The sequence below is a fragment of the Chenopodium album genome, chromosome 17 (genome assembly GCF_948465745.1).
Source record: "Chenopodium album chromosome 17, dcCheAlbu1.1, whole genome shotgun sequence".
Taxonomy (NCBI): domain Eukaryota; kingdom Viridiplantae; phylum Streptophyta; class Magnoliopsida; order Caryophyllales; family Amaranthaceae; genus Chenopodium; species Chenopodium album.
This window is the reverse complement of record NC_137850.1, coordinates 14,167,227-14,239,315: the sequence shown is the minus strand read 5'-3', so window position 1 is coordinate 14,239,315 and position 72,089 is coordinate 14,167,227. Positions and strand designations below refer to the sequence as shown.

General features: G+C 38.9%; 2 protein-coding genes across 4 annotated transcripts; one reads left to right on the top strand and one right to left on the bottom strand.

Annotated features, from left to right (window-relative positions):
- The first annotated feature begins 17,291 nt into the window (after positions 1-17,291).
- Positions 17,292-28,483, top strand: LOC145589512 (CBL-interacting protein kinase 32-like). 3 transcript variants are annotated; one of them, XM_081646112.1, is made up of 16 exons: positions 17,292-17,480; positions 18,044-18,119; positions 18,650-18,861; positions 19,913-19,975; positions 20,746-20,817; positions 21,055-21,162; positions 22,075-22,158; positions 25,366-25,419; positions 25,519-25,644; positions 25,731-25,820; positions 26,037-26,159; positions 26,243-26,350; positions 26,782-26,895; positions 27,029-27,085; positions 27,168-27,242; positions 28,060-28,483. In XM_081646112.1, the coding sequence occupies exons 3-16, from the start codon at positions 18,691-18,693 to the stop codon at positions 28,132-28,134; spliced, it is 1,320 nt and encodes a 439-aa protein (XP_081502238.1). In that variant the 5' UTR covers positions 17,292-17,480; positions 18,044-18,119; positions 18,650-18,690; the 3' UTR covers positions 28,135-28,483. The 3 variants fall into 3 exon arrangements, with proteins under 3 accessions (XP_081502238.1, XP_081502239.1, XP_081502237.1); XM_081646113.1 differs by having other exon boundaries at positions 18,041-18,119; XM_081646111.1 differs by lacking the exon at positions 18,044-18,119 and having other exon boundaries at positions 17,293-17,480.
- Positions 28,484-29,538: 1,055 nt separating this feature from the next.
- LOC145587628 (uncharacterized) lies at positions 29,539-41,704 on the bottom strand. The gene is made up of 9 exons (XM_081644357.1): positions 41,159-41,704; positions 39,697-39,744; positions 39,502-39,561; positions 36,912-36,995; positions 35,154-35,258; positions 33,395-33,508; positions 33,175-33,275; positions 30,670-30,781; positions 29,539-30,045 (listed from the first exon to the last, which is right to left on the bottom strand). The coding sequence occupies exons 1-9, from the start codon at positions 41,480-41,482 to the stop codon at positions 29,911-29,913; spliced, it is 1,083 nt and encodes a 360-aa protein (XP_081500483.1). The 5' UTR covers positions 41,483-41,704; the 3' UTR covers positions 29,539-29,910.
- Positions 41,705-72,089: the final 30,385 nt, after the last annotated feature.

Sequence of the window (72,089 nt, the reverse complement as noted above, 5' to 3'; positions counted from 1 at the left end):
CCAACCCTGCAAACACATAAGGTTGGTGTATGCCATTAGGTGGTCTTCAGGGTTGGTGGTACCATTATAAGTACCCACCAACACATTCTTAACCTTGGCCGGCTGGGCCGCCTCGGTTATATTCTTGGCAAACGCAGAAGGCTGTTCACCAAGCTTCAGCAGCCGGAGCTACCAGTTCAGTGGCTGGACATTGCTATATGCCGCCTGACCTCCGAATGGGGGTGGCTGCATAAATTGGAGGCCATATTGCCCATACTGCGCCTGGGGTGCGTATGGCATTGACCCTATCATGAGTTGAGGTTCGGTGTTGATGGTCTTGCCGCCTGTTCGACTCTCATGCAAGGATAATGAGTTCCTTGTAGAATTTTCTCTAAAGCTGTCTGGAAAGCTTTATGTTGAAGCTGACTCAGACAACTGCTGCTGTTTCCTTCAATCAATGATATGTCGAGCATCGAAGGCAGACGTCTTGTTGGCCTCCGGCTATTGTTGCCGGGGCTGCCTCTTGGGCAACAGAATTTTAGCCCAGTCAAGTTTTGCGGCTGCCTTCTCCTTGGGATGAGGAGTTGGCTGCCTGTCCCTGACTGGCTTCTTCCTCCCGACAGAGGGAGTCTTTTTAGCCGGCTGACCCTTGCTAGAGCCAGCCTTGCTCTTGTTGATCATCTCCTTGATTTCACCCTTGAAGGAGCTCATGAATTTCATGAGCTCATCCCGGGTGACCGGAGCTTCTCCTCTGGCCTTCTGGGTTTCCCCTTCTGGCCGCCCAGGGGGCCGCCTGCTCGGACCCGCCTGGTCTTCATTGCGTTCCAACTGATCCTTGGAATGTATGGACTTGGAGATGAGAAAGCCATCCCTGGTTGTATAGGTCTCCACATCATCATCATCATCATCCTCTTCTTCCTCAGTAAAGACCTCCGGCTGAGGCTGGGAAGAAAGCCGAGGAATTCCAAAGCTACCCGGTTGAATAACCGGTTGAACATTATTAAGGTTACCAGTTGGGTAACCGGCTGCAGAGTAGTAGAGTTAGGAATCGGTACAGAATCTTAAACCATCTTGAGGTACTCTCCCCACAGACGACGCCAAATGTTTTGGGTGTTTTTGTCCCTTGGGAGAGTTACAACTCGAAGATTGGTCCGTCTGAGTCTGTACCTGCAAAAGCAACGGAGACTCCGGATGGGTGGAGCTCCGCCTCCAACGATCAAGTTAGTAACTTGAAGAAGGATAAAAAGTGCGGAATTTAAGGTGGGGATCTGCTTGGATTACAAGCTCAGATATTCTCTGATGTGAGAGAAAATGGATGTAATAAATGATTGTGAATGCCCCCAAAATGGGGGAATATCTCCCTATTTATAGGGTCATGGGGAAAAGTGCCCTCCACTAGGTCATTCCGACCTAGGGCAGGTGGGCTGCGTCGCAAAAGTGCGGGTTTGGGGAATTGGGCCCTAGAAGGCCACAATTCTGAGAACTGATCTGGGAGTGCCACGGGTCAGCTGGGGATTGGTCTGAGGTGACTTGCCAGCCTCTGACACGTGGCAGGCCCTCATTGGTCCAGCGTTTAAGGTAAAAATACCCCAAACAGATTCCATTAAATTATAGTAAGGTTCTACTAAAACACCATAGGGTTCCATTGAAACAGTCAAGGGTACAACTGTATAGACTGCTTTAGATGCGGTTAGCTAAGCGGTCTTTCTGGCAAAGAGACTGCTTTATTAGAGGCGATCTCTAGAGAATAAAAATAAACTAAGACCGCCTATTTAAGATAGGCAATCCCATTTTTTAGAAAACTAAGACCGCCTAATTATGATAGGGAGTTCATTTTCTCAGAAAATGGAGATCGCCTATTTAAGATAGGCAGTTTTTTTTAGAAAGTTGAGATCGCATATTTAACTTAACAAGTCTTTTTGGTCTTAACTTGGCTGATTTAATTTGATTGTTGTAAAAATTAAATTATTTAATCCAAACAAAAACACAATTCATCCTTATAATTTAATTAACATTTATACATGTAATATTTAGATTACATAGATTTGTACTTCTAAAATTCATCTCCTCCAAACCTTCCTCTTTCCCATTTCAACAACCCCTTTCACCTTGTTCTCATCGGCAACCCCCTTCCAACCCATTCACCTTATGCTCATCGGTAGCTCCTTTCTAAAGTACATGGACTTTAGCTAGGCTGCAAAAAAGCATCAGAAAAAAAAAATTAAAACTAATTGACAATAAGATGTTCATAATGCATTATTCATCAGCTCATTATCACTCGTCTACATAAACCAAGGAAGAATCATTCAAATTACAACAAACTAATTTAATTAATAAGTCTTAAGAACTGAGAAAAGACAATAAATAAGACCATACCTTCCTAGAAAGCACATCGACGGAAACAACATGAGAAATGGTATCTTGTGCAAATATCACGGGCATATTCATCTTAAACTAGAGAAGGCTCCATCTTTTCCACGGCAAAATCATACTTATGAACATGTTCTTGTTCAACAGTATCCATCCTCTTAATAGTCCAGCCATGTTGCTTCTCAAATTATTCTCTTTCAGAATGGAGCACTTTCACAGTATATGTCACACCACTTGTTAATGATTGTTCGAAAGCAGTTCTTTCAATGTACCTTGCACAAGTTTTCTGTTTAATATTCACCTTAGTTAGGAACTCATTGTCTAATACTAACATTAAAACTATAACAGCATACTACCAGACTTAACCCAATTTTGGGGCACGTTCATTTATTACACTACCCTACATTCTCTCTCATCAAAGAAAACACCTAATCTCGGAATCCGAGAAGATCTCACTTTACTTTTTTGCACTCTTTACATTCTCCTACACGTTCTAACTTGAACGTCATAGGCGGAGTTTCTACCAACCGGAGTCTCCGTGTTTTGTAGTACAGACCGCGCCTGACCAATCTTGGTGACGTAACTCTCCCGAGGGACAAAAACACCCAAAACATTTGGCGCCGTCTGTGGGGAGATTACCTCTAAGATGGTTCAAGAGTCTGTACCGCCACCTGAACCCAACTGGCCTCGAGCCGATGGTGAGGTCTATTCAGACCATGATACAAACAACGACTATGAAGTCAAAACCCGAGTAAGCCTTGATGGGTCACTCCTTCCTAAACACATCCATTCCAGAGACAAGCTGGAACGAGTCAAAAATGAAGCTGGTACCAGCAAGACTGCTGAACCACCACCTAGTACCACCCAGGCGGCAAGAGGTCAGGCTCTAGTAATCCGAGATGAACTCATGAAATTCATGACAACTTTCAAGGGTGAAATCAAGGACCTGATCAACAAGAAGACGGTTGGCTCTAACAAGGGTCAGTCGACCAAGAAGACTCCTCAAGCTGAGAGGAGAAAGTCAGTAAAAGATAGGCAGCCTACTCCACATCCAAAGGAAAAGACTACGCCTGCCATTGACTGGACCAAGATCCTTCTGCCCCAAACGGGCAAAAGGAATGTCATCCGAGCTGTTCAGCCGAATGGCAGCAAGAAAACCTTCTCCGATGCTCGACACATCATTGAGTACAACCGGAGTCAGCAGCTGTCTGAGTCAGCCTCTACATCAAGCTTTCCAGACAGCTTCAAAAATACATATGCAAGGAATTCTCAATCATTGCATGAGAGCCATACAGGCGGCAAGTCCGTCCATACTGGCCCTCAGATGATCGGGTCAGTCCCTATGCCCCTCAGATTCCATATGGGCAGTACACCCCTCCTTTCATGCAGCCGGCCCTCTTCCGGGACAGGCGGCATATAATGTACAACCCTTGGACTGGCAGCTCCGTCTGCTTAAACTTGGTGAATAAACTTCTGCGTTCACCAAGGAGATAACCGAGGCAGCACAGCCGGCCAAGGTTGGTTGGTGCCTATGATGGTACCACCAACCTTCAGGATCACCTCATGGCCTACACCAACCTTATGAACATGCAGGGGTTGGAGGATGCTATGTGGTGCCGATGCTTCCTGGCCACTTTGAAGGGCATAGCCCAACAATGGTTTGGAAACCTGCTAGCCGGATGCATCGATAGTTTCAGGAGGCTTACCAACCTATTTGCCTCCAACTTCTCGATGAACATCCCTGCCAAGAAAACAAGTCTCGACTTGAGCACCATACGGCAGGGGGGGAGAGAAGGACTTTGCTCCTACGTCAGACGATTCAATCTGGTGAGAATCCAAATACAAGCGCTGTTTGACGAAGTAGCTTATAAAGACTTCTTAAAGGGTCTGAAGGATGGGTCAACCTTTAAGTTTGACCTCGTCCGGAAGAGGGTCTTCACCCTCCAAGAGGTGTTGATAGAGGAGAAGAGCTTTATTCAAGCTATCGACCTCTGCTCCTCCAGCCATCAGTCAGACTCCAAAAAGTCTGACAAACAAAAAGAGAGTCGGTCTGCTAAGTCGGCTCAGAAAGCTGAAGAGAGCAAAAAGAGAAAAGAAGTTTGGGCGATTGATGAGCCTGAACAGCCGTCCAAAAAGAAAAAGAAAGAATTCAAACCATACGTCCCATGGTACGAGTTTAATAAAGACTGTTACTCCATCCTCATGGAGATAAAGGACCGGCTGACCATTGAGAAGCCGAATCCAATGAAGAGTTCCGTCCAGTCACGGAACAAGAATAAATATTGTCACTTCCATGAGGAAGTCGGTCATGACACCAACGACTGATATAGTCTCAAGCGGACGTTGGACTGTCTGGCTGACAAGGGGATGTTGAAATCCTATGTCTTGAAGTCCAACGTGACTGTCAAGACGAATCCAAGACAATCGTCCAAGACTGTCTAGCCTGCTAGTAGTTCGGACACTGACAAGGAGCCGGTCTACACCATAGCAGGCGGATTCGCCAGTGGTGGCCAAACCATCCAGGGAACCAAGGATCATCTGAAGAAGATGATCCATTCTGTTAATGATGGACAGGCGTCTGCTAGTGGTACTTTCCCAGACGTCCTCATCACTGAAAGGATCGGGGTAAAGTCCGCTGGCCGCATGACGACCCTGTCGTCATTGAATGTAAGGTCGCCAACCAGCTGGTTGGTCGAATCCTTATAGACATTGGTAGCTCATCTAACCTCATCAGCTACAAGTGTCTGTCCAAGCTGGACAATCTGCGTGACGTCTCCCATCCACTTGTTGGTTTCAGAAAAGGGGTCGTGCACCCAGTCGGACAAATTGACTTACCCATCCGGCTAAGGCAGAAGGGAAAAGGGAGACATATGATCGTCCGATTTTTGGTGGTTGAAGAGCTGACCGCCTATAACATTATTCTGGGTCAACCCACTCTGAACGAGTACAAGGCCGTCATCATCCCAGCTCTCATGTTGTTAGAATATGAAAAGGATGATGGCTATGTTGGCTCCCTGAACGGGGATCAGAAGACGGCAAGGGTGTGTTACCTCTCAGACGTCAAACCAATGGCTACCACAGCTGGTCCTGTGAAGGAGCCAATAGACCTTGACGATGTCAAGGACTCTGACCCAGCCCCACTAGCAACCGGAAAGAAAAGAAAAATTAATTAGTTGGTGGAGGTGAAGAAAGAGAAAAAATAGCAATCCCTGACCGAGGAACGGTCAGATGAACTCTGTTCCCAGCCAGCTGGTGATCATATTGATATTCTTCTGAACGACAGCCGTCCAGAGCGAACTGTTAAGGTGGGGACGGCTGCCTTTGAAAGGTTGGGTGCAGACTTGTATCTTCTACTAAAAGAATTCAAAGACATTTTTGCCTTTGAAGTGGAAAAGATATTAGGCATCAGCCCGGATCTCGCTGTCCACAAAATGGCGCGTGGATCCAAAAAAGAAGCCCATCCGGCAAAAGAAAAGAAATCACGGCTAGGAGAGAAGTCAGGCGGCAGCTGCCGAGGTCAAAAAGCTGTTAGACGCTGGGTTTATTCGGCCATGTAACTTCCCTAACTAGGTTGCAAACGTGGTACTTGTAAAGAAGCTGAATGGTATTTGGCGCATGTGTGTAGATTACACTGACTTGAACAAGGCATGTCCAAAGGACAGTTACCCGCTTCCAAAGATCGACAGCCTAGTCGACTCTACAGTCGGGCATGCCTTGATAAGTTTATGGATGCCTACTCAGGTTTCCACCAGATACCCCTGTGGAAAAAAGTTCAAGAGAAGACGGCCTTCGTCACTAATCAGGGGTTATTCTGTTATACAGTGATGTCGTTTGGCTTGAAGAGTGCGCCAGCTACTTTCTAACGGATTATTAATACTGTCTTCATTAATCAGATAGGGAGGAATGTAGAGGCGTACATTGATGACATGATAGTCAAATCCAAGCTACAGATGGATCACCTTGCTGATCTTCGAGAAACCTTCACCACACTCAGGCGACATAGGGTCATGTTAAATCCCAAGAAATGTGTTTTTGGTATTGAGTCTGGGAAGTTTCTCGGATTCCTGATTAATAAAAGGGGGATAAAGGGTAACCCCGAAAGATACAGGCGGTGATTAACATGAAGTCACCCCGGACTGTCAAGGAAGTTTAGAAGCTCACCGGTTATCTGGAGGCATTGGGAAGATTTCTCAGCTGGTCAGGTGACAAGTTTCTATATTTCTTCCAAGCAATCAGGAAAATGACAAGGTTTGAATTGGGAGGTGATGCTGAGGCGGCCTTTCAAAAATTGAAAGAACACTTAAACTCTTTGCCAAGGCTTGTTAGCACTCTGCCCAAAGACACGCTTTACATGTACTTAGCCGTCTCAGATCATGCCCTCAGTGTTTTTCTCCTTGCTAAAAAGAGGCGGCATTCAGCTCTCGGTCTATTTCATTAGCCATGTGCTCAGAAATGCTGAACTACGGTACCCTATGGTTGAAAATTTTGGCCTTGCCCTTTACATGGCTGTTAAGAAGTTAAAACCTTACTTCTTGGCACATCCGGTTGTGGTTTACACATACCAACCTCTCAAGCGGCCAATAATAACCTTGGAGTCATCCGGTAAGATGCTCAAATAGGCTATTGAAATGCAAAGTCTTAAAATTACTTACGAAACAAGAAAGGCAGTGAAGGGTCAGGCGTTTGCCGACTTCATTGTCGAAATGACAAGGCCGGTTGCTCTAGACCATCCTGATCAGGTTTGGACAGTGTATGTAGACGGGAGCTCTACTATGAACGGCTGTGGTGCAGGCATAATCTGTCAGTCTCCTAAGGGGGACAAATATGAGTATGCGCTACGGTTCAAGTTCCAGGCCTAAAACCACGAGGCAGAATATGAAGCCTTGCTAGCCTGTATCCGCATGTGTAAGGCGGCAGGGGCAACAAAAATTGACGCTTGCTCTGGTTCACAGTTGATCAATACCATGGTGACTATGAAGCCACTCATCCGGCTATGATCAAATACCTTCAAGCGATCAAAGCTGAAGCTGGGACACTTGAAAAGTTTAATCTAAGTCAAGTGCCCAGATCTGAAAACAATCAGGCGGATGCACTGTCAAAATTAGCATCCTCTGCCTCCTGTGATACGCCTCGGACAATCTTTTGGGAAGTTATGGAAAAACAAAGTATTATTGAAGAAGAGCCCATTGAAGTACTTGACCGAAGTGACGGCACGCTGCCTGATTCACCACAGGAAGCGGTTGTCCTGAAGAAGCGAGCAACAAACTTTGAGATGAGAAATGGAGAACTCTTTAAGGCGGGTTACCCCAGAAAAGGGGAAGGAAGTTCTCGAAGAGCTGCATGCGGGATACTGCGCCTCTCACATAGGCGGCAGATCTCTAGCTATCAGGACCAGGCGACAAGGTTACTTCTGGCCCACTCTTGAGTCAGACGCCATGAAGATGGTAAAAAAATGTGACAAGTGCCAAAGATTTGGCAAGCTCATCCATCAGCCGACAACTAACCTGACAGCAATCCACAGCCCAATCTCGTTTGCTAAATGGGGCATGGATATTCTAGGTCCTTATACGCCTGCACCAAGCGGTAAGCGTTCCATTCTGGTGGCTGTAGATTACTTCACCAAGTGGGTGGAGGCAGAGGCGGTCAAAAGCATCAAGATAAAGGATGTTATCTCTTTCATTTGGAAGAACATCATCACCCGGTTTGGGGTACCTATGTCTATGGTGTTTGATAATGGCCCTCAGTTCGAAACTCCTCAGCTCAATACTTGGTTAGGAGATCAAGGGATCTCACATTGTTTTGCATCAGTTGGCCGACCCCAAGCAAACGGCCAAGTTGAAGCCTTCAACAAACTCATTTCAGACGTAATCAAAAAGAAAATAGAAAGAGCCGGTGGTTTATGAGCTGAGGAACTAATTCACGTCCTATGGGCCATCCGGACAACTAAAAAAGGGGAAACCGGTGAAACCCCATTTCTCATGGTATACGGTGCTGAAACCGTCTTGCCCATCGAGCATTATGAGCTGACTCTACGAGTCATGCTATACGATGAAGAAGCAAACTGAGAGGCCATGCAACTAGAATTAGATTCACTCCCAGAATGCAGGGGCAATGCCGCCTTGCGTCATGAGATCTACCGTCTGAGAATGACCCGTGCCTACAACAAAAGAGTACACAAACGGCCCTTGAAAGTTGGGGACTTTGTGTTACGGAAAATGGAGGCAACCGGTAGGGCCAATGAGCATGCAAAGCTAACTCCTAATTGGGAAGGCCCCTACCGGATCTATGAAGAAGTAAGAGACACACCTACCACCTAGAAACTCCAGACGGCAGGCGGCTGCCTAGAACTTGGAATGTAGACAACTTGAAAAAGTACTACTTCTGAGAATTGTATATTTTTGTAAATGAAAAGCCTATCAATGAAAAACTTTCTTTTTGTTTTCAATACTGTTATTTAATTTTTATACATGTGCAATGTTTAAAGTACCGCCTGGGCAATGCATAGACGGTCGACTATCACAATGCTAAAATTAAACTAAGATAAAATTATACTAAGTTAAAAACTTAGTGGCTTAATTAATGTCAAAAAAACATGAGGCCAATGGCCGGATGAGACTAATTTTATAAATTCGTCTGCCCCAACATGAGTATGGCGTCTGGCGACGCCCATCCGGGTGGAATCATCGAAGAGAGTATCTCCCATCCAAGTGACAAAGTGGTCTACCAACTCATACAAAAGGCAAAGATTAAACGACCTAATTGGTCAACTCATAGCCGCTTGACTAGGATAATCTAAAGAACGACTAAGTTCACAAAACCGGATGTTTAACGACATCAGCCGGTTGCCGACTAATGTTCTAACTTAGAATATTTTTTGAAATTATGCAAGTCACCCAATGGGGCAAAAAGACATTGAGTATAATTGGATTGCAGATACCCCTGGCGGAGGAGAAGAAGTTTAGTACAACTATTTCACCCCTCGGGTTGACGGTTACCTGCTTGTATGCTTGGACGGTTGCGTACTTGGATTGGGGCAATCACTACTGTGATTGATTGACTTAGGAACACCTCATACTCTTTAAAGTATCAAAAGTTCCTAAGTCAATCAACCGGCAAGCTTTTAAACCAATTACACAGCCGCCCAGGGGCAAGTACAATCGGATTGTCAAATGTCGCATGCTATTAAAGAGTTAGGCAAAAATTGCAAAAATTCAAGTATGTATGCAAAAATTTAAGTGCAAAAATTGAAACAAATTGAACAAAACCGACTCAGTCGGCATACTTCATTAATTCAAAACTGACCAAAAGGCCGGGTGATATTGTTAACCGGATAGACATCCGGAGAAAAAGCAAAAAATTGTTGCCCACGGCTCACAGGCCGGTGAAAACAAGATTGGCATACTGCCGTAGAAAAACTTAAGGCTCTTGAGTCTACTCCGGCTGGTCTTGGCCGGCAGTGAGGTTTGCTTCAGTTGTCTTAGGGGGGACTAGATCAATTTGGACCTAGTCATCTTGGTCCTCCACCTTCTCCTCTTCCCCATCAAAAACCTCAATGCCTTGCTCCAAGGCCCATGCTTTGAATGGAGGCGGTGCCTGCTCCTTCAAGACCCCAGCATCATACATCGCAGTGGCGTAATCATACCTTAGCTTGAGTTACTCAAAATCAGTGCCTGGGTGGATTAAGATCCTAAGCAAGCTTCAGGCGGGCCTCAGTGTCCTTCTCATTCTCAGCAACCAACCGGTTCTGCTCTTTGGACAGCTCCTCTTAATGCTGGTTCCTCATTTCAACCATCTCAACCTTGAGCCGGCTGTTCTCGTCCTTTAGTTGGAGGTTCTCCCTTTCCACCGCCTCTAAAGCCTTCAGTTTAGACTCAGCATTATTCAGCTTTAATTCGAGGTTGGAGGCTTTGGCATTAGCTGCATCAGCTACAGCCGTCAGAGTCTTGATCAGCTCCTCCTGTTTCAACTCTTGAGCTTTAATTTCAACGTCACTCATTATATTTCTGTATTCAGCAGAGTTGAGAGCTTCAGAGGCCCTATGTTTAGCATCATTTACCTCTTCTTGCTTTCACCTGAATGGGACCCTGAGCCTGTCTACCCTCAGCATCGCCTGTAGGGTGCAGGCGGCATATTAGGATGTGAATAAGGAAGGAAAAAGAATTTAAGTTCAAAATTCTAACTCACCTCAGCCAAAAGGGGCAAGGATCTGATCAAAGTTTACCACCTGCAGACCAGGCACTGTGCCTTTTGCTAACCTGGTTAGAGTCCTTAACATCCGCTTGGCAAACTACTGGACGTCAAGCTGGTCGGAGGTATCATCTGCACCATAAGAATTACTTAGTGAGAAAGCAGCAAAGGCGACACCCATTTTTTGTCGGCTGCTTAGCGAATCTCCAGACGGGCTGACTCGAGTTTTGACTCGCATAAAGTCAAACGGCCAGGGAATTTCAATACGATTAGTCTTACCTTAAGCTCTAGGCTGAGAAGTCTCTCCCCCCTCAGCCGTAGCATTGCCGACTACAATAGTGAGTGGCACGCCACTCTTTGACGCTGTGGAGGCATCCGGCAATTTCCCAGCGCGTTCTAAGCTTTCGCTCAGAGCCTTCAGCACAGCCGAGCTTTTACCTTTGGTTGTAGGGTGTGGTGTGTTTTGCTGAGAGGAAGAAACTAATTGGGAAGGGTTCTTCTTCAAGGTCTTAGCCAGGTTCTTAGCCAGATCATCTCCCGCCCGCTTGATCATCTTGGTGATGGAGCACGGGATTTTCTTACCGCCACTCTGCAAAATCAGACAAAAGGGTTACAGTCACCATATGAACAACATATGTCAAAAATTGCAAGAAAGCATGGCAAGCGGGCCTTACCCCGTCCTGCTTGGCGTCCAAAGCCGCCTTTCTCCTCTCCATTTGCTCTTTCCTCAGCTGAGCAGCCGACTTTGCGGGTGTCTTGCTGGCATCCACCATCTTTAGTGCTTCTTCTGCAAATGAAAACCGGCTGGTTAGTTACACTACAACAAGTTAATAAAAACACAAGTAAAGGACAGCCGGAACAAATTACATACTTCTCTCAAACATGGTGCTAAGACCACATGCGGAGAGAAACTCCTCATCTTTCAAAAATTTCGGATGGGGTACCCAATTCCTGGGTACAATTATCTGAGTCCCATCCTCCAGGGGGGCAGTGGTGGTCTCAAAAAATTTCGGCTCTATTATTTCCTCCCAAGCCTTAGACGGAATGCGAGGAAGGGCGCACTTCTTTCCCAGCAAAGCCGGATCCTTATTATACCGGCGTAAAAACCGGTTGTGGCCCAAAGTGGGCGAGGAGATCAAGTAGAACTTCTCTTTCCAGCCGGTCCACTTGGACGGCTTGTCAACCGTCATCATATATTGCGGATGCATTGTGAATGTATACCAAGCTCCCTATTCGCCTGGAGCCCGGCTCATGTAGTGCATGTGAGCAAAGGCCTCAAAACTTGGCTCAATTCTTTAGAACTCATAGGCGGCAATATAGCTTAATATATTATTTATCCATGAGTTGGGGGTGAGTTTCCAGATGCCTAACTCATACCCCGTCAAAATTCTTTTTATTCCCCTATGTAGGGGGAAGCGGAGGCCGGCTCTAATGACAACCTCATAGCAGCCGAAATAATTGTTGGCGTTCTCGATATCATCCTCCCAGGCAACCGTCGCCTCGACAGGCGGCACCTCTATCTGCCAGCCGTCTCCTATGGGATGATTGTCCTTGAAGGCCTAGAAGCTACCCCTCAAAGCAGCGATGTCTCTAGGGGACATGCCCGCCTAAGTAGGGTTTGTCATTGATGGCCCCTTGGCCGGTTGATGATAGTCAACAGCAATGTCTTCTTGTTCAGCGACCTCTTCGCCGCCTGGCTCTTCATCTGAGTTATGGTCAGAGGCGGATCCCTCGCCGTCTGACTTCCTTCGTATTCCGTCACTAGGAGTAGATGGGGCACCCGGAGAAGATCTTTCTTGCTCCTCTGACCCCTCATACTCCTCATCCGGAGTTATTTCACTGGCGGGCACTTCCTGAGCACGCCGCCTCTTTGGCTTTGTAGCCATCTTCTTTGTTCTAGCCATTGTGTCCTGCATAGACACAGAGACGGAGGGATTCAGGGATAAGCAAAGCAGGTCCAAATGTCCAGAAAAGGCACCCCCGGTTCTAGACTCAGCCATACAAGGAGACCGGCTGAATGACCTAGGCAGTGCCGTGCGTGTCGATGGAGAGTCCATTTTTATTTGAAAACGTATGAACACAAACGGAAAAATCATAAAGGGCTTGAAGAGGGTAGAGGAGCTTACCTTTAACTTAGCTCTAAAACTCTAAAAATAGCCTCAGACGATGACCAGTTGAGTGTGCTGGAAAAGCAGGCAGACACTTGAGAAATCACTGCAGGCGGTATCAGAGTCTCTCTCTCTAGAAACATTCTCTCTTTCTCTCTCTAGACTTGAAAAAGGTCAAAGATGGGGAGAGAAAGGAGAGGGGGTAAAACCTATTTATAGAGAGGTAAAACGGGGGCATCCCCGTCATACCTCAGAAGGTGAATAGTTTTTTTACTGTTCACCATTCACAGGGTGACGTGTGTCACAGGCGCAACGTGGCCTGCCATGTCACCCCTGTGAGGGGCAAATGTTTAGGGTAAAAATACCCTAGACACGTGGCCCAATTAGAGAGGGACACGTGTCAAGTCGGGCAGGTATAACATGGGCCACTCACCAGCTGACACGTGTCGGCCTCAGATATCAGCTAGAATTGCGGCCTTCAAGGCCCAATTCCCGAGAAAGCCGTAAAACGGCGCAGCCCTTCTGACCTAATGAGCATGTATCCCCATGACCCTATAAATAGGGAGATTTCCCCCATTTTGGGGCACGTTCATTTATTACACTACCCTACATTCTCTCTCATCAGAGAAAACACCAGATCTCGGAATCCGAGAAGATCTCACTTTACTTTTCCGCACTCTTTACATTCTCCTACACGTTCTAGCTTGATCGTCGGAGGCGGAGCTCTTACCATCTGGAGTCTCCGTGTTTTATAGGTACAGACCGCGCCGGACCAGCCTTAGTTACATAACTCTCCCGAGGGACAAAAACACCCAAAACAATATCCAAATTAACAAAGAAGAAACAAATACAAAAGCTCTAAGGCAGTGTAAGCTATTCCACAACCACAAAACAAACTCTTTAAGCAAAAACTATTCCACTCATCTACATACTTCAATTTTTTTCATCATTTACTGATCTGTTAACTTCAAAATATACAAGAATTTGTACTTATTCTAGCTATTCATCCAGGTTACAAGAATTTGTAATCTCAGCTCGTAAGGAAGTAATCAACTTCTCTAAACCAAAACTTACATAAATAATCAAAATCACATTTTAAACAACACCAAAATCAACAAACAATAATTGTTTTACATAATATTAAAAAGTGGAATCAAAGAAATGACATACCATCTCAAAAGCTCAGCTTAGCAATATGAATCATATATACAAACTCTGTAGAAATTTTCGACTACCCATAAAAAAAAATAAAAAAAAATCCCCAAATCAAACTAAAAAATTTTCAAGCAACCACGCTACAGAAAGGTCTACGATCCCTTAGCTATATCTACATTGGCTATCAATCGTTCATTTAGCTAAGTTGATTACTCTCAAACAAGGCACCATACATTATCACAATCTTCACATCAAGAACCAGATAATAGAACAATCTTAGCAATGCCAAACAAGAAATACTCTCAAATTTGTATATGACATTTTTTTTTATTAAATAAAAAAAAAAAGACTTTTCATGAAATTAAAAGAAATGAGATTTCCAAAATCTGATTTAGCATAACAACAAAATTACCTATGAAAATCAAATAAAAACTTTAGCGATGTCAAGGTTTGCAATTTTTTATAAACCCTAACTCAATTTTGGGGATAAATTTATATTGCATTAGAATAATCAAATTGTATAAATTTCTTAAACCCTAAATTATAAATTCAATAACACTTAAATTACCTCAATTCGACGCCTGCTATGCTCCAATCTTCAACACAGCCACGCACAAACGGAGCGATTATGCGAGTTAGTGATATTCCAGATCTCCAAAGACTAGAGGAAGAGAGAGATGACGGGGGGGGGGGGGGGAGAGCACTAGAGTGGAATTAATTGAATGGAATGGAACATTATACGAGATACGAGTACAAAGTTAAAATTCTATACAATTCGTCCCAAATACAAAGATAAAAATACAAAAAATAGTTTAACAAGGTACTGTTTCACTGACAAAAAACTAAACGAGTAATGAGGTGGAATTCCACTCACAAATTCAAAAAGCCTGCGAATTTATACCTTTGCCCTTCGTTATGCATTTCTTCATGCATAACAAAACTCCATTTGGACAACCTCTACATTTTTAAGGAATTGAGCCTCTTAATGTAATGAGGCTTTTCTCTTGCTCATTCAGGTGCTCCTATGTTTTTCCATGTGTCATTTTTCTATTAGGACACATGTCACCCTTTTATTGGGACACATGTCACTACAGGATTGGATCACGTAATGGGTTTTTTTTAAACCCTAAACAAGAGGTATTTGAAAAAAAAAATAAAGTGATGTTTTATTGCAATATCTTTAATATCAATTATGTGAATCAATTTTATTATTATTTTTTCGGCAAAACTCAATAATACTCCGTTTAAAAGATAACTAAAAAAAGGGTAAAAGTATATTTCAGGTAAATGTGTATGCGTGGAAGAATTATGAACGCGAAATGAAAAGGAATACATTTTATATAAAGATAATATACGTAGTATAAGATTTGGAATAATATAATTATAGTTGTATTATACAAATACACCAAAAATAAAAGATTTTTGCTAGCGGGGGGAGTTTTGGAGGAAATTGTGCACCAGAATGTGAAACATGTCACTTCGGTGTCTGTTTAGTATTAAGTTATTGATTGGTTAACTAATATTATGGGGTCAAAGTTATGTAATGTATGCTAATCAAACTAATGCGAATCTTGCGATTGTTAAGATTTATGAAATGGATGGGTATTATGGATTATATCCACCGTTTTTAATTACTTGCTTCACTTTTCATTTCCGACCATTTTTAATTATTTTCTCCATTTCCTTATTTGGAAAAATTTTACAATATTTAATTTATTTCTCTCAACTAGTGGACCCAACATAGAACATATTTTATTATTTTTGGGATATCACTTTTCCAATTCTCTCAACTACTTTTGCTTTTTACGATTTTTTATTCTTTCACCAAGTCCACTACCTTTATATTTTATTACTTCTTCAATTTCTCGTAAAACTGATATGGAACAAGTAATTAAAAATAGAAGGAGTATTGTACTCCCGTTGTTTTTTTATTTGCATCAGTTTGACCGGTACATTTGTCAACACGCAACTTTGACCATTAATATCTTTAAGGCCTTGTTTGGTTCACCTTATTTTTGTTGATTTGATCTGGTCTGATCAAAATGTCAGATTTGACCAAACTTTGACCTTAAATATATGATAATCTATACGGAAAAAATATATCAAGTGGGGTCTTGTTAGATAATGTGTATTTTATTAATATGTGACTTTCATAATTTTTTTCATCACGAAATTAAAGATATTTAGCGATAAAAAACTGCACATAAAACGATGATCTAATCTGAACTTATTTTTTTTGATATGATGTGATATGAACTTATTTTTTTCTTATCTGAACTGATCTGAATTTATTTTTTCTGAAATAAGTAAAAATAAGGTTTTCTAAACAAGGCCTAATTGTTAATTAGTGAAAATTATAACAAAATTATATTATGAAAGTGGACATTATAACGAATTTAATGATGCATTTAAAAAAAAAATTTGCACGGAATAATCCCACTTTTGGACCGTCCGCTAAAAATAATCCCACCTTTGAATTATTTTTAAATAATGCGACCTTTATACCCAATCCGCTCTAAATAGTCTCGAATGACTAGTAACCGATTGAAAAGGTAATTTTTTTTATTAAATTTAATTTACACGTGTCACAACTTGATTTGTCTAAACTTAAAAAAAAATAACAAAAAAAAAGTAAAATCAAAGTTTCAGCCACCACCATCCCCGCCACCACCCAAACCCAGAATCACCATTGCCACGAAACCAGACCCCAGGAACCACCGCCACCAAACCAGACCCAAAACCAGATCTTGGAACCACCGCCACCAAACCAGACCCCAACCAAGGTAACCCCAAAACCCCCTTCGAAAAATAAAAAACCCACCAAACCAGACCCCATGAAACTGGTTGGGGAGGTCGGTGCGGCCAGAATCGACGTTAGGGGAGGACGACGCGTTCGGGATGGGGGACAGGGAAGGTTGGCGTGGCCTGTTAAGGGACGAGGGACGGGGAAGGGGCTGGGATCGGGATGGGAAAGGGGTTAACGAGGGTAGGGGGATGGCACGTGAGGATGGGAGGGGTTGGTGGTTTAAGGGAGGGGGAGGAGGTTGGTCGTGACGCCGGCGCCGACATCGGTGTTGTGGTTGGGAGCTGGGTGGCCAGAGCTGCATGAGGGAACATGATCAAGCAACTAGTGGGTGATTTTTTAATTTTTTTTTCTTTTAAAAAATCTAACTTTTTTTAAAATTTATTTAATTTTTATTTTTTTGACCAATCACAAGCTGCCACGTGTTAGATAACTTGTTATAACAAGTTACATGATCGGTTGGGACCATTTAGAGCAGATTGGATATACAGATCAGATTATTTAAAAATAACTCCAAGGTGAGATTATTACGGACAGACGCCGCAAAGTTGGATTATTCAAACTAATTTTTTCTCTAAAAAAAAAAAAAAAGAGGGAATAGTAAAAAAAAATTGAGAAATGGCAAACATATCTACGGATAGAGATAAAGGGTGTAGTCAGTAATTATTTATAATATCAAGAAAGGACATGTTAGTTCTCTGTCCGAGTCTTTTGTTGTCTTCTCCAATTCTCTGTCTTTCTTAATTACTCTGTTACACTCATCAACTGCTTAGTGTCATACCATCTACAGTGACCCAACTACTCTCCCAAGAGCCAAACCTTCGACCTTGTCACCCACTCTTCAATTTCCTGTGCCTCAGATTTTATACCGATTTACTGTAAGTTTCAGCCTTAATTTCTTACTTTTTTTTTAATACAATTTTCAGCTAATTTAATCATATACACTTTTGGGTATTTGATTTTTTGTAACTTGGTTAATGGGTGTCTAATAAATAATAATTTTATCCAACTTTGGCTTTAATTTCCTTGAATTTTACACTGGTAGTTGATTTTTTTTTTTTTTTTTTTTTTTTTTTTTGTTACTGTTGGTGAGCTTTCTTTTGATTACTATCTGGAATTTTTGGGTAACCAATTTTTTTTGCAAGATCTGTTATAATTTTACTTTATGTTTGTTTGCCATTTATGCATGCTGTATATAGTTTCTTATGTATCTTTTGTGTTGGTTCTATTGGGTTATTCACTTATTTGGACTCCACAATTCAAGCCTTTCAAGGTGTTCAGTTAGGTTTTGGGGATATAATTTGGTATTTGTTTCGGAATCGGGTTGATTATTATAAGTGTTATCAGGCTGCTTCACTTACTGTTTGATCTATTATATATGTGAATTTATTTATAAATATTCAAAAGAAACCCTGACATGTTCTTAATTGTTTTTGAGTAGGCTGACTAGATTCTTGTAGTGCCATCATGGCACCATTGGACTAGCCTTCGCTCATAATCCATACTCATGTGATGATGTAAGCTGATTTCCCATCTATTTTATGCATAATTAAACTGTTGCAGAATGTAAGGCAGTCATGCTATGGCAACTTTAATAGTTGAATTCAAATGGTTAAATAGAAGGACATTTCTGTAATTTAGATATTTCTTGCTGGGGTTTTTAGTTGGCTGTTTTTGGAAGCAAAAATTTTAAAGCCAAATTTGGTAAGTGATTGTAGATAGCAGTATTGGCATTGAACTCACTACTTTATATTCTGTATCGAGTGGTAGTGAATTTGTGAAGGAAAGCACATGCTTGGGGACGAGGTTCCATTTGACCAATGCCATGGACACTGGAATGTGACTATCTTTAGAAAGCATCATAATAATTCATAATTATCATCACTGCTTGTTACAGCTGATCAACAGGCCGTTAGAGTATTGCAAAACTTGGTGTTTATGATTTAATAAAATAAGTTATTTGTTTCTCGACTTAAGAACTCCCATTCCAAATTCTTGGCTACTCAGCTTTCATCTTGATCTTAATAATAGTTGTTTTGTTCTGCAGAAAAATATAATACACAGCCCGTGTCTGCCTGATATTGAACAATGAGTGCAGCTAAAGTGAAGCGTGTAGTTGGAAAGTATGAGTTGGGAAGGACAATCGGGGAAGGAACATTCGCCAAAGTAAAGTTTGCAAGAGATTCTCAAACTGGGGATCCAGTGGCTATTAAAATTCTTGACAAAGAGAAAGTTCTTAAGCACAAGATGTCTGAACAGGTATTAATTTGCTTAATTACTTTTTCTGTTGTCCCTCAATCTCCTGTTTTAATTCTCTATATTTTCGTGTTCTGTCTTAGCAAGCTTTTATTTCATATTGTTTTATATGTGTTTATCTTTATAATTCATTTCAGCTGTTATTTGCATGAATTGAATATTGCAGCCGATTTGAAACCTGCCCCCTCTCCTTTTCCCAACCCCCAAATAGAGAAGACAAGGGAAAGCTACTGAATCTAAAGTATACTTTATTAGCGATCTTCCTTGTTAGCATTTCACTTGTATATAACACAGCCGTAATATGGTTGGTATCTTCATTATCTCTCTCCCTTTCACTTCCTCTCATAGGAAGACTATTATTTTCCCTCTAATTTTGTACAAAATATTCTTTTTTATAATAACCTTAGGAGTGTAAAAGAGATGACATGGTGAGCCAAGAGCATGTTCAAGCTCACTTGTTTAGTTTGTTATAGTGTTCGTGAATGGCTCATGAACAACTTCTTTCTTAATGATCCGAGTTCATTTATAAGATTTGTGCTTTCGATATTTGGAAATCTCAAATCAAACCAAATAATGTAAATCAACATTCATGAATAGTTGTAGATTAAAATATATACCCTAATTGATTAATTTTGAACAAACAAGCTTTTCCATTGACAAAATAATTTTTTCTTCCATAATAAAAATAAATGATTTTTTTCATGGACAAATAAACGAGTCGCTCATGATTTGATTAACCAAGCTGTTCATGAACTTCTATGAATGAGTGTACCTTTTTCCGTGTTCAAGTTCAATTCATTCGTATGATAAACAAACATAAATGAGCTATGGATGATATCAAAATTGCTCACTTAGCTTTCCCTAGGTAAGTGAAAGGTGTGCCTTAAGTTTCTAGTTTTCTACTTCCTGTAGTCAGCCAAGAAATTTTTAGACACGTCCATGAAAATGAAACTCCAGAGGATCATTTTGCCTGGACTTCTTGCATCTTACTGACCAACTTGTGTTTACAGACACTAAACATCAATGTTAATTGTTGCAATGCTTTAACTTGCAGATAAGGCGGGAAATAGCTACGATGAAGCGAATAAAGCATCCACATGTAGTTCGCTTGTATGAGGTCTCTCTCTCTCTCTCTCGTGCACGCACTTGTGTCTCTCTCTTTTCAATTTTGAATGTCTCTGTGTGTGTTTGTATAAGCTCCTTGAATCCTTGATGCATGGGATGATTATGGAGGAGAGTTTCTATTCTTTATATGGCCTTATTGCGGTATGCTTTTAACAGAGGTTATTGCTTTCTCTGCCCCTAGTAAAAGTCTCATTTTGTAAATGCAAAGCCAGACAGGAGTCAGGAGTTTTAAACGAGAATTTGTGTTTGTTAGTTTTTAGAGTTAGCATATCTCTAAATTATCAGCTATCTATATAGAAGTCGACATTGGAGTTTTGTTCATTTAGGGAAGATCATTTAGCCAGGATTACCTATCTTAGTATCTCTATGTTACCTATTGTAGTATTTATTGCTCTTTTGAGTTTTAATTTTTTTTTTTTAATTTCAGTGAAGGTTAAGGTCCTTGGCAACTTTTTATTTTCTTTTGGTTTGGGTTTGTGATTCTCATGGAGTTCTGATATTACTTTATAGAGTGTGGAAAATTTTTGCGTACTAGACTGGGTGTAACTCGCAAGTGTTCTTGTAAGTTGAAAGAAGATTTGGGCAATGATTATTTGAATGCCTAAATAAAGAAAATGAGACATTATTATCTGACTGACAGATATATTCTAGTGCTACTATACCATTTTTTTCTCTTTAGAATTCTGCTGTAGCTACATAAGATCTGGAATTTGGTTCTATCCTTCGGACATTGCTTGCTTTAATGACATATTCATTGTTTAGGTGATGGGGAGCAAGACAAAGATATACATTGTTTTGGAATACGTCACAGGAGGGGAGCTTTTTGACAGGATTGTAAGTCTCTCTGATTATTGTTCAGGTGATACCTTATATTTTTGTGTTGTGTACTTGATACTCAAGAATATGATTCATTAACTGGAGGATGATTCATTGTGTAGTTTTATGTATCAGTTGAAATTTAAATTCACATTAGAAATTGCGGTTACTTGGAGAACCTAAATTTTTTGGATCTGTTGTCCTACCTTAGGTTGTATTATAACTAAAGATTTAAATTGGTATTGATTATTGAAGGTGCACCATGGACGAATGATGGAAGATGAAGCAAGGAAGTATTTTCAGCAGCTGATAAATGCTGTGGACTATTGTCATAGCAGGGGTGTTTACCATAGAGATCTGAAGGTATGACGTATATACTTGGAAAATTGCTGGAATAATGAAAAGCGTTGCCTGAATGCACAATTTAAACTGAAGACACTCTGCTCATTAGTTCAAAATTTTGAATTTTGTGATTAAGTTATAGCGGTCAAGGCCTCAAGGAATCAAGGGTATAAAATTGTTTTGCTGAGAAAAAAAATAAAGAACATTTCCAATATATCAGGAAATATTTGATGAAATGAAATTTATGTCACAAATAACCACCACACCCCTTTATATTCATGGTGTCGTCTTTCTAAATCAGCCATACAAGCCCAGTAGAAAGGCCTTGATTCACCACCCGTTCTGTCCTAGAACCCACCATGTTCATTGTGTCTACCACTGCGTCCCCGAATCAGTCATACTTTTCCCTCCCTCTTGTTCTTAGTACTTGGAGCCCCTCTCTCTCTCTCTCATTTATCCTGTTTTTAAGCAGACTATAGGAGTATGGGAGTAAAAAGGGAAGAAGGGGAGAGATGAGAGGAATCCAAATTGTGGATGATTGTGGATGAGAGGAGAGAAAAAGAGGGATACTGGTTGTGTGGCGGCGAGTGGAAGATCTGGAGATGGTTGTGTTGGAAGGATGGTAGTGATTGGTGTTGCGGTGGCTAGTATCTTCAGATTCCAATGAGAGTGGGATACAGAAGGATGTGAGTCAATGTGACATAAAGTTGTGGGGGTTTGAAGGGCTATTAAATTAATGTGTTGTGTTGTGCATAGTAGCACTGTTGACTGGTATAGAGCACAAACAAGTCAGAAGTTTGGACTAAGTTACTGATACAGGCAAAATTTTGGAATATATATTTCGCCAATTATTTTCATATTTAAAATCAATTGTATACCCTTTAATATCATTGTTTTCTTGAAATTTGAATCTTTGTGTGTTTGTTTTCACAGCCAGAAAATTTGTTGTTAGATTCAGGTGGGAATCTCAAAGTTTCTGACTTTGGCTTAAGTGCAATTTCTCAGCAACAAGTCCAGGTAGTCATATCTATTGTTAAATTTATGAATTTATAATTCTACGAATTTTGAGGTCATAAGTTACCTTATACTTAAGAGTGCCGTCGAGGGGTTAATTGCTTTAGATCACTGGTATTAGTCCATAACATAAGGATTTTATTGTAATTGAGTTGGTCGTTTCCATGCTCCATCTAGTTAGCTTAATTATGATCAGCTCCTGTATTGTGTGCACCTGCTACACAATATATTGTTAAATCTGAGAAAGCTCTGTTTTCCTAGTCCATAAAGGCTTTTAAAAAAGTTATGTTAGTCCAAAGTAACACAGGATACAATGGCTCCAGTAAACTGTGTTCAATCCAATCCAGCCAAATGCTCCACTGGATTGTATAATCCCCCCATCCGCACTCTAGAATATTCCACTTGCTTTCTCTAGATGTGAGCTCCTCTACCTCTTGCCCTCTCAGTCATGGGGAAGTCTCCTGGTGTAAGTCAATTGCATTTTCATACCCACCGTTTGCCCCTTACCATGCCGATTTCACTGTAGGCCAGTCTAGCGTTAATGGGTAGACTAACATTCAATGATTTCTGTAAGACCATTCTAATGATCGCTCTCTTAAAACAGTCTTTTTGAGCAACTATTATGATCTGTTATAGTCTGCTACAATAATTATCACTGTACTTCTATATTTTTTGCTTTCAAGTTTCAATTGAGTACTATCCTACAATGAACACAATACTTTCATACAAGTCACATTCCACAAGTATGAAATAATTAGAAGGGTATTTCATACTTCATTCTAGGCAGAAGCTTTGATGTTCATGGATCAAGAGCACTCATCTGACAACACCATAGTCAAGACTTAACAAGTCAAATGGTATTTAAGAATTGACAACCCAATAATCTGCAAGAAAACTATTTGAAGGAGTCACCTGCTCACGCCCTTTTCTCTTTTCTTTTCTTTTTTTTTTTTTTTTTTTGACGGGATGTTCACTAAGGATGTTCTCTTCCTTAGTGAATTCCTTTTCTCAGTATAAGATTGTGGTCATTGATGGGTCTGCTCAAGTGTACCTCCCCTCCATAGAACTAACTCTTTACAAATATTCAAATACCACGCTAGTGGCCCTTCAAAATGGCTAAAAGATCCATCATTGGGAAGGCAAGAAAGAATTATTCAGCTTATTTATGGAAGGATTCACCAGTCCTTGATATTGGTTGATACAACTCGTAGTCTTTTCCAAAGTAGTTATCTCTTTGCCCAAATTCATAAATGCCACCTCAATGTTAACAAGTTGCTTGTTTGTAGCTTCTTTAACAAAGGATGTTCTCTTCCTTAGTGAATCCTTTGACGACCTTTATTGGCCTATAGCTTATCCAATATCAAACATAGAACACAAAGGATAACATTCAAGACGCTAACGTTATCTTTGAGATTCCAATCTCTTAAAAGGTTTCTTATGCTTTAATGCCTGTCTTTGATGAGAGCTTTGACACATACAATCAGGATGCTGGTTGCGGATCATACCTGCATGGCACCACTTCTTAAAGGACAAGTCCAAATGACTAAGAAAAAACCTCACTCTTAAACTTGTGCAAAAATGTGGGAAAGACTTCACTCTCATTTGTGACTAAAGAATAAAGACAGAAAAAAGTGAGCCACCACCTGATGGTTACTAAAACTTGTGGTCTGCGAAAATTTGGGCTGATAGCCTCTATCTTCTTAAAATCTACGGCTTAGTGCTGAATGCTTACAAAAAACATTTCTTAGATTTAGGTCATCATCATCCAGCCCAAATAATTCACTGTGATTGATGATTGGATATTTGGATGGCCTCAAAGCTTCCCTTGCTATCTGAAGGAGAATTTTTAAGACTGAATTACGGTGAATTGTTGTCGTCTGACGGCAAATTTTAAGAAATAGGATTCCTTTTAATTCTTAGGAAACCCGTCTTGCAATTCATAGTATATATGGATTGTTTGGACTTTGCACAAGGTTGTCTAATTACTGCAGGTTCAGCTGATATTTAATATACTAACTTCCATCTAGCCAATCATCTGCTAGGATTTTGGGTATAGTTCCAGTTCCTACCAATTTGCCAGTACAAGATTCACCGCTGATTCGGTATAGGTTTGCAATTTGCTACCTAATTTATTACCCACAAATTACCTATTCGCCTTTTCAGTTTTTTAAGAAGGGAGAAGAAGGGGGGAGGGGGGAAGAATAGGGTATAAAAAAAACCAAACCCATTTATGTCACAATTTTCTTGGCAATCGTATTGTGTCATTTGCTATGCCATGATCGTTTCTGGTTTGTTTGTGGGGGGGGGGGTGGATAAGGTGTAAAAAAACTAGACCCCATTTCAATTTTCTTGGCAAATCTTATTGTATCGTTTACTAAGCCATGATCACATTATCCTCTTGTCTTCAAGATAGTTGTATATACACATACTCTCTCTCTCTCTCTCTCTCTCTCTCTCACACACACACACACACACAATGTACGTATTTTGCACATCACATTTCAGTTAAACAAAGCTGCACATTTGGTTTAAATATTATGAACGATAAATTTGTCTCGTCCTTTTCATTTTAATGTCTTTCTCATTTTACCCTAATATCTACAAAATAAGATTTAGGTCATGTTTTCTTCAACCTAAAATCCATTGTAATCATTTTCATCAATCAGTTTTGATCAATAAATATTAGTAACTTCATTTAACAATAATAATAGTGAATCAGTAAATACCAGTTTCAACCAGTAGAAATCAGTCTTGCTCAGAAAAAATCCACAGTAGTAACTACATTTAAAATCATTTTCAGCCAGTAGAAATCAGTTTTGCTCAGTAATTATTGGTTTAACTCATTATGATAATTTCAGTTTAGTGATTATCTGGCAAAGAGAACAAGGCCTAAGTAACCTAAGGATAAAGTGTCTGTATGCTGAACTGCTGACCTAAAGCCCAGGCATGGGGTAGTGAGCTGCTAGACTAAATGCTGTTGGATTGATGTAGTAGTGGGTCAGGGAGTGATTTATTCAAGGCCAATTGTTCTGATTTTTGGATAATTTATTTGCATTTCTCTTGTATTGCAGAGTTGTGATGGTATATAATGAATTAAAAGAAGTAAACACAACAAAACCCAGTCACCTTTTTTTAAGAGCAATTTACTGATTAGAGGTATAAAAACATGTAAATTATTGAAGTAAACACTTAATGATCTTTGATTTCCAGGGTGATGGACTTCTTCATACAACCTGTGGAACTCCAAACTATGTTGCTCCAGAGGTGACTTTTCTATCGTGCCAACTTGCTATTTTGTGCTTACGTATTTGTACATTTTTTTGTAGTAGCTAACGGCCTTTTCTCTAATCCTATGAATATTAGGTCCTTAATGACCTAGGGTATGATGGGGCAACAGCAGATGTGTGGTCGTGTGGTGTTATTTTATTTGTATTGCTCGCAGGTTACTTGCCTTTTGATGATTCTAATCTTATGAACCTATATAACAAAGTGAGCAAGTTTATGTAATTATATTTAATTGGTCTTCCATGTTATTCCTAGTCTGCATCTTGATTTTTTTTTGTCTCAATATGCAGATCTCAGTAGCTGAATTTACCTGCCCCCCTTGGATGTCTTTTAGTATGAGGAAATTTATTACACGGATTTTGGATCCCAATCCTATGACAGTGAGCTCCATTGCTTTATAAATCCTCATTAAACATATGGACTTTGTTTTCTGAGTGTCTTTTTTCAGATTCGTGAAATGTTAATGTGTATTAAGCTTTCTTTCGCAAGAATCCCAATCCTGTGACAGTGAGATTATCTTTATGATACATTTTGTTTTGATGTATGGTGCTCACTCAATTTATAGTGACTTGAAGCATTTTATTTACACTTGGCAGCGCATAACTATCCCAGAAATTCTAGAAGATGAGTGGTTCAAAGTAGATTATAAACCTCCTGTTTTTGATGATGAAGATGATACTAGCTTGGATGATGTAGATGCAGTTTTCCAGGATGCAGAAGTAAGTTTAGTGATTATATAGAATCTAGACTTTGTTCATGGTGATTAATGGCTTGTACTGATATGTTACTTTCTTCTCAACAGGAACATCATGTGACTGAGAAGAGAGAAAAGCCAACTGCCATGAATGCATTTGATTTGATTAACATGTCTAAAGGGCTAAACCTAGGAAGTCTTTTTGATACAGATCAGGTTATCCTTTCTCCTGTTTTGTCCATCTTTTAAATATAGATTTGAATAATAGACATCTGATTTGTCAAAAGGGATGATACTTCAATCATATGCAGATTATCATTCTTTTGTCAAAATGCTATTTTCTTTCTGTGTGAGGGTTGTGGGGGTAGACAAGGAAGATAATGTAAAAAATTGCTCATCAATTCATTCTTGAATATGCCAGTATCACAGTATGCCCTATGGGATATTATTATTTTATGCCTCGAATGCAGGAACGGGCTTCAATTTAAAATTTTAATTGCTTTAGTCAAAACTACTGGTTCAATTGTTTTGTATGCTTTCCTGCATTACACTTTGCGTGCAGTTGGAGTCCCTTGGAGATGCTTGTCTTCACTTGCAGATTGAGGGGTTCCTTGCCACACAATGCTTAATTTTCTGTCCTCGGCCAGGTTTTTAAAAGAGAAACAAGATTCACATCTCGTAGCCCTGCCAGTGAAATAATTAAAAAGATAGAAGAAGCTGCAAAACCTCTTGGTTTTGATGTGCACAAGAAAAATTACAAGGTAAACAATGTGCAACATTTAAGCCTTTATATTTCTGACAGATGTAGGGGTTGATAGTTTGATACTAGCAGAATTGAAGTGAATGTGGGTCACCAGAACTTTTATTTGACACTAGTTTACTTGTCTATTTTAGATGAGGCTTGAAAATATGAAAGCTGGTCGGAAGGGAAACCTCAATGTCGCTACAGAGGTAGTGAAAATGGAAACTGAGTATGCAGACTTGAGAAAAACCTCTGTATGATAATCTCATTTATATGTCTTCTTTGTTATAGGTACTGCAAGTTGCCCCATCCCTTCATCTGGTAGAGCTTAGAAAAGCCAAGGGAGATACCTTGGAATTTCACAAGGTTTGTTTTTTTGTTCTATTGTTTCTGCCTGTCCAATCAGATTTAGTTGTGATTTTGTCTCAAATGCTCATAATTAAGGATATAGAGCAGAACTAGTCTCATGAAGGGCGAAAGACGAAAGGGGAAAAAAAAAAGAGAGAGGGAGGGAAGGGGAACTGGGGAAGGTGGGGGAAAAAGTGAAAAAGTTATGCAATGGGGGAGAGAAAAAAAAAAAAAAAAAAAGAAAGAAAAAAACAACTATCAATGATCTTCATTGTATCTTTCATTTTTTCGAAAAATTAGAAGATATTAGTAGCCGGGTGTCCTTTTGGGTTTGTGATTTTATAGACTAGGCATAGATTTTACTCGAATACTCTCTATATAATAGTTGTGCTGTTTAAATTTCTCACCATTCATGTATAGTTGCATAGATATTTTAGTTTGATAGGGAATAGACAAAATATTCTGATTAAAGGTTTAGGATAATTTTTATGCTATGAGAGTTATAATTATATTAGGAAATCTTACGATGTATGTAAAGACATTTTCATAGGAGTGTATTTTGTGTATATTCTCACATTTTCAGTATATTTTGTGTATATTCTCTGTAAGTTGTCTTAAAATTCAATATTAGATTATTATCATTTTATGATAGTGGCAACATTAACATTTTAATATTTTTTAATAGTATATGTGACTGACTATTCTGGTTAGAGGGTATTAAAAAAAAAAAAATCTTATTTGTAGCATCATGAAACTGAAAGTGTACTTGCAAAAGATCACTAGTGTCTGGCCTGATCTGTTGGTTTACTTGTTCATCATTATCATCTTTTTGCAGTTCTATAAAAAACTTTCGAGCTCATTAGAGGACGTAGTTTGGAAAACGGAAGAAGACATGCAAAAATCAGAGTAGAAGTGAATACTATCGTGCTTAAGTCTGGCCAAGATCACTATCTATTGCCATTATGGTTATCGTTGAGACTTTGACACTTCTTCTATTAGCTCCCCCTTCTGTGTTGATTAATTTTGGCAGTTTTGCATGGTTGAGTTCGTCGTGTTCTGTTTACTGTATCAAGTACTAGTGAATTAAACCATTGTACAGTTTGTATGACTCAGCCTTGACATACATGTATTGTCGGGGTTGACACCATCAGTGTGTCATTGTATCAACAAGCAGAATAAATAAAATTATTGCTTCCTCCATTGTCTTTCAAATGACCCGTTCTTATATTGTATTCATGTAATCTACTTAGACTATCTTTGGTATTCTCTTTGGAAAATAATAATAATAATAATAATAATAATAATAATAATAATAAGAATAATAATAATAATAATAATAATAATAATAATAATAATAATAATAATAATAATAATAATAATAATAATAATAATAATAATAATAATAATAAGAATAATAATAATAATAATAATAATAATAATAATAATAATAATAATAATAATAATAAATTTAAACATGGGATCAGGAGATGTTAAATTTGTTTTAATGTTTAATTTTTAGATATACTTTTTTTTTTTTATTAGTTTTACTAATTGATAAAGTTATCTTTATTATATAAGCCAATAATTGTTTTAAAATGGATGTATGTAAATTTAGAAGTTTAAATCATGCATCGTGTACAAGTCATATTATATGATTCAAAACAAAAGATGCACGTTGGATTCATCAAAAGAACATAATTAAGGTGACAGGTAGCAATTTACATAAAAGGGAAAATGAGAGCCTTCACTTCATATTCAACCTTGATCGATGTGTAAATTTATTGGTCATTTTCTACAGACCAAAGTTCATTGCATTGTGTGTTGGAATAAAGAATGTATTATATTAGCTCTTTTTGAGAAGAATGTATTATATTAGCCAACTTAAATTGAAGTGTACAAAATAATTACTTCCTGTGTTCACTCTTAGTTGCATCAGTTTGACTAAAAGTGTAAGTGCTATTTGGTCAAACTGTTAAACTAAAAGTGTGAGTGCTATTTGGTCAATGGAGAGATACTTTCACCGTTCACTTTTAATTTAACATGGACATTACAACACTCCAAATTCATTTCTACTACTGTCGTAGTGTCGTTCATCACCATGTACCATTCATTTGTTCAATCAACAAGTTTTTATATTTTTAAAGATTGGTAAGAACAAGGGCTTTATGATTCTCCCGAAAGAGGGCGAACTTTGTACCTAGCATTATTTCCAGCACAAAGAGAGCAAGAATTGCATCAAAAAAATAAAAATAAAAGCAATAAAGAAAGGAGAAAATAAAAGGCTTGCATTCAATTGACATTACAAATAAGATGCAAAACTTTTTAAAACAACATTACAAGTTATTTTCTTTCATTATTGAAGAATGAAGTGTAAAAGTTTTATACAAACAGGGACACAAATCGTCAAAATTCACTCAAATTACAATTACGATCCCTCCTACAACCACTGATAATATCAACAAAAGCATTATGAATCATACGTATACTGACGAATTATTACGACCATTTTTACCTCCAACAACTACAATGATATACTGCAGGTAACACTAGGCAGCAAAAGCTTGATGACCAGTTACTGATAATCAGCTTTCATCAACAAGCAAACATCATGGCATTCGTATCTTGTAAATTTCGACCCCAATTAACAATCTCTCAGTCAGAAGATTCACAAAGCAGAAAACTGTCACTAGGACTGCTTTTTTGATGCCAGGTATATACCGGAAACTATTGCAGCCCCTGCAACTGCTACACCAACAGTTGTAAGGACCTTCACAGCTGAGAGGAAAGGACGACTTGTTGGAATTTCCATTAAATCCGAGACCTACAAATGACAAAACAAAAGCACTGAAAATCCAAGGGATAGGTGAAGATTGCCAACACATAAACTTAAATTTACAAATATTCGGTATACAAAAAAATCCCTTGGTCGGGGGTTTCCTTAAAGTCCACATTCATCTAATGGTTTTTGTATCAAAGCAGCCACTCGTAAAAGGCTCAAAACAGATTCCCCTTAAAGCCTTAATCTGCTGAGATGATACTATTGAAAACAGATTTTTGAAATGGAATAATGTTAAAAGGAAAGTAATAGATACTAATTGGTGGCAAAAGTGCAAGTAAAAATCTTCAGATAAAAAAAGGGGGTAGCATGGGAAAGAATAAAACAGTAAACCAGCTTATCAAGATCAGGCCTACAATTTTAATTGCTTAATATGAACAGTCAGTGCATATTGGTCAGTTTGATTGAAATGACTTCATCTATCAACATGTAAAGGTGACTTCAATCAATATATAAAGGTGACTTCAATCAGTACGTAAAGATATTGATTTATCTCACAGCGTAACTTCTATTAGAATCCATAATATAATAGTCAAGGAACGTTGGATGACAATCAATTTTCAGCATTATCTAGAATAACACAATTTGACAAGTTTGATAGTCACTAACCTCAACAGGTTGCTCCCAGTTCCTCTTTATACCCTGTAGATGACCCTTCCCAACAACTGCAACCACTGATGTATGCTCCCTTGCAACCCTCAATAATGTAGATGACATATACCTAGGCCATGCAAATACCCAGTGGCAAATCAACAGGTTGACAAGAATAAAAATAAATAATATAGAGATAAAGAGCTATACAGGTATTCCTCTTTAACACCTACAATCTAACAAAAAAGTTTTACATTTACCAACTGCAAGAGCAGAAACCAAGCCAACCAATTTACACCCTGCTTCTCTGAGCATTTCCTGAGATGTGATGAGAAGCAAATTTCTCTTTAAGCACCTTTTGTTGCGTGTCTTTTTAGGTCTGTCAATCTTTTACATGGATGTACCCCTCTTTCCGGTTCATTGTTTTATTTGAGAGGCTAGAGTTCCCCTTGAGGTGAGAACTTTTGTGAACCTTGGGTTGGATAGAATCAACATTAGAGGTACACTCCAAAGGGAGATCAGGGATAGCTATTTTGCTGGATATGTGCATGTTGTGTTGTGCCAATAGTGACTCTTTCTCACGTCTTTTTCATTGTGAAATGGCAAGTAATATTTGGAAGTGGCTATTTGCTGCGTATGGGAAGTACCGAATTTTCTCTTGTACTAATTTAGATCTGCAACATGTTCTCTACATGGGATTTGGATAGCTAAACTTATTTATCTTTGTGGTGGGCTAAGGCAGTTGGGGCTTGTAAACTTTTAATAGTTACACGATGGGAAAATTCGACGGAACTTGGCTAATAATATTTAATCTGTTTTGGGAAATTCTAGATGGGTGAGCTCCAGTTTTGAAAAATTCTAGATGGTGGAAATATTTTATAATTTCCATGGCGACCCTGTGATTTTGTTTAAGCCAATTCTGTGACTACATATAGCATATTTTGTTATAATTTTGTTCTATGTTACCTGGACACGGCATTTTGGCCGGCATACCCGGGTCGATACGACGCGACACCGATCCGGGTATGAAATCCGTTCCGGATACTCCATTTTGTTCTCGGGTACGGCGGCCATTGAAGGAGTTGAAGCTTTGAAGAAGATGAAGACGGTTCTCAAACAATTTCGAAGATGAACACGATTACGAGTTTTCTCAATGCAGTTTTCTCTCTCTTTCTTCTTTCACGTGTATTTACTTATTTAATTTCTGAAGTTTTTGACTTTTTTTCTCCCTCCTCTCTCCTGATTTACCTAGCAGTAACATTTTTTTTTTAATATATGTGCTTAAGGGTGGCGGCTAGGGTTTTGTTTTAATTGGTAAAAAGCTTAAAAGGCCTTAAACCTATGTTTCTCTATCAACAACTTGGGCTTTTTTTAAATAAACAACTTGGGCTTTTTATTTTGTTTACTTTTTTTTAGCAATCCACTCACCTAGATATAAAAATCTATCAATAAAAACCACCTATATAATTTTTGATATATTATGGACAAAATTATTGCCGTATCCGTACCCGAGTCCAATGTTAAGACGGTGTCCCCGTGTCCTAAATTTTTGAGAATGGCGTATCCGACACTCGGATACGTACCAATATCGGATACCCGTACCCGTGTCAATGTAACATAGATTTTGTTACATAATTAATTTTATTAAGGAGATCTATATGGTGACCCTCCATTTTTGCAAAAATCATCTCTTCATCAATTCCAAGAATAAGAGATGGTATGTGATTATGTTTAGCACAATTCTGTGACCATATACAGCATATTCAGTCTAAATTTTGTGGGATATTTAATATTATTTGGAAATTATAGATGGTGACCTGCACTTTAGCAAAATTCCAAGTTGTATATATATATATATATATATATATATATATATATATATATATATATATATATATATATATATATATATATATATATATAAAGATGGTATGTAGTGGTGCAAACTATGGTTTCAAGGTCTGAAGAAGTTGGGTGGTGTTGCGTGGGTTGCTAGACAGAAAGTACAAGAGGAATGATATTTTTAACAGATTTTATAGCATAATGTCATGGAAACATATTAATAACTAATCAACAGTTTAGTCACAATTGAAAATTGAAAAAAAAAAACCCATCTGGAATTTTGGACGGTTGGAATTTTGGAAAATTGGAGGTCACTCCAATACTCCATCTTTATTTTTGCTATTTGAGAAATGTTCTTGTAATTTCTGCTGATTGCTCAGCAGTAAAAATTTATTTATTTATCACGAGAAAGAGTAAAAAAACAACTAAGCAAGTTTCTCAAAGGCAGACAATAAAAGAGCAATAACTTTTCACTTTATAAAATTTCTGTGATACGGAAAATACATAGGTGTATCATTCAATTAATAGGTGTCCAGCATTCCCATGAAAAAGAGAATACCGGTAAGATCACCTAACTGAAGAAGAGAAAGAATGGCATTTATCATATCTAGCTTATAGAGGTAAGAATACTTTGAAAAAAAAGAAATATAAAACTGGATACAAAGGCAAGAGAAAACTAACAGATCTCGCTCATTCACTAGCGTTTCCATCAATGTGGGGAACTCCTTGCTCATCTCTTGAATCACGAAAGTCAACATATCGACATCATCCATTTCCTTTAACTGGATAAGTGTACAACATGTCAAACCTCAAAGCAATACAGAAATACACATCAAAAATGAAATGAAAAATTTACGAGTATTTCTGATATCAGCAAGTTAATTCAAGTAATAAATTTTACCATTCTATTAATATCATCTGGGCCTGGGAGAAACACTGCTTGGAAGAGAAAAGAGTACACTAGTTTAATCTTATGCCAAAGTGGCATTTTACTCCATGTTCTTCGTAATGTGACCTAGTTCCAAAATACAACAGCAAAATTTGACATCATATATACATATTAAGATTTTCAACAACGAAAGTTCCAAAGAATATTCCAAATGACATACAACAAATTGCGATCATACTTCCATATAATTTTGGTCTTTAACACCATGAGTTATGAACCAAAAGTAGGAGTCACACAGGAGGGGGAGAGGCAAGAAGAAAGAATAGGAGATGGGACCATTAGTCATTATAGAAGACCAAAAGAGCGAGAGCATGATGTGAAAAAAAAAATATTAAAAAATTAAAATTAAAAAAAAAACAAAACAAAACAATGGTTGTCTTGATCACCAAGGAGTCTTGAACTAGAAGTGGAAGTCACATGGGAGCCATGGGAGGGATAGACTCATGAAGAAAGAATAGGAGAGGGGATCAAAAGTCATCATAGAAGACCCAAAAGAGAGCATAATGTAAATTACAACAATACTGGTGTAGTTGCATAAACTAGAAGAAAAGAGAAACCAAGGGAGGGGAGAAAGTGAATGTGTGAAAATAAGAAAGAGAGAAAAATAGTCAAATAAAAGGGAAAGCTTCTGTGGCTGACTTTTCTCTGGGGTCCAGCAATAAGATGTTTTGTAAAGATGCTTAGTCTATTAAGGTACTATACTACTATTTGCCCCAAAAAAGCTCTCTCACGTAAATGTGTCAAATAAGGTACGTTCTGACAAATAACCCATATTTTCAAAAGAGACTAGTGAGGTGGGTATGTGGCTTGTGCCTATGCGGCATTCTTAAGGAGAGAAAAACATCAACTAAATGTGTTCCCCATAAGGGTTGTTAATTTGGAGAACTCCATAGTTAGGAAGTGTGAAAACATTAAGGGACAAAGGGAGACCTTTGTGATTGGTAACATCCAATGAAGATAAAAGAGAGATATATAAGGTACTGCATTAAATATGCATTAGATACTACCACCCATTTGCAGGAAAAAGGTTTTATTGAAAGCATCTACATGGGTATAATATATAGATACTCAAATCAAAAACAGCAAGAACCATTTATCAACAATGATGCCTCATATCACTTTACAAAATCATTGAAGCCAAACAAACGTTTTTCATGAAAAGCAGCCAGCACAAATTCAGTTTGATTATAAAATACAAGTCAAAAGTTTGCCAAGTAAATTTTTTATTAGTTAAATAATCTTCTGAAAAATACCAGTAATTAAGAAACATAAAATTTGAAGGTCACTGGAAATCTTGAATTTTCTAGGAATAAAAATCAATGAAACTGCTGAAAAGCGGGGAAATTCATTAAGCCTTGCCCTCAATCAAATCGACAAATAAAAAAAAAAAAAAAAAAAAAAAAAAAAAAAAAAAAAAAAACTGAATAGGGGTAAAGCAAAATGAAAGCATTTATAAAGAGTAGACTGCATTAAAAAAAAAGAGCCATTTATGCAGCATTAATATATTCACATAATTATAATTCAATAATTAGGCTGCAAGAATTCCAAACTCCCTCACTAAACTAACTTTTGGCAGTTTTCAACCAAAACAACAATCGAAAAGGATTTGGGTTATTTTAGCTTGCAATAAATTATAAATTTGACAGAAGACTGGATTAAAATTTACAATTAACCATAAATTCTGGACAAATTTAACCAGCGATAATCTTACTTGCACGGGCCGATCACCAAGTACAACCTTGCTGCCAAGCTTCATTGCTTCTTCAAATGCCACTCGAAACTCAGAACCAGGAAGCACTTCAAGTTTGTCAGCAACCTGAACAAAAAATTAAAACAAAAATACAATATATAAAGCATGCTTGATTAAAATAAGAGCAGTTAACAAAAATAACCAGGCCAAAGAAAATCACCCCAATAATCCCTGCTAACCCTGCTTGCTTTTTCTTATTAAATATATATATATATATATATATATATATAAAGGGTATACGAATTCTGAAGGGTGAGAATAATTTAAGATAGCAAGCTGTCACTGTCATAAGAGACTACAAGAGGTCAAACAACTAACGAAACCTGAAGCATAATCCATACAATATCTCTCATAATCAATTGCCAATTTTAAATACTATGGAACAATTTTCCAGCTTTCTGCCCACAAAAGAATTTTTTTCCTCCCATCAGATGAAAAACTTCTCATCAGTTTTCTCCTTGATACTATATACGAAACTTTTGATCTTTGGATAGGTAACCAAGCTCCCATTATCATCCCACTTCTGCCATTAGCGTCAAGATTATTTTCTTGACCTTGTTCCAGCCCAGGTTTTTGATATAACCAAGAGCCATGCAGATCAATGGACGGAATTTCAAAGTTAAGAAAATCTCTTAGCAAGTCTAGCAAACTCCCACCTTTTCAATAAGACATCTTCCCCCTCAGAAGAGCTAAAATCAGCAAAAATATATAATGCATCAACATCAAGCTAGCCTCTTACAATCTTTTGCAGACCATAGTCCTATAACCCTCTTTACTAACTAATTTGTCTCCTATACCCAAATAGAATCAGCAAGAACTATAACACAGTAAACTTCTTTAAATTTGGAAATAGAGGATAGTGATCTCATCTTGATTTTCACAATATATACAGCAGACAGCCTAGGGCCTTGGGTAATTGATGTTTGATTCACAAAATGAAAGGGAAGGAGATATTCGGGTGATCGAATCCAATAATTAAAGGTCATGATCGATCTAGACTTAGAATTTAAAGGAAAGGAGTAAACATCCTTGCGTATGGGGTCAATCACCACAGTAGATCTGTTGGGTTCATTTAACACCAACATACTTGCCATACATCAGCTGAGACCACTGCAAAAAAAAAAGTCAACTGAAAAATGAAGTTCGCTGTCAGTGTTTCGCAAATGACGTGGTCCAGTTTATCCAATTCACTCATCAGCCTTCCTAGCCTACAACCATATTCTCAAATGAGCAACCTGGTCGTGCAATTCTTGACATTTCACTTCAGTGATATCTGCCTCAATCTCTCAAATGTAAACTCTAAGAAAGGGTAATACAGAAGGAGCAACTTCAAAAAAAGACTTCTTGTCCTTTCAAGAAAAAAAATAAATAGGAAAGATTGTTAGCATTAAAAGGTTCCTATCAAACCTAACTATTCCAAGTTCCAGCTAAGGCCCAAATCCAATGCAGTTCTCTGAAATAGAATTAGAGCCTCAGTTTGAGAAAGTGCCAAAGATGTATACAGGTGAAGAGACCTATCGATACAGGAGGAGAAACAAAAACAGAGCACACACTTAAGCATGGTTTTTCTCAGCAGACCTTACTATTCATAAGAACTGAAATTGAGGTAAACTTTTGGTCACTTTGATGAGAATAAACACATAGCTTCACATTGATTCAATATACAGCATACTAAAAAGACTGCAAGGGATGCTATCAATAAAATAAAATAGTACATACCTTTGCAAGAAACCAGCCGTAGAGTATTCCAAAAATATTCTGCTTTTTCTTCCACGAGTCTATCATTTCTGTCATGGTTGGTATCTGCAAATTAATGAAAAATCAATTCCCAGTTAGCCCAGAATGAATATCAGTATCCCTAGCTTTTTTCAGAAGAGGGGTGGACATCATGGAATAAAAAAGTGTAGGAAACATAGTACAAATTCAAACTAGTCAACATTTAATATGACTCCACATATATGTACTCCGTCCTCACCATTCCAACAATGTCTGGAAGGTTTTTGCTGTTTTCTTGTTCTATTTTCTAAATCCATCATTGTGATTTTTAACACAGTTGTTAAGTACTATCCTCCACAATCTATCATTCCGTCTTTCAGGCCCTGAGTTCTTATAAATGGTGTTCCATCATTAAGAAATGGTGTTCCATCATTAAGTCCACTGCCATCAACTCCTAAAAATTTTCTATTAAGTGTTTGGAAAGCTCATGATGCAAGAGTGATCAAGGAAGAGCTTAATTATTAATTCATTTGTCACTAAAGGGTTCTAATAGGTCATTTATCATGATCACAAAGTGGGAGTTGCACTTATATCCTCTATGGTACACAGGGTATGAATGTTGGGTAGACATACAAAAGAAAGAACATGTGATCAGATTGTAGTTTAACATCCATCAAGAACAGAATGAGATTCTATGCGATTGGGGGGTGCAGGAAGAGGGAGAATTGAAGTGCGTTGGGGCCTATGAGGCACAAAACTAGGAAACTTGACATTGTCCATGATTCTCTAAATTGAATATGGTTGTCAAAGGCGTACATCCAAAAGGCTGACATTGAAAAGGCAAAAGAACTTGAAGATCCAGCGACATGATAAATAAGAGTCCAACCAAGAACATGGACACACGGACTAAAAGTCTTTAAAACTAAATGCCCACTATTAATTTGCGAAAAATCAACACTTTCCCTATTGAAAAATTTCAGAAGAAGGTGAAATTAATGTCATGGTACAGTAACATACACTATTTCATCCTTAAAATTAACACTCATATCCATAAAATAAAACACTTGTACACATACATAGATTCTTTCATAAAAATTTCGTAAGACGAGTCTAAGATCCTTCATTGTTGAACCTTACAGTAAAAATTAAATGTTCCTGTTCAATTTGTTTTTATTATGGTCTTCTGGGACCAATTGAACCCCACACTCTTCTCACTTCAGTTCTTTCCATACTAAGATAAATCAAGAACTGAAAATGATGCAAGAGGCAAGCAATGATAGGAAACAATTACCAGTGATTCTAGAGACTTGTAGAGGTTCAGATGAATGTGTAGCTGGCTTAACCCCCTGAAAGCAAGATTTCAGTTCAAATGCCAAGGGAATTATGTTACATCAGAGGATTTCCCAAATATAGGAAGAACATAGCCATGCTGTGGCCATCCACTGTTGCTCATAAAAGCAATACTAGCCTAAGGAAAACAAGAACTCAAATGGTGCCCCTTTCTTCAACGACTTGAAGCCTTAATTAATAGTATAAAGCTAGTTACGTGCTTTCCAGCGTCCTAGAGTCCTATGAATCCTATCTCCAGCCTCATTAATCCATCTCTAGGGTGGATCGTTGATTTCTTGTAACCTTGAACTCGCGAGCTAGGTATTGCTAATGAAATGTGCTACCCGACCTCCAAAAAAACTGGAAAAAAGAACCAAAATCAGAACCCCCCCCCCCCCAAAAAAAAAAAGGCAACACATAGTCATTCCCACATCACTGCAAAGATACTGCCAAAACAAGATAACTAAACATTGCTGAATAGCCTAGCCTTGCTTGGTGACCTAATTTGGACAATTGTCTAGATCTATGTTACCTAGACACGGGTATGAATGTTGGGCGTGGGTACATATCCAAGTGTCAAATGTGTCAAGGCTGAAAGTTTTAGACACGGAGCCTTACCTAAAATTGGACACGGTGCAGTTACATGGTATAAATAGAACATTTCCCATTTTTAGAAGACTTTTTACAGTAATTCTAACTTGTAACCACATATACACAATTCAAGATAGCTTGATTGTTAATATTTGATGAAAACTAAGCCCAAGCCCATTTGTGAGCACGTATCCCACATACTCTTCTCATCCTTCTATTTTCACATCTTTCTTCTACAATGTGGTTCAAGATAATAAAAGTGAAAGTGTCTGTGTGAGCTTTGAAGTTCCATACACTTGTAGCAATAGTTAGAGACTGATGCGATGCGGGTACAGAAGACAAACTGAAAAGTTGAACGTAAGTCTAGATAATCAAACAACGAGCTCCAATTTATACTAATATAAAAGCAACTGAACTAAGAAGACCACCAACCAAGGCCTGAAATCATTGCAAAAACAATCATGTAACACATTACGTCATTACGAAAACTAAAACCCCTCCTCTCCCCCCCCCCCCCCCACACCCCCCAAGGCCTGCAAAAAAAAATAAAAATCATACAGAACTTTAAACAGCTGCTGTTAAGTTTAGAATCACTGCAAAATATGGTGATTCAGGCCTCAACATGACAAAAGGTACAAACAATCATGAAGGAAAAAAAGGTTGAATCACTGACCTTTAAATCTTTAAGGGTAAGAATAGACACACGACTTGAACAGAGCTCCAAAAACACAACCTAAAATCATCCAAACCACAGCAAAAAGAAGTCTTAAAAAACATCCATAACATCAAAAGTAAATACGATAGCTACAGCAGGAATCTTTATTACTCTGTCACATTCTGAAGTTTAAAAAGATAAATAGAGAAGCACCTCTGGTTTTAAGAAACTGATTACAGCTTGAACCTCTCTGCATGATTCCTGCAAAGATAAATTAAAAACATGCTTCAACGCTGCCTCTGAATTAAAAGAAGAGATACTGCTTTTCACGTCAACGTATTATCTATTTGTGTAGAATCAAAAATTGACAACTGTGTGAAGCTGTAAAGTTGCTTGTCTATTTGTGTACACCTACTTAGGGCGTGTTCAGCAAAATATAGCTGTGAAGGTAGCTGTAGCTGTGGAGGTAACTGTTAGCTGTGTAGGTAGCTGTTAGCTATGAAAATAAATAATTTAGATATGAGTGTTCAGTAAAGTAGCGGTTGACAAACTGTTACACATAAAAATCAATATTTTATTTTTAAAATTATAGATTAAATTTTCAACAGCTACCTGAAAAGCTACCTCTAATTTCAAAAGCTAATCTTTCTAACTTTTCATAAAAGCTACATCTACCACTAAAAGCTACCCTAACCACTACTTTGCCAAACACTCACATTTTTTGTTAAGTAGTGGTTTGACTTGGTCAAACCACTAAAAGCTACCTAAAAGCTACTTAAAAGCTAGCGCCGAACACGCCCTTAAGCAGAAACATTATCTTCACGGTAATTGGGACTCCAAAATTTCGAATTCAAGATTATTCAGCAATATGAGGAACAATCACTCAACCAACCAACACTTTTGTCTTTTATATTCAATAAACAAATTATTATTGGTAAAAATAACAGCAAACGACCATCAAAATTTTCCCTTAACACCAGATTCATCTGACCTGAGACCCATTATCTAAACTAATCTAAGCTAGTTGTAAAGCAATACAATGTAACCTAAGACCGACCCATTATCTAAACTTAATTTGCATGCAATTTCCCAAATGATATTTGTGAAGTGAAGGTAAGCTTTAATCATGAAATAAGCCCTTTTAAAATGAGATGGAAACCTCAAGGTCAAAACCAATTCATTATGCAACATCAAAATGCACACTATAATTCAGTTAAAATGAGAGGGAAACACCCCTGTGACTAATGGCAATACGCACGAACAAGACAACCTCATAAACCGACTTATTTAGAACTATTTCCCTCATCGATAATTGGCACTCTCAAAATTCAAATTCAAGACGATCTATCAACATTTCCACTTTTATCCTCAACGATGATATTGTTTGTAACCATGAAATTATCAACAATTGTTCGAAACCGACAATTAAAGCAAACTAAAATCATCACACCTTATAATGTCAAAACCAACAACAAAGACATTGTTTGAATCATCCCAAAAAAAAAAAAAAAAAAAAAAAAAAAAAAAAAAAAAAACCACCAACAATCAAGAAACCCCCAATTTCCAAATCAAAACTATATTCCCAAGAACAAACAATCAAGAAACCCCCAATTTCGAAATTCTTACAATCATCGAAACAAAAACATAATCAAGAAACCCCAAATTAATTATTTACCTCAGACACATGAGCAGTTCCGACCAAATAAACGTCACAATTATAACCATCGCCATTATTGCAAGACAACACAACAACATTTCTGGAAAGTTCTTGAGGAAGCGATCTACTCTCTGATTCTCTGGCATTGTTGGAGCCTTCATTCTCAGCAATTCTCTCTCCTCCAATATCATCATTATTAATTCTCTCTCCTCCATTATCATCACTATCAATCGTGACAAAATTAGGGTCGTGCTTATCGAGCTCATTCGTCGGATTCTGAACATTAACGAAATCATCGATTACGCTGCCGGAGAGATTGGCGGGAGAATTATCGGAGTCCATTGTTTTCCGGTGAACGACGGCGGCGGAGAGAGAGTGTGGTCGGCGGCGGAGATGGAGGCGTGCGGCGGAGATGCGGGGTGAAGGTTGAGGAGAAGGCGGGTTGTTGTTGGTGTGAGTGAAGGTGGGTTGAACAGGTTTAACGGACGACTCAACCGATTCATATAAATTGGTTGATTACAGAGGAAACTGATACTCAGATTTTACTGCCCACCAAGTACAAAATTACAACTTGGAAGAAAACTGAGAATACTACTGTATGATTCATCATGTCTTTCTCACGTGTACACGAAGAATAATTACTCCCTCTCCGTTTTGGAATAATTGACCATACTAGTTTGAACTTTGCTCAGTCTGCTTAAAATATTCTTATTTTTTATTATTTTTTAATCATTCTAACTTATACCTCATTTATTTTAAACAATCGCAAATGGCTTGAAACTGGATAAATAGGTTAACATTTGTGACTTGAAACCATTTAGGAGGCGTTTGGTTAGTAAAGTGGTATGGATCTGGAATCAGGAATGAGGTTAAAGTGGCATCGAGTTAGAACTTGATACTTTATACCATGTGTTTGGTTCAATTCTTGAATGAAATTTCATCCCCTTAATACCATGTATTTGATACTTAAGAGAATGGAATGAGCCAAACTCACCTCCCTTCCAAGGTTTTTAAACCCCATACCTCATGAGTTTGAGGTATGGGTTTAAAATTCATACTTTTAACAACTAAACATATGGTATAGAGTTTATTCATTCTAAATTCATACCTCATACCTATATTTCGCGAACCTAATGCCACACATGTCACCACGTGATCGGTCAAAAATTTAAAAATGTGAATAATGCAAAAAGTCAAAACATATGGTTGGTCACACCATATGATTGGCTACACACAAGAATTATTGATTAAAAATATTTAACAGTTTTATAGTTATTGAAATTATTTATAATTATTGACATGTTTTGTGATTGATTTTTGACTTCTTTAGACTTCAAGACCAGTGGCTTCATATAATTAGCGGCGAATGTGGAGATCGAGATGGGAATGTCGAAGAAAGTGAGAATTTATTCCATAAATTTGCAAATAATTGAGGTGGAGATCAAGATTAATAGTGAGATCGAGATTATACCAAATTGAGGTCGAGATCGAGATTACCAAATTGTTTAGGAGAGAAAAGATACAAATGAGCATGGGTATTGAGGAGAGAGATGAGTTGGGAGGAGAGTGGGTATGGAGGAGAGAGATGATTCAGGGGGAAAGAGAAAAGAGAGGTCTGCTATGAGCGTGGTTGTGAAGAGAATGAAAGGGGTATAATTGTAATCTAACATTACAAAACTTACCTAAAAAAACGTATCAACTAAAAAAAATCTCAAAAAGGAATACGTGTCAACTAAAAAAATGCAGGTAGTATTACTTTGATGTTTATTTACTTTAGTTTTGTGGGACAAAATTAGTTATCGATTTATACATATTCTCGCTGTTACGTAATAATCACGACACTTTTCTTTTATTCGTGCATTTTATAATGATTGAAACACTTTTTTATTTGGTAACAACCCACTGTTATTTTATTTGTTCTTTCTCTTACCAATCCCACTTACACTAATTTTTTTTGTTATTGCTTACTCCTAATCTATAACTATAACTATAACTAAAGTAATTGTCGCTAAATTCATTACTATCTACATGTTAACCTCTCATGAAAAATTTTCCGACTAAAACTATTAGTGACATCTTTAATTTTTTTTTTCAAGATAAATAAGTTTTAAAATGATAAATTAATCATTCGTTTTCCTAAAAGTTTTTATATTTAAACTAGTTATTGGCCTGAGCGATGTCTCGGGTCATCTAATGTAATACAATATGATATTAAAGATAAAGTAATTATGATACATTAAAAATGGTTTGCAAATATGTTATAATTAGTGATTGTGATTTTTTAGCCATATTAATAATAATTTCATATTAGGTATGGAGTATTACCAAAACTAAAATGATTTTTTTTTTTTATTAATAGTTATGAACATTTAAAATGGGAATTGAAAAGGCCCTGAATCATGTGGAGGTGTGTTTATATATTTTAAAAGCTAAAATGTTTTCTCTCATCTTAAAGTTCTTGTTAATTAACAACATTAATTTAAATTGTAATTGATTGCTTTGGTTTTATGAATAGTATAGATAAATAGATGTAACTATACATATGACTTGGCGTCATGTCATTAGTTAAGAGAAGGTTACATATGGCAGCATACATATGTATTGCCATTGACACATGGCAACATAACATGTATTGCCATGAGTTTTAATAATAATAATATAGATTGACTAACAATACTATTTCTCATGTGCTAAAAAAGGCAGTTGGACTATCTACTCCAAATAATTTATATAGAAGATTGCATGAATTTGGGTTTTCCACTCTTTATTAATTCATCATTTTTGCTAAAACTATTTGTACTACGTACTACACACAAATAAGCCAAAAAAATCATTGTTAAAATCGTTCATTGCATACACGGAGCATTTCTCAGGCTCTAGTATCTTTAGTCCTTATAGACTCAAGGAAATGGCTTTTTGGTAATTTTCTTGTTAATTGAAGAGAAAGAGAAAAACAGTTGGCCCCCTCCTGCACATTATTTGGTTGTGTTAAAAATGAATTTTAATAAATAAAATAAATAGGTAAATGAAAAGGCAATTATAAAGTAAAAAATAGGATTTCTAGAGGAGAGAGATAACATATGGGTTTTGTAAAGTAAAAGGTCGACGAAAATTGTGAATTTGAAGGTGGCGATTTGAACGTTGTGAACACCAGTATGTGATTTGAGCTCCCACGATTTCGAAGAGTAATCCCGCTGTGTTGGGTGAACTACTATGCTTGTTCAACGAACAGCGGGGGAAGGTTCACAGGTTAGTGGAAGCATGGGATAAAGGGCAAGAGAAATGATTTACCTCAACACTGTGCAGTTTGTAAATATTTTTGTAGTTGAAAAAACATGTGTAGGTAATGATGGTAGTAGGTGATGCTAGTACTTTACGTTTAGGCACTATCTTTTGCTATTTCGGTGGTACTATATTTCAGATCATGTTGGTATACCATAATATGGTTTGATGATTTTGTTAGTATGTATGTCAAACCTTGGGTACATACCAATAGAGTGGCTATTGGTTTGCACTTTGACTATAGGTATATATACCATACTTTTGTAAACTTTATTATCGTACAAAGTAAATTATATTTTCCTATTAAGGAATTATTATTATATGCATGTTCATACATTACAACAGTTGCACCATTATATTATGATGCAAAATATTTGTCATAAGGATGTTTGTTTTAGGGTTTTTTGTGATTTCCTCGGATACTGGTCGTGTTCTTCTGACAACGAGACGTTGACACCTGCAAAACAACGAATATTCCGTTTATCTAAACGGAATATTCGCCTCCGACGATCAAGTTAGAGATCGGAAATCGGAAAAGCTAGAGAGAGAAAGTAGAGAGAAGTTGGAGCTCTTTAATGCTCTATTTTTGTGTTATGTCCCAATCCACCCCTCCCATCATAAATGATTGGGGTATTTATAGGGGTGGGAACATGTTATCCTCTAGGGTTTGTACCCTAGATTTTAGTGACGTGATTGGCTGCGCAATCAGGGGTCGCCACGTGTCATGGGGGGCGCCGTTTTACGGCTTTCAAGGCTTTCTCGGGATTTGGGCCTGATGTAATTAAGGCCTTTTCCTCTTTCTGATGTTGTATTATGTAATAAAGACAGCTGACACGTGTCACCCTATCAGGAGGACACGTGTCGCCCTCTCATAGGGCCACGTGTCACCCTTTTATTGGGCCACGTACATGGGGTATTTTTACCCTAAACATTTGCCCCTCAGAGAGGGTGGCTCGTACACTTACTGGCCGCCTCCTCTGATCTTCCATCTGGACGTCCATGTACTCTGGGTTGGGTTTACCTCCCACCTGCCCTGGACGTCCATATACTTTGGACTCAAAACTCTTCTTGCTACTTGGACGTCCATATATTCTGCTCTGGACGTCCTTGTAGTCTGGAATGAGCTTGTCTTCTTGCTCATATGGACGTCCATACTTTGTACTGGACGTCCTCGTACTCTGAGAGAGGCTTAACTCCTAGCCCATTGGGACGTCCACATACTTTGGACTGGACGTTCTCATACCCTGGGAGGAGCTTATTTCCTAGCTACCCAGAGCGTCCACTACGCTTAAAATGAACGTCCTTGCTTTTTGGTCTGGACGCTCTCAGATCATACTCTAGGAGGAGCTTATTTCCTAGCTACCCAGAGCGGCCGCAGTAGTGGGACTGGACGTCCTCATATTTTGGTCTGGACGTTCTCATACTCTAGGAGGAGCTTATTTCCTAGCTACCCAGAGCATCCACTGCGTTCGAAATGGATTGGGCGTCCTTGATTTCAGGCGTACTCTCTGGTTCTTTCATCATGTTGCGTACGTCTGAAATCTCCCCTTTGGACTAACGTCTGGGAACTGGGCGGACGCATTTTCCTCTTTAGATATTTTTAAGTTCTGGAGACTAAGTGTTGAAGGTGTAAATCTCTTGAATTTGTGATTCAACTCACTTTGACGTGCCGTCAATTGTCCGTCTGATTTCCACATAAGTTAACAGAACCCTAACGTCATTCTGTCTCTTTCTTCGAGTAACTTCTCAAAAAATTACCGTTTGAATGTTTAGGCGGGAAAGGTGGTTTTACCATTTTGCCCCCATAGATTCATTCTATAAATATGGGAAGTGAATTCTCATTTTCACACTTTACCCAATTGTGAACTCTAGAGAGAGAAAGTGATTTTCCCCTTAATCTTCAAGAGCGCCACCGTGAGTTTGAGTTTTTCGGGCATTTTTTGAGTTTTCCGGTCAATCTTCAACAACACCAAGAACACTTTCGAAGTTTTCAGAACGTACAAAGGTAGGCCGTCTACACTTCTTTCTTTCCTTTATCCTTGTATTTTTTTTTCATTTCAATCCTAGATCCATACTCGGCTTCGTCCGACTCTCCTCATGAGGCCGGTCGTTCGCCTGGGACTGAGGAGTCTAGAGTGGACGGAGAAGAGTTGTCTTCTCCTTGGAGTGAGTCTATGTCTAGTGCGTACGTACTCACCCCCACTTATTCTTCTCTGTCCCCACAGACAATGGCAAGAACCATGCGTACGCGTGAGCGTCATGCGGCCAGGAACCCAGACGGAAGTCTGGTTCATCCTAGGGTCCCTTATGACCCGAGCAACCCTAGTACAATGGAGGTGGAGACTACCTCCACCACTCAAACAACAACCGCTCCACTGGCTCCCACCATTTGGCCGTGGAGGTTACTTCTTCGTTCGAGGAGCGCCAACAAGCGCAGAGCGCCTCGTCCGCACCAGCTCCGGAACTTAGGTTCCCCCAATTTGCCAGCACGGTCATGGATGAGGCCGAGCTGGTACTCTGCCAAGAACATCCCACTCAATCTGGGGCGGACGCTGCTGGTTCGTCCGTCCCCTCTTCCTTTCAACCTCTGCTCCAACTAGGCAGAGCGGACAGACCTAGGACGGGAATCTCAATCAGGGAACCGTCCGATCTGCCTATTCGCAACGCCCCTCCTTCAGGGAATGAGGCGGACGCTGCCAAAGATAAAGGCAAGCGTCCGTTAATTGAGGAGGTCGTTCCTTCTTCCATGGGCGTACTCAGCTCAAGAGGCCGAAGCTCGGCCGAGGTAGCAGACCTGGATAGGGTGCTGTCTTCAGAATTTGGAAGTGCCCCTTCTCACCAAATGGAAGAAGAAGAAGTTGAGAAAGAGGCCGAAGGTGAGACAGCCAAAGGTGAGGCGACGGCCGAAGAAAACGTCGCCAACATTGATAACTTCAGGGACCCGTATGCCTGTACAGTTGGAGAGACGGCCCTGAAGTTCTTCGGCCACAAGTTTGAGCAGTACAAGGAGTCCCTCCATTTGGGGGAGGGATTTGAAATACAAGTCCCTAGGAAAGCCATTGCTGTGGCTACCTGGGATGATGAGAAACCGCGCAAAAGGGCTTTTTGCGTCTACCGGGCCGCCTTGGACGTGGGCCTCCGCTTCCCTCTTCATCCATTCGTCCGGATAGTGCTAGACGAATACGACATTGGCCTTTTCCAACTGACGCCAAACAGTTGGTTAAATGTATTTGGGTATTTGGTGACGTGCATCTGCAAAGGCTTCAAGCTTGACTTTGTCGTTTTCTGTGAGATGCACTCACTTACACGGCTGGAGAAGGACACGGATGGTTGGCTCGTCTTGAGTGCAACCAGGGACTACATGGTAGTGGTTGACCGTGTCAGTAAGTGGAGGGACTGGAAGCACCGTTTCTACCGCATCAAGACTAAAGATACGGAGTTCAACCTTCGCATGAATAGGTGCCGTCCGGATCCCATTCAACTCGGACGCAGGGATCACAAGCCTGACAAGCCGCCCATCCATCCAAGCCAAGAATACCAACTTGAATACTTCCAAGTCAATAGGGTCAAGCGGGGTAACAAAACTGAACGTGTCCCTCGCCACTGGGTTCCTCTATCCAATTGGCTTAGGGACACCACTTTCATGTCTGCGTACAGCCTGTACCAGAACATACCCCAAGGTGGACGCTTAGATATATAAACTTCTTGTACGCGCATAAAGTTTATTTAGAAAAATATTCTAACACTTTGTCTTCTTTTTCCTTTTTTGCAGCGGAGGCGTACGCTATGCTTGACCCGGCACAGAAGGGAGAAGTGGCGATGTCTGAGGTGGATATTGCCCGCTACAAGGCTCGTTTCAAGATGTACGAGCAAGTCAAGGAGGTAAATACTTAGTTTATTTTTGAGTCTTTCTTTTCTCATTGTCCGTTCTGCTGTATTGGGAGGAGCCTGCTTCTCGAGTTTGCACGGACGCATTTCGTCCGTTCAGGCATATTGGAAGGGAGCTCTTTTCCACTTTTACACAGACACTGAAATTTTGTTTTGTGCCCTTTTTCTAACAAGTTTACTTGTATTTTGACAGTCCTCCTCCACTTCATTGGCGAGGAGGAAGCAGCCAACTTCTTCTACTCCCGATGCGAATGCATTGAAAAGGAGGAAGACGGTTGCCACCAAGCCTGCTTCCAAGGCCGCGGCAAAGGCGAAGTCGCAGACTGCTACAACGCAGTCTAAAGGAGAACAACCCCGGCTGACACAAAGCGGGGTCTCCAAGCCCGTGGAACCTGTTGCTGATCAGGTTCACGATTCGTCCGTCCCTTTGGACGATGGGGGTAAGTCGTCCCCGGAAAAAATGACCGGCCCCATCTCGACTCCGCATGTCGAGTTAGTCAAAAAATCTGATTGGTTAAATGCCAGTCAGTCGGCCAGTGACGCTGCTGGCCGTTTAGAAAACGAGGGGGACGCCTCCTTGCCGCCCCCTCCCATCAATCTCTCTCCTCCAAGCTTCTTCACTGGTTAGTTTCTTTTCTTTATTCTTGTACCTTTTGATTTACTTGTACTTGTAAATTTTAGCTAATTCTTTTTGCACGATCGTCCGCAGATATCTCAGAGGAGTTGCAGATGAGACTGCCCGGCCAGTCACTTACTGGTGCGGACAGAAAAGCAATGCGCGAGGCCATGGTCCGCGCAGTTCCCCAAGCGCAGCGAGATAAGCTGCGGGGAATAAATGAGGGGTTCCTCGGCCCCATGCTTAACTGTAGTGCCGAGGTACGCTTCTATTTCATTACTTTTTTCCTTTCCAACACTTAGCGTATTTTCTTGTTATTTGACTAATTTTTCTTCTTCTGTCCGCAGCTTTTCCTCCGCTTGAACGCCTTCCTTGACTGGAAGGATAAAGAGAACGAGCGGTTGAAGCAAGCTTGGCTTGAGATTAGAAAGACCGAGGACGCTGTGATTGGGACGACCGCCGTCCAAAGGGTGCATTTTGAGACCCAGATAACCGCGCTGTCCGACAAGGCGGCGCGGCAAACAGAGGACCTGGTCAAAATGGGCAAGGCACTCGAACAAGAGTCCTTGGCCAAGGAGGCCTTGAGGGTTGAAAGGGACGAGGCCGTCCTAGAGAAGGAAAAGTGGAGGCTGGGCTTCGAGGCGTCTGAGGCCTTGAAGAGTGAGCTGAAGTTGGCCCAAGCCAACCTTAAGTCTGCTTTGGACGAAGCGGACGCGCTGAAGTCCGAGGTTGAGGCTTGAAGAAGTCCGTTTCGGACTATGCTGAGAAGCTAAAAGCTCCTCGGCCGCCCAGCGCGGAGGAAATCGTCCGCATTGAGCAGAATGCCAAGACAGGCTTAAGGCATACTTCTTCGATGCCTTCGAGCTGATGGTGGATGACGGTGAGGCCGCTTACTACGAGGAGCGCTTTAAGAAGCGGTTGAACTATGTCTGCCTCAGAGAAGAGGCAAAGAAGGCCGGCCAGCCTCCTCTAGAGCTGGTAGTTACTTCTCCCGAGTCTGGAGAGGACGAGGGAGAAGGAGAGGATGAGGAGGAGGAGGCGGACGACGATGCTGCCCCGGTCAAGGACGCCAAAAGCGCGGAGGAGCCTGCCAAAGATAATACGGCTAAGTAGAGCTCAGGTCCTCCAGCAGCCGTCTGCTCAGCTTTCAAGCTTTTCCTTTTATCAGCTTTCTTTGTACTTAGCTTCTTTTGTACTTTTTTTTTGAAGCCACCTGTTAGAGTGGTATTGTAAACCTTTCTGGCCGCCTTTTGAGCGGCCTTATCAATCAATGAAAATTTTGTCCGCCTTTTAAGCGGTTCTTTAATCCTGTTTCATACTTAGCAATTTTTTGCAATGTTTGCTTTTTAAATGTTTTTCGTACGTCTCAATATTATGCTCTTTCGTACGTTCCTAAGGGTATGCCCCTTTATTCGGTGTTCGCCTAGTCCATTCTCTAAGAGGTTTGATTAACTTGGTAGTTTTTATGCCTTAAAGGGTATGACGACTAGCAAGTTAATCAAATCATAGTAATGATTGCCCTTGGACTAGGTGAAGCACCGAATCAATTTAATTGGCCGTTCAGCTATCTTTGTACGAGTAGTCCGTTGAAACTATCGCTCGGACGTACCCTTGAAATCCCAAGTATTATCTCAACTTAGAGATTCCTGGCTCGGCCGGGCTAAACGCCTAGGTATGCCCTTGCCCTATTTGTAAAGGACACTTGCTTTTTAAACAAGTTCAGAATACCTTGCCTCAACCGTCCGCCTTGAATTGGTGTGGACGCATTATTCTCTGAATTGAATCAATTTTTTTTTTCGTGGCCGAATTGCTCCATTGGAAGCAATCTTGCTTCCTTTTTGCTTCGGCCACTCAGTAAGACTGATAAGCCGTGTTGCTATATTGGAAGCAACTTAGTAAGTCATTTCACTCGGCCTTTAATTACAAATCATAATATGCAAATAAAGACAAGTAAAATAGCAAAATAGTTTAACAATGCCTGACTTTTTCATTAATTTGTCAAGAGTACATTGTTGTGGCCGTATAGCTTTGATTACATGGCTCGGTCAGTAGACCTAGCTGTATACACAGCTTTTTGGCTAAGTACTTAGAGAAGAAAACTTCATGATATTTCTTCAGATTGTCAGTGTTCCATGTCCGAGGAATCTGTCGGCCATCAATTGCTTCAAGGCGATATGTGCCGCCTCGGACTTCTTTCCTGATTCGGTACGGCCCCTCCCAATTTGGAGTCAACTTGCCGTCTTCATTGGCACGGCCAATAGCTTCCATTTTCCTCAACACTAGATCCCCCATTTTTAGCGGCCGCTTAGACACTCGACGGTTATATGCCCTCGTCATCCTTAAGCGACATATTTCATGCCTAAGCGCTAGAGCTGTTCATGGGCGGGACGGCCCGCTAAGCCCGCCCAACCCGGCCCGCAAAAAGGGCGGGCTTGGACAACATTTTTGAAAAAAATTGGATATTTGGGCGGGTTAGGCCCGGCCCGTTAACATAAATGGGCGGGTATGGACAAGAAATATGTATTGCGGGCTAGCCCGTCCGGCCCATTTATTAATATAATAATAATAATAATAATAATAATAATAATAACATTCTTATTTTAATAATTTTATTTAGTTAGTTAGTTATGACATACTTTGTGTATTTTTGAAAATAAATACAAAGAGACTATATTGAACTATAAGCATTTATTAGTTACAATTATTCATTTTAATTTATATATTATCATTAACACTTATTAAATAAGTTTTATCTTACATATATTTATAACGTATGTCATAATTTCAACCTTTTTTTTAAATTTCTATTACCATTTGTGAACAAAAAATTATAAGACAACTATACCAAAATAATTTAAGCACTAGTAAATAATAAAAAGATTAGTTAGTATTATAAAAAATAAAACAAAAATTAAGGCCCGTAGACCGCGGGTAAGCCCGACCCGTTTAACAAGCGGGCATGGACAAATTATCAAGCCCGCATAAAAGGGTTCGGGTTTGCCACATAAAGCCCGTTAGACAAAAAAATAAGCATAGGCCCGGCCCGCTACCCGTCCAAGCCCGCAAATGATCACCTCTACTAAGCGCCGCATTGCCCCTAGCTTCTGGAAGAAAGTCTAGAGCGGTCTTCATGGCCTCCCAATTGGCCGATTCATCATAGAGCATTACCCGCAAAGTGGGCTCGTATATTTCAATTGGGAGTACAGCCTCAGCTCCATAGACCAAAAAGAATGGAGTCTCCCCTGTTGAACTCTTTGCTGTTGTCCGTATGGACCATAGCACATTAACCAACTCATCTGCCCATAGGCCGCCTGCCTTTTCAAGCTTGCGCTTGATCCCATTTGAAATCAACTTGTTATAGGCCTCAACTTGACCATTGGCTTGTGGTCGGCCGACTGAGGCAAAACAATAAGTTATGCCTTGGTCCCCCAACCATTCCTTGAGTTGGCGCGTCTCAAACTGAGGTCCATTGTCGAACACCATTGACTGAGGTACCCCATACCGAGTGATTATGCTCTTCCAAATGAAGGCTGACACATCCGTCCATTTGATGCCCCGGACGGCCTCAGCTTCAACCCATTTAGTGAAGTAGTCTACTGCCACTAGTACATATCGTCTCTGGCCGGATGCAGGAGTATACGACCCCAAAATGTCCATGCCCCATTTAGCAAAAGGAAGCGGACTACTGATGGCTGATAAGCTATTTGCTGGACGATGAATAAGGGTTGAAAACCTCTGGCACTTGTCACATTTTTTCACCATTTGCACGGCGTCCGTATTCAAGCTCGGCCAGTAATATCCCAAATGTGTCGCTTTTTCAGCTAAGGCTCGTCCTCCAATATGTGAGCCACAATGTCCCTGATGGAGGTCGTCCAACACATCATGCCCTCTTTCAGGAGTTATACATTTAAGATAAGGCTTCACAAAAGCTTTTTTGAATAGCTCCCCATCCTTCATCTCGAACCATGCCGCTCTCCTCTTCATTAGCCAACTCTTTTTTGGGTCGTCCGGAAGTATTCCATCCCTTAGATAGGAAATAATTCCGTCCATCCAGGTTGAACTTCTATCTATTATCTGAACGGGCTCGGCATCAATACTCCTTTTCTCCTTTACTTCCCAAAACACTGATCTTGGAGTATCACATGATGCCGAGGAAGCCAATTTGGAGAGCGCGTCCGCTTGATGATTTTCTGATCGAGGAACTTGTCTGAGAGAGAAATGTTCTAGGCACTCGGCCTCATCCTTCACTAGCTGCATGTACTTCATCATGGTCGGCACCCTAGCTTCGAAGCCACCATTGACTTGGTAGACTATTAGCCGGGAGTCCGAGCATACTTCAACTTTGGTTGCCCCGGCCGCTTTACACATCCTTAGGCCGGCCAACAATGCTTCGTACTCAGCTTCATTGTTTGACGCTTGGAACTGAAATCTCAACGCATACTCATATTTGTCTCCTTCAGGAGATTCACATATAATACCAGCACCACACCCGGTCGCTGTTGCACTACCATCCACAAACACTTTCCAGACTTGGTCCCCGGCCGGGTGAATATCAGGCCGTGTCATTTCAGCCAAGAAATCCGCAAAAGCTTGCCCCTTGATTGCCTTTCTTGGTTCAAACACAAGGTCAAAGCCCCTGAGTTCCAAAGCCCACTTAAGCATGCAGCCACTTGCTTCTAACGTTGAGAACGGCTTCTTCAAAGGTTGGTTTGTGTAGACCACAATTGAATGTGCCAAAAAGTACGGCCGCAGCTTCTTTGATGCCATGTACAAGGCCAAGCCAAATTTTTCAATTGGGGGGTACTTAAGCTCAGCATTGTGGAGTACATGGCTGATAAAATACACTGGGACCTGGTGGCCGCCCCTCCCAGCAAGGAGGACGACACTTAGAGAATGTTCAGAGATGGCAAGATAGATAAACAACTTCTCATTCCTGAGCGGACTGACGAGGCGAGGCAATGTATGAAAATGACTTTTCAACTGTACGAATGCTTCCTCGGCCTCCTCTGTCCACTCGAACATGGCTTTCTTCTTAATGGTTTGAAAAAAGTAACGGCACTTATCCCCTGACCTCGACAAAAATCTTCCAAGGGCTGCTAAACAGCCAGTCAGTCTTTGCACCTCCTTAATCGTTCTTGGGGACTTCATGTCAAGGACAGCTTGAATTTTTTCAGGGTTGGCCTCAATTCTACGTTGATCAATCAAAAATCCGAGAAACTTGCCGGACTCAACACCAAATACACACTTCTTTGGATTTAACATCATCTTATGCCGCCTGAGTTCGGCGAACGTTTCTCGTAGATCCTTGAGATGGTCGGCCGGCTCTTTTGACTTGACAATCATGTCATCAATGTACGCCTCCATGTTTCGGCCGATCTGGTCTCTAAAGATTGTGTTAACAAGCCTCTGAAAGGTAGCAGGGGCGTTCTTGAGGCCGAATGGCATAACTTTATAACAGTATAACCCCTGCTCGGTCACAAACGCTGTCTTTTCTTGATCTTCTTCCCACAAGGGAATTTGATGGAATCCGGAGTATGCGTCCATAAAACTCATTAGGGCGTGTCCAGCCGTAGAATCAACCAAACGGTCAATCTTAGGTAAGGGGAAGCTATCCTTAGGACACGCCTTGTTCAAGTCCGTGTAGTCCACGCACATTCTCCAAGACCCATTCGGCTTTTTTACAAGAGCTACATTGGCCACCCAATCTGGGTAGAAGCATTGCCGAATAAAACCGGCGTCCAACAGCTTTTTCACCTCTGCTGCGGCCGCCTGATTCCTCTCTTCTCCGTGATTCCTCTTCTTCTGGCGGACAGGATTTATCAAAGGATTCACGGCCAACTTGTGCACGGCCAGGTCAGGACTTATCCCTGACATTTCACCAACTTCAAATGCAAACACATCTTTAAATTCTCTTAACAGCTGAACTAACTCATCCCCAAGCAATCCCAAAGCTATAGTGCCAACACTAACTGTCCGTTCTGGGTGGTTGGAGTCAAGCACTATATCCCGGTGGCTGCCGGCCGGTTGGGGCCTCAACTCATCTGGCCGGCCGACAGTCATTAATTGCTAGGCTTCTTCTGCCCTGACCGCCTTACGCTTTTGGCCGACCTGGTATGCTGGGAGTGAGGTTCCTTCTTTCTTTGGCTCGGACAGTTTTGGGCCGCGCGCTGTTGGCTTCACGGCCAGCTGATTGCATTCCTTAGCCATTTTCTGGCTTCCTTAAATTGTTCCAATTTTACCGTCCGACCTTTCAAACTTCAACAACATTAAGTGAGGCACTATGACCGCCTTGGCTGCATTCAGAGTGGGGCGGCCAAGGATGACATTGTACCCAGTCAGCTCTTTGACAACTAGGAAACGAACGACCATGTCTCTCCCTTCTCCCTTCTGCCCGAAACGGATCGGAAGATCTATCCGTCCGACGGGATAAATGACATTCCCCCCAAATCCTACCAAGGGGTGAGTGATGTCCTGGAGAGCATCTTCTAGAAAGCTTAAATTTCTTAGGGCGGACAGGCTGATGATGTCGGCCGAACTGCCCGTATCAATCAATATTCGTCCCACCTTCAAATTTGCTATCTTCATGACAAAGACCATGGGATCATTGTGCAAAGCCTTGACCTCCCCACGGTCAGCCTCACTTATGATCACTTCAGGAAATGGCTCGGCCTTAACGGCGTCCGTTTGCATCACATTTGACAAATTCCAAGCGTCCTGCTTGATTCCTTTCATGGTAGGGCCGCCTGAAGCAAAGCCTCCTGATATCACGGCCACAAAACTTGAATCAGTGCTATTCCCATCATCTTCTTTGTCATTTTTCTTATCACTTTGTTGCTTTTTCTCGGACGTGTTGTTTGTCCGTTTGTAGGTGAACTTGGACTTTGTCACATAGGGTTTCAACAGACCCTTGTCGGCCAACTTATCTAACAGCCTCTTCAGATTGATACAATCGTTCGTGTCATGGCCTACATCCTTGTGGTAATGACAATACTTGCTCTTGTTTCTGTACTGGGCCAAGCCTCTCAAAGGCTGAGGCTTCTCAAACTCAAACTTGTCTTTTATCTCCATCAAAATGGAGTAGCCATCCTTGTTGAACTCATACTGAGGCTCGTACGTCTTGCTTTTCTTTGACTTGGGTTGCTTGTCATCAGCTACCTAAATTTCTTTTCTTTTGCTTCCTTCTTTCTTTCGGCCGGCCGAGTCTTTCTGAGAAGATTGCTTCTTCTCAGCCCCCCTGGCCGGCTGTTCCGATTTGGTGAGCGAACAAAAGTCCGCGGCCTCAATAAAGGCTTCGGCTTCCCGCAATACACCTGCGTATGACCGAATCTTTTTTCTTACCAAATCAAACTTAAAACATTATGCCTTAATCCCCGGAGAAATTCTGAGTATGCCATTTCGTCCGGAAGATTATGAATTTGGGCTTTTTCTTGTTTAAATCTTTGGACGTACGAGCGTAGTCCTTCATTCTTTCCTTGGACAATTGTTGCCAAGTTGAGACTTGTCTTTCTTGGTGGGATATTGTATGAGAAATTTCCCACAAACAACAAACTGAGGGTAGTAAAGCAATTTATGCATCCGGCCGGAAGGCTGTTAAACCAATCCTGGGCCACTCCCTTAAGAGTGGCCGGGAAACATCTGCACCATGTAGCATCATCTACACTTTGCAAGTACATCAAATTCCTGTACGAGTTAATATGTTCCTCTGGGTTGCCCGTACCATCATAGGCACCCACTAATACACTCTTCACTTTTGCTGGTTGAGGGGACGTTAGTATGTCTTGCGAAAACGGAGGCGGCTTATCTCCCAAATTCAACAAACGAATCTGCCAATCGATGGGCTGAGGCTGCGCGGACGTTCTAGCCAGGTAGGGAATCTGGCCAAACACCTGGCCATACGGCCCATATTGCCCAAAGACTTGGGGAGTTGGCTGTATCAACCCGTTGAGTACTTGAGGGGGCTGATATTGTGATGGCTGAACTGGAATGGGAGTAATAGTATGAGCGGCTTGACTTCTGCTGGAGATGGCCGTGTTGGTGTATTGAGAGAAAGATTGGTTGGAGACTTCATCCGGCATGGTTGGGGTAGAGGTCGTGTCAGAATATGCGGCCCTCTCCCTTTGCTTGTGCCGAATGTAATCCCTTGCGTCCTTGAAGCGCTGTGACGGCTCAGTCTCAACTCTTTTCGGCTGTCTGCCCCTCCCCCCAGCCGACTGTGTTTTCGCCAACAGACTAGAGAGATTGGTCCGTGGGACTCGGGGAGACCTTCCATGCGGACGACGGAATGGGGTATTACCAGCATCAGTTGCATTGGTCTTGTTGTGTGTTTTCTTGGAAGTACCTCCTCCCCCCTTTTGTTGGTTGGAAGCCAACTCTTGGCGAAGCTTAGTCAGCTCGGCCATTAGGGTAGCTGAGGTAACAGGAGGTTGTTCGGCCTCTTGAAATGAGGTAGTCAAAGGATTGCTAGAATGTATGGTTATATGTAAGTCTTCTACATATCCGTCCTCGCCTGGACGAGGACCAGTATTAGGTGTCTGACCATCTATTGCCATAACGGACGAGTATCCCCACAGACGGCGCCAAATGTTTCGGGGTTTTTTGTGATTTCCTCGGATACTGGTCGCGTTCTTCTGACAACGAGACGTGGACACCTGCAAAACAACGAATATTCCGTTTATTGGAATATTTGCCTCCGACGATCAAGTTAGAGATCGGAAATCGGAAAAGCTAGAGAGAGAAAGTAGAGAGAAGTTGGAGCTCTTTAATGCTCTATTTTTGTGTTATGTCCCAATCCACCCCTCCCATCATAAATGATTGGGGTATTTATAGGGGTGGGAACATGTGCCCCTATAGGGTTTGTACCCTAGATTTTAGTGACGTGATTGGCTGCGCAATCAGGGGTCGCCACGTGTCATGGGGGGCACCGTTTTACGGCTTTCAAGGCTTTCTCGGGATTTGGGCCTGATGTAATTAAGGCCTTTTCCTCTTTCTGATGTTGTATTATGTAATAAAGACAGCTGACACGTGTCACCCTATCAGGAGGACACGTGTCGCCCTCTCATAGGGCCACGTGTCACCTTCTTATTGGGCCACGTACATGGGGTATTTTTACCCTAAACAATGTTGAGGCTCCATTTGTAGGATCGACAAGGCCTTTGGCTTTTATATGAAACATACATTAACGTCCTACTAGGGTTGACATCGTGGCAAGTAGTATTTCCCCAAAATCTATCGTACTTATTACTAATTACACCTCATTGACGACAATCTATTTCTATTTCATCATACATTTCACTTACAACTACGAAAGCAATGTTATAAATTGATGCAATCCCCTTTATTCTCCTTAACCACAATCCAAAGCCATTAGCAGTGTTTGACAGTTATGTTCAATTGTGCTAATGTTAGTTCACCTTGCTATGATTTTTTTTAATGTGTTGGTAGTACTACAAAGATCATTTTATACCATGAAAAATTCCGTTGGTATATTAATGAGTTGCTGGTATATATAGTTGAATGATAATATGATATATACCATCGACTAAGTTAATGGTATGTAAATATCTACCAACAAAGGTCGTTTAGTTTCCTACTCTTTAGGATACTGTATTGCAACATGACCCCTGCAACATGAGTTAATAATATGTCGTTGTGAAGGAGCAATATGAAATGAAAGCAGTTCATTATAAATAACTAGCGTATCCATACCAACTCAAATATAATTGTCCCATTTCTAAATCTAACTACCACACTATAATGAGGATAACGACGTTATTGGAGTTATTCTAGAAAATCTATTACCCATATTCGACCCCAAGCCAGCACACCAACTAGAGTAGATTCTTGTATATGCTATACAAACAAAGATAAGCCCTATCTTCATCAGTTCATCCACTGATATTATCTATGTTATGAAACTGCCTACGTCAGCCAATGTTATGCATGCCTAGGTGTATTATATCATTAACGACAAAGGAATCTTCGTTTCCATATAATTAGAGTAACAACTTCTTTGGCATCATCCCGTAATGATGCACCAATTATAACCTGGGGTACCAAAGTTGTTTTTTGGAATACCAGAGGGATGAACCGACAATTCTTCATATGTCATCTATACGTAATCAATAACAAATTGCGCCCTACGGTTTTCATAATAATTGAGGTCAGAATCTGTAGAGACAATCTAATGCTCATAAGTATATTCATGCATCCCTTACAGTTTGAATACAAGATCTACAGACCCGAAGGTTGTCTTGGGGTGTTGTCATTTTATTATATAAGACAACTAGAAGGCATGTAGGCGCTGAAACTCCCTCCAAAATATTTGGTCAAAACCTGTGTTGGTAAGACTACATGTGTTACAGTAACTGAAAATATGGTCTTGGATAGTAAGTAATTTATGCAAAGGTCCTGAAGGGTTCATTCTTTTACAACACACACAATTATAGATAAACACATCTGTAGTATCAGTTTTTACGAATTACGATTTAACTAAAATGCAAATTTGTGCGTTCGACAGTAATTCATACTTGGTACAAATTAGACACTAATTCCGGTCTTGAAATTTAAAGGAGGAGTTCGAATTTAAAAAACTGTAATTGACTGAAATAAAAATGGATAACTTTCATTGAAATTTACCTCAACATAATTTGTTTTTGGATCAATCAATCAATCAATCAAAGCCTTAATCCCAAAAGTGGGGTCGGCTAACATGAACCAAATTTGATTATTCCGTGTAGTCATCAACATAAATCTTTCTCCTCCATCCCTTACGATCCAAAACTTCATCCTCACGTAAATCCATGAATTAGAGTATATCTACAGGAGCAACAAATGGTCACGTTACCGTGCTAGATAATTATGAACATGATATATCATCTCAGGATTACGTGGTATTAATGTGATATACCCATCAAAGGATATATTTGTATTCACATCATGTACCATTTCAAGTTAAACTACTATTAATAGATATACTATTTTAGAATATGTTGGTAGTAATAAAACATACCGGCATATTTACTGTTGGTGTTATTATGAAATACCATCAACAATATTCTTGATTTTAATATAAACTAAAATGTCAGAACCTATAATGATTAAAATAAAACATATATTATCTAAACTACTAAATTACTACACAGTCCAACAACATTTAATAAGCTAAGTAAATATTTTAGCCATGGCTACCATAGCTGGAGAAGTTATTGAGTCTCGTGTTTAGAACATGTCCATCCATAAAGAATTGCGGCTCTTAGATCATCGTAATGGACTTGGATGAGGCACCAAGGGACATTCCTCGACGGAGTCACACACACTCCTTCATCACCTCGCTCCCTATGCAATCTGATTTAAGTCAATTCCATCACCCCCTACATGATTCATGTCATTACCATCACCCGTACATGATCTATGTCTATAACATCACCTCCTACATGATTTATGTCTATACCATCACCCCCTACATGATCACAAACATCATTTTCTCCTGAACTCTCACCATCTGAACATGAACTACCAATTTGCTCTATATCTCAGTCCATGGCCATTCCTTGACTGGACAATTTTACTGTACAATTAACTCACAATACCAATCACCACAGCATATAGCAAGTCTAATATTGTGTTCTAAACAACAAAAATTTCACTTTCATATACGTACACCTTGTATAAACATCTTAACAATCATAAATAGAATATCAGAACGGAACAATTCAGTTCACAAATGGTATTATTAGCGAATACTAACTATTCAGTAATTGGCACAAATTGTATTAATATCAAAGACCAACTAATCAGTAATTGGTATATAAAGCTACACATTTTAATCAATAAAATCACTAATTGGTATGATTCTCAATTTCATACTAGAGTAGAACAACCTCCACAATTATGCAGGTGCGCCAGATGATGTATACTTCATTAACTACACAGTTTCAAAATCCAACCTAATTTATCACTACCATTAATTCCACAATACAAATTAACACTAATTATTTCTATTCATTCCAACAATTGCTATTCAACAACACTACTAATTAATGCTAATAATTTCACTAAATAATCCTACTACTAACATCAACAATTTCGACATAATAATTGGTATTCAACAATACTATTAATTAATGCTTATGCTTCCACAAATAATTCCACTACTTGATGACAATAATTCCAAAATATTAGAAAGCTGGAAAAAATTGAAAAATGTAAAGTGCACTAACCTCTTCCGTACTATTACCATCACCACTCAACCACCAACACTAAGCATCTTCATTCAATTGCAGCTACCACACAAGTATTTCACCTTCTAGATCTCTGAGATAATTAAATCAAAAGAGAGCAATCCAATTAAATTGCTGGGAATAATCTCACCTTTGGGGCGTCCGCGGAAAATAATCCCACACATGGGATATTTTTAAATAATCCGACCTTTACCCCCAATCCGCTCCCAATGGTCCCAACCGGTCAACTAACCTATTATAACAAGTCATCTAACACGTGTCGACTTGTGATTGCTATAAAAAAACACAAAAGTTTAATTTTTATTTTTTAACAAAAAATAGAAAAAATTAATTAAAAGCCCCCACCAGCCAAAACCACCCTCCCCGCCGCCCGTTCCCGTCGACCCAGCTGCCGAACTCCCCTGTCTTCTCCCGTAGCGTCACCGACCACTTAGAACTTCTCCCGCACGCCGCCAACTACCCAGAATTTCTCCCGCAGCACCGCCGACGCTCCCTCGAACCACCAACCTCCCCCCACCGCCACGAAAACCCAGTAGAACCAACCCCTAACCCTCGATTTCGGTCCTGCCACCTTTACCCCGTGGCTCCGGTCACCCAGATCCCCAACTCCGGCCCCCTCCCATTGCCTTGATTTACGCTACCCAGACCACCCACGTATAGTTGTTCGACCTTGATTTCGGCTGCCTCCATCAATAGTCGTCCATAACCCTCCCTTACCTCGATTTCGGCCGCCCAGACCACCCACAATAGCAATGACGATGTCGCGAGCTTCGATCTAATGGTTGCTACAATTTGGCGATCAAGTGCGATGGTTTGGGTTGGTGGAGGTGGCGGAGGAGGCTGGCTGACTCCTTCCCCCCCTTTTTTTTTAAATTCATTTTTTTAGTTTATAATTTTAGACAAATTGTATAGTGACACGTGTATTTTAAACCCAAAAAAAAAATTTACCTTTTTTAGCGGTAACTAGTCACCCGGGACCATTAGGAGCAGATTAGGGGTAAAAGTCGGATTATTTAAAAATATCCCAAAGGTGGGATTATTTTCCGTGGACGCCACAAAGGTGGGATTATTCCCGATAATTTTTCCAATTAAATTTACAAAAAACTCACAATAATGACTTATAAGGAATTCAATGGGAAAAGAAATTATTATGGTGATTCTTATTGTTTGCAAAAAATAAAAAAATTTCAAAATCAAAAAAGTTTGTGAATTTGGGGGGAAAGAATGAGAAAATTCGAGCTACAAAATTATTTTTGGCGGAAGACACAACAATTTCAGGGACAAAGTATGACACAAGGGACCACATTATTGTTTTTTTTTAGATTTCCTTTTTTTTAAAGCAAAGTCATTGAAAATGCTGACCAAGGTGGGACCCATTGTTAACTAGAGGCCTCTAGGACAAAAGTTCCTAGAGCCTGAGAATTTCTCGCATACACGAGACTAACCTTGTAACAATTAATTGTATCCCCACTAATTAGATTTTTCACTTTGGCCCACCCAATAATTTTCTTAAAACATTGTGTAGTGCCTAGTGTTGTGATGAAAATTTTAGAGGGAATACTTTTGTCCCTTTTTTAATTTACAAAGTGCATGACTGTATATACAAGTATACAACCATTGTTTCTCTTTTACTCCCTTTACTTTTTCCCAACCCGAAAGCACATCAAAGCATAAAGAATCATTAGATTTATGAGAAAAACCAAAGGCGTCATTAAATTTATAAATTTTTTTTTGGGGGGGGGGGGGGAGGAGACCGTGGATTACTCTTAGGATCTGATCTCTTCAGCTTAATTTCAATTCAGTTTAGTTTATTTCAGTTCAACTCAGTTCCGTTCATTTCCTAATTTCCTTCTCTCAGAAACAATTTAGTTCAGTTCAGCTCAGTTTAACAAATCAGAACAAGCCTTAGTTATCTCATCATTGAGTAATTAAGTCAACCTGTTTTTTTTTTTTTTTTTTTTAATTTTTTTTTGCCAAGTTTTGACATGGAAACTATTGATTTTCTTAGCTTCATTGGGAATTTGTAGGGAGGAATTAAATTAGGATCGATCTCAATTCCTTACAAATTAGAATTAAATAATATACACATATACTACTCCACTGTACACTATATGTACTTACACACAAACAAACACTTACACATACCACTCCAACAATATTAAGCATATACAAAACACCACCATAAATACACACACTACTTCAACTTAAATAAGTAGATAAGTGAAAATCCACAAAATTTATAAAAATCTTAGGATTATAAATAAATTTAGACTAAGGGTTTGTTCTGATTTACTGAACTAATGAAATGAACTGAACTGATTGGAGTTGAACTGAACTGACATGAATTGTTTATGAGAGAAAGAAATTAGGAACTGAACTAAATTGTTTATGAGAGAAGGAAATTAGGAACTGAATTGAACTGAAATTACGCTAAAGAGAACATGCCCTAAGAGGACACTAGCTAGTAGTAGCTTATCTAAACATTTTCTGATGAGTGAAATTCAGGGGACATAGAAGTTGAATATTTCATCTCCCATGGTCGGTTTCTGATATGGGGTGTAATTCCTCGAACCTTGGATCTCGTCATTGTCACATCAATTGGTATTCAGTGGTGGCAATACCAAAGCCAATAGCCTTTGCTCGCTTTTAAACCCTAATCTAATCACTTTACATCTCGTGGAACTGCTACCCCATTTTTCAAAGCTTGGTGGTCAGGCAAATTGCATGCACAATGGTGTCTCAAGTGCCTGAAGAGGGGTTTGAGGTGGCGTTGTAGTCACGGTGGCTGCAAGAATGTTGGGTATGAATTCTTTTTCATTGAGTTGTTTGGGGCAGGATGATAAAAATAGTGTTTTTCCTTCAAGGATTCAAAATCCTCACCAGTTAATTTCGAATCAAACTTACCCTTAGTCCCTTACTATTGAATCTCATTGTAATCAGATCTAGAACTTAAACACCACAAAATAATCAAATATAATATTGTGTTGAAATTAATTAAAATAGAAGAAATACCTAAAAAATCCCTTTGTAAGATAATAGATTAAACATCTAAAAAAACCAATGTAAGGTAATAGATTAAGGAAAGGATTCGCGTGAGATCGGACTCACCGTGAGTCCAATATATCTGACAATAAAATTCTAATATCTAACAATAACATTATAATACTACCTCCGTTTCATATTCTTTGCAACTTTGGGGTATTATTTGAAATAAATAAAATATTCCGAAGTTGCAAAAAATATGAAACGGAGGTAGTATATGACATTAATAATATAATATCTGACAATAATATTCTAATATATGACATTAGTACTCTAATATCTGACATGCTTTCAAAAAAAAAAAAAAGTAAATAAAAATCTAATATCTGATATTAATAATCTTATAATCTAGTATTCTAATATATGACAATAATATTCTAATTTATGAAAATATTCTAATATCTAACATTAATATTCTAATATATGACAATAACATTCTAATATCTAACATTAATACTTTTTAGGGGGCTTATTCATTTTCGCAGCTCTCTTCCTCTCTCCTTTGATTACTTCTTCTCCATTCATCTCTCCTTAGCCCCATTTTCTCTCTAATTCATCTCTGCAATTGCTTTCTTTACTGAACTCCAATACCTATATTAATTTTAATTTACCAGAATTCTATTAGAACAAACCCTGGAATCGCTAATTTTGGTAATACTTGATTAAATTGGAGTGAAAAAGCGAAACAAAATCAATTGGATGAAAATGCACCTCTAGAAGCACTAGATGAAGAGGAAGGAGCCAACCCAAGTACAAACGATGGTGCAGCAGCAAATCGAGGAAGAAGAAGCTGACACAAAATAAAGATCGATGATGGTGCAACAGAAGAAGAAGAAGCAGCAAAAATGGATGCTTTCAAACCGCATATCGACCCAAAGGTCGTGGATGAAGAAGAAGCAACATTTGGGTTCTCAAGTCCGGACTCACTGTGAGTCCGTTCTACACAAATTTTTTCCATATAGGTTAAATACCTAAAAAAAACCTTTTTAAAGTAATGCATTGCTCTATTTTAATAAGATATAAAAACTTTAGGGGTTTCAATTTAAAATAGGGCATTAGAAAATTAAGGTGGTTGAATAGATGTAAGTGCAATTAATGGATGAAGATGAATAAAAATTAAGGTAGATGGAGAAGAGAGAGAAGGAAATCAGTCTGGAAGAGAGAGATAGTGAAATGATGGAGGAAAAAAAGAGTAATTAGTGGGTTGGAGGGAATTATTAAGGAAAATAAAAAGGGTGATGTGGTGGAATTTATCATTAATGAGAGGAAAATTGTAATTAAGGAAATGGGGACTATGTGCCAAAAAGGAATGGGGCAATAAATAAGGGACATCCTTTTATGGCAAATTGGGCAAAAATAATGAAACAAATGGAGTATATTTGAGTGGTACAAATTCTTAAATAGACGTGCTTCACATAAATTTATCGTGAACTTCTCCTATTAGGGACACTATGGTTGCTATATATATTAAAAAAAAAGGTCGCTATGTTATAATAAAGGTTACTATGTGAATATAAAAGTAATTGTGTTAGTATAAAGATCATAAGATGTTATTTTTTTTAAATGAATGTATTTTATATCGATCAATATGAATAATAAAGGTCACTATGTTAAAAATAAAGTTGCATATTTAACATAGCATCAGTTGACATATATGTACTTCCACGAGTTTCAATAAAGGTCACTATGTTCAATACAACATTATTTGAGCGCGTATAGATCTATCATAATATTATTATAAACCTGGTCTACACATTTTTTTTCAAGTGAGTGGTTATTACTACTTGTTTGAAAAGTGGTAGGTAGGATGATGGACCATACACAAGCGTGTCGACCAAGCAAGGTCGCATCAACTTTTATCTTTTTGGTACTCATTATTTCGTTTTGGATTGCTCATTGTTATAGTTTATGGTAAAATTTGGTACATGGAATTAAGTAGTAAATAAAGGTTGCGGATCAACTAAATAAATCTAACAAGGAATAATAATGCGTAAATAATAAACGATACAAGGGATTGGTGACGTAGAAAACCCAAATAGTTAAAAACCACGGGTAGAATGAAGAATATCTACCAACCTTTCACTATGTAAGTTGGTTAACCAAGGATGAATACAAGATGAATATATAGTAGGCTAGTATGTGCGTATGAATGTGCCCCCGACTTGTTACAACTTCCAAGTATTTTTATAAAGAGGCTCTAGATTTTAACCTAGCTGTTGGAGTAGAATTAGGAGGAAGCTTATAGGAAGTTCAAGAGACTAAGCTAGTATTTAACTAATTGTGTACAACTAGTTTATTTTTGTAATTAACGTGTTTAGTTGGCTCTTCACATAGTAGGCAGTATAAATACTTCTAACAGAATTATCAAAGGTCAGAGGAATTTTACAATTCATTCCCAATTTTATCATGGTATCACAACTCTAGGGTTTGAGATCCAAATTTTTTTTCCCTCAATTTTTTTTTCTCACAAGTTGAACTATCCAATTTGTTTTCCCTCAATTCTCACAAATTGAACTTCCTGGTTCTTTCACGGTTCATCCACACTCTCACAAAGAGTTTCAATTTTTCTTTTTTTATTGGTTTCAACCAAGTGGCGCATCATCATGGTCGGAGGCGAGACAAATTTGAAGACTTCGATGCTTATTCATGACCCATCATCAATTTACTATCTCCATCCTTCTGAAGGCACATGTATTCAATCACCAAGTATGTTTTAAATGTAGATAATTATGATGTGTGGGCTTTGGTTGTCATGAATGGTTTAGAGGGTAAGAATAAATAAGTTTTTATTAATGGTGAAATTGCTAAACCAATTGATGAACAATCCCCTGAATTTATGGCTTGGAGATCAAATAACTCAACTATATGTGGTTGGCTATTTAATTCAATTTATATCTTTATCCAACCTAGTGTAGTTGGTCATAAAATTGCAATTGATATGTGGAATGATTGATAGGTTGTCGTACACCTGTCAAAAATAAATTCCTAACAAAACCAACTAAACAAATCACGAAATTGGGATAAGAATATAATCTAAATTAAAATACGAATAAAAATCAATAAAAAGACCTAGGGTTATGGTTCACCATGTTTATAGATATAAATCTATCAAATATCACAAACAAATCAATCAATTATCTAGAGCAATTTCTAAGCCTACGATCGGGTCTTAGCGCTCTCAATTCAACATATGCAGTTCAGTCGCTAACATAATCAGAATTGCTAATTGTAGGTAAGCCTCTAAAAGTAAGATCTTTCGATTCAAACTTTATTAACAAGAATTAATCAAACAATTGATCAGGTTGCAAGATTAACAATAAAACACTATCAATTAGAGAAAGCAATAATCAAAATATGAATAATATAAATCAAGATTCATTATATAGACATGGATACCCCAACCCTAGAAATAAACTACTCAAGCATGAAATAAATAATTAAAACTAAATCTAATAAAGAAAGCATATTTAAAAGAGAGAATTAAATACCTTAATGGATGAATGTAACAAACTCAAGAGCAATCCATGGAGGAATCCATGGAATTGCCCTAGAGAAACTATGTCTAGGGAGAAAAGAAAATGAACGTAAAATAATAATAAAAAGCATAAGGAGAAAATAAAATCTCCTTGAGTATTTATAATTCCCTCATATTCTAATTTAAAAATAAATAAAGAAAAGAAATAAGAAAATATAAATTACACAAGTTGTCAAATGATTGGACGATATAAAATGATGTGGCACGAAGATGCTCGATGAAGACGGCCAACCGAACCAAGAACCAAGCCTTAACGAGCAGCCATGATGGTCCATATATGTTGGCACGTTGTTGGACTTCAAGCACCAGCGAGCTATTGCTCACTAAGGAGTTAGCTATCGCTCAGTGCTTGCGTGAAGGAGTGCAGGGGTGAGTTATAACTCTTTGGCGAGTGAGTTCTCGCTCAGGGTTGCTGTTGCTCTCGGCATATGTGAGCTAGCCCGCGAGCTCTCGCTTACTCGATGCTGGGTGTAGTGTTAACTTCACAGGTTTGTAACTTCTGATTCATAAGTTCTATATAGGCTTGTGACCTTTCATTAGAAAGATCTTCAAGTCTAGTTTCCAATGAAACTTGAATCACTTCAATCCAATCTGTAGAACTCAAGTTATGATCGAAAGAGTAAACAAAGGTCAATTTTGACATATCATTTAAGTTCGTTTTCAGCTCAAATTCAATTCGGAAAGGCACATAGTGATCCTTGTGAAAGCTATTTTCATTCCATAAGCATATAGATCACAACTTAAGATTCCAAAAACACATATCCTTAATTGAGCAACCTCTCATCAACTTTCCATCCTTTCATTGTCTGATTCATCTAAAACTACTCCGAAAGCGTTCAAATAGTTAAAGAACTACCTTAAACATTAAGAAAACACAAATAAAGCGTAATAGAGCACAAAATGGAAACCTTATGCATTTGAGACCTAAAGAGTGAATAAAAGACCTAAAAAGAAACTATAAACTTAGCATAAACGTGCCTATAAAATCATATATAAATGTGATTCATCAATGATATCAAGGAACGTTATGCTGTCATGAATGGCCCTTGTATTCATCAATTGAAAATTGAGTATCACACTCTTCGTAAAAAGGCATGACTATTGTTAATTACTACAATAATTTCAAGTCTCTTTAGGATGCATTATATGGTGTTGAAGATATAACATGTGGGTGCAATTGTGCTGCTGCTGCTAAGATTCGACTTCGGGTCGAGCGAGGTAAAACGCATGATTTTCTTATGGGTTTAAAATGATGATGAATTTTGTAGCATCCGTACTCAGATTTTGGGGATGGATTCCTTTCCGGTGCTCAATCATACTTTTTCCTTAGTTACACAAGAGGAGAGACATAACAATATTATTCGAGGCCAGGATGATAGGAATGATATTCTGAGCTTTGATGTGCAATCTACAACACCTAGTGTAGCTACTACTCCACCAAGATTTGCACCTCTGTCACAACCACCTATTGCTCCTCTTACTTATACTTATTGTGATAAAATCGGTCATGATTACGACCATTTCTATGAGCGTCTTGTTACCTAACAAGCACTCATATGTGGTCGTGGCAGAGGGTAGGGATGGAAATGGATTGGGTTCGGGGCGGGTGGTGTTATACCCCGTATTTTTATATGTATTTTATTTTAAATAAGTATTTTGTGAAGTATTTAAATAATTCAAAATGAATTATTTATGGCATTTTAATTATTTATTTTAATAAGTTTGGAAATATTTTATAAAAGGAAAGTTTTATTTAATTATTTATTTTAATAAGTTTAGGAATATTTTATAAAAGGAAAGTTTATAAAAGTCAAGTTTGATTAGGAAAGGGATTAGTAAGGATAGAAAGGGAATTCAAGGGTAAAAGGGTTTTTAGAGGAAAAAAGGGGTATAAATATTCAACACATGGGCAAATTAAACTTTACCCAAAGTAGAGAATACCCAAGGTAAATTTTCTCTCCCTTCTCTCTTATTTTCTTTTCTTTCTTTCTTTTTCCCCTTTCCCTTTTTTTTTTACTCAGACCACCACCGGCCACCACCGGCCACCACCACGCCCACCGGCGGGCCGCCACACCACCAACAAGCGCCGGCGTTAGCAGCGGCACCACCAGCAGCGCGGTAACAGCCGGTTGTGGTGCCTGGCTGCTATCTGACGACCCTATTTGAAAAAAAAAATTATTTTTTTTAATTCTTTTGCTTTAATCCTAAATCTTATTATTAATTATGGGTTTTGTGATGATTTTTATGATGTTTGATTATAGGTAGTATGTAAATAAATTTTCAGATTTTGATTTTAATTAAAAAGCTCCAAATTTGAAACCCTAGGTTTGTAAATAATTGTATATTAAAGGAATATGATTTAGGGTGGTTTAAATATTTGATTGAGGGTTTTAAAACATATTTATAGCAAGTTTAAATGATTTAATGCTGCTGGAAATTTTGTTTGTAAGCTATAATTAAGTTTCTTGAAGGAATTTTTGACTACCCATTAATTGGGATTAAAGTAAGGGATTTTAAATTAATTTTCAGCTTATTTTAAATAAATTATGAGTGATTTAATGAGAGTATATATTGCTGGAAATTTGTGTGGAGTAGATTTTAATGCCTTAATTTTGGATTGTAGGAGACTTCCAAGTGAGTGATTTCACATAGTCGTGTCTATTTTAAGATCGTATTCAAGGTATGTTCGCGTACTTGGTATTTATTTGGTGATATAGGAACATGCTAGGCTTTGAATAATTGATTCCAAATAGTATCATGATAAATTTTGATTGGAATTTATTATTTGGTTGATGTTGTGATTGAATTATGAAGCATGAATTATTTGTGATGGATTAGCGAAGGAAAATAATTAATTTGGCATGTTGTGTATGAACCATAGTTTTATTATTGGCATGATAGAGAGCATGCTTAATTAAACTAAATGTTTAATTTGGTTTGGAATATTAAAACGGAATTTTATTATAGTTCATATAATTTTTATTGATGCTATAAGCATGAGAAAAGAGCTATTTAAGTGTCTATGTACGTGAGGAATAAATTATATATTGGTGCCTTAGTGCACTTAAGGTGTTTCTAACACTGAGGGATAGGAATTTTGGCGCATTATGCGTTTAAGGTGTCTTTGACACCGAGGTAGATTTAAAAAGGGTTCAACATTAAATATTGTGTGGTCACTAATTATTCAAGAATTAAATTGTTATGTTTAATTGTTTGAATAATTATAATGTATGATTGCATTATGGTTTGAGAGTCGTCACCAAGTTTAATAATATGTAAATAACGTAAAGTGAAAGATATTAAGCACCAAAACTCTTGGAACGTATATACCTTGAGTATAAACATATGGGGGGAGTTATGGGGTTTTATAGTTAACCATAACTTCTACTGGGAGTACAGGACGCTGTATTTTCCTTTTATTATTATGCGCAGGAATTCCGCCACTTACGAGTGGTTCTTTTATACTGGCACAGTTAGCTCCCGTGTTAGTACCCCTTTATTGGGGCTGGTTAGGGGGGAAACCCGTTCGATGCGTAATCAATGCTAAATGAATCAATTAGTTATTTAATTGAGGGTCATGTTGTATGTTGTATGCTTGTAAACAGGTACAACAAGGTAAGTTTTGTGATGATAGGTGAAAGCATGTTAGTGTTTTAATTACGCTTATGTACTCAGCATTGCTGATTGTGTGTTTGTATGTTTGTTTGGCCTTGTCTTTACTATGGCCCTATGATGACCCATTTTTAATGGAGAGTAGTGGAAACAAGTAGAGAGAAGCTTTTCAGGTAATGAAGCATATTCATGATGGGCAGAATGAAGAGCGAATCATGCTAGTTTCTATAAATTTATGATGTGTTTATTGCCTTGATTATTTTATTATATTATGCTTGTGAGACTAACGCAAAGGTTTTCAAGTCAGTTTGGTTAAATAAGGGCCTACAATGGTTCCAAGTTGTAGGTTGACTTCATTTTACTTTGGTTTGACTTTACTTTCGTTTGGTTGACTTTTTAAGTTAAATTGTTTTGAATGTTTTTAAAGATAGTCTTCCGTTGTGTGTCTTTGATAGTTGCCTTAGCCGTTTTCACGGTGGCAATAATGTCTTAGATTTTCCTATCTTAAGTTTAAAAAAAGAGAAAAACGGGTATTTTAAAGGAAAGGAATTTCTAGGGTGTTGCAGGTGGACCATCACCCGCTATAACCTCCACCCGAATCCATCCATCCATCACCCACGGGGGAAACGGATGGTTCGGGTGATAATCAGATGTATATTATGAGCATTTTAAAAAAATTACATAAGTTTAGTGTGTCCCAAGCGTCATCGTGTCATTGAAATATCAACCTATTGA

Excerpts from the sequence above, each read along its gene's own strand:
- LOC145589512 (XM_081646112.1), top strand. The coding sequence starts at position 18,691 with ATGAGTGCAGCTAAAGTGAAGCGTGTAGTTGGAAAGTATGAGTTGGGA. Across the intron at positions 25,821-26,036 it reads TGGATCCCAATCCTATGACA|CGCATAACTATCCCAGAAAT; the intron begins GTGAGCTCCATT and ends TACACTTGGCAG. Across the intron at positions 26,351-26,781 it reads GTCTTTTTGATACAGATCAG|GTTTTTAAAAGAGAAACAAG; the intron begins GTTATCCTTTCT and ends GTCCTCGGCCAG.
- LOC145587628 (XM_081644357.1), bottom strand. The coding sequence starts at position 41,482 with ATGGACTCCGATAATTCTCCCGCCAATCTCTCCGGCAGCGTAATCGAT. Across the intron at positions 39,745-41,158 it reads GAACTGCTCATGTGTCTGAG|GAATCATGCAGAGAGGTTCA; the intron begins GTAAATAATTAA and ends TTATCTTTGCAG. Across the intron at positions 39,562-39,696 it reads TCAGTTTCTTAAAACCAGAG|GTTGTGTTTTTGGAGCTCTG; the intron begins GTGCTTCTCTAT and ends GGATGATTTTAG.